General features: G+C 41.1%; 9 non-coding genes and 4 pseudogenes across 9 annotated transcripts; 11 read left to right on the forward strand and 2 right to left on the reverse strand.

Moving 5' to 3' along the window:
• The first annotated feature begins 17512 nt into the window (after positions 1-17512).
• Positions 17513-17676, forward strand: LOC135045510 (U1 spliceosomal RNA). Its single transcript, XR_010237950.1, has one exon. It is a non-coding gene; the product is annotated as a U1 spliceosomal RNA (small nuclear RNA).
• A 59-nt stretch (positions 17677-17735) lies between these two features.
• LOC135045487 (U5 spliceosomal RNA) lies at positions 17736-17852 on the forward strand. Its single transcript, XR_010237928.1, has one exon. It is a non-coding gene; the product is annotated as a U5 spliceosomal RNA (small nuclear RNA).
• A 274-nt stretch (positions 17853-18126) lies between these two features.
• Positions 18127-18242, forward strand: LOC135045483 (U5 spliceosomal RNA). Its single transcript, XR_010237924.1, has one exon. It is a non-coding gene; the product is annotated as a U5 spliceosomal RNA (small nuclear RNA).
• A 275-nt stretch (positions 18243-18517) lies between these two features.
• LOC135045485 (U5 spliceosomal RNA) lies at positions 18518-18633 on the forward strand. The gene has a single exon (XR_010237926.1). It is a non-coding gene; the product is annotated as a U5 spliceosomal RNA (small nuclear RNA).
• A 13649-nt stretch (positions 18634-32282) lies between these two features.
• Positions 32283-32461, forward strand: LOC135045475 (U1 spliceosomal RNA; annotated as a pseudogene).
• Positions 32462-34544: 2083 nt separating this feature from the next.
• LOC135045445 (U1 spliceosomal RNA) lies at positions 34545-34707 on the reverse strand. The gene has a single exon (XR_010237901.1). It is a non-coding gene; the product is annotated as a U1 spliceosomal RNA (small nuclear RNA).
• A 4713-nt stretch (positions 34708-39420) lies between these two features.
• On the reverse strand, positions 39421-39599 carry LOC135045476 (U1 spliceosomal RNA; annotated as a pseudogene).
• A 911-nt stretch (positions 39600-40510) lies between these two features.
• Positions 40511-40674, forward strand: LOC135045519 (U1 spliceosomal RNA). The gene has a single exon (XR_010237958.1). It is a non-coding gene; the product is annotated as a U1 spliceosomal RNA (small nuclear RNA).
• Positions 40675-40826: 152 nt separating this feature from the next.
• On the forward strand, positions 40827-40990 carry LOC135045461 (U1 spliceosomal RNA). The gene has a single exon (XR_010237917.1). It is a non-coding gene; the product is annotated as a U1 spliceosomal RNA (small nuclear RNA).
• A 2424-nt stretch (positions 40991-43414) lies between these two features.
• Positions 43415-43578, forward strand: LOC135045468 (U1 spliceosomal RNA). The gene has a single exon (XR_010237918.1). It is a non-coding gene; the product is annotated as a U1 spliceosomal RNA (small nuclear RNA).
• A 152-nt stretch (positions 43579-43730) lies between these two features.
• Positions 43731-43866, forward strand: LOC135045465 (U1 spliceosomal RNA; annotated as a pseudogene).
• Positions 43867-44564: 698 nt separating this feature from the next.
• Positions 44565-44728, forward strand: LOC135045506 (U1 spliceosomal RNA). Its single transcript, XR_010237946.1, has one exon. It is a non-coding gene; the product is annotated as a U1 spliceosomal RNA (small nuclear RNA).
• A 3396-nt stretch (positions 44729-48124) lies between these two features.
• LOC135045477 (U1 spliceosomal RNA) lies at positions 48125-48303 on the forward strand (annotated as a pseudogene).
• Positions 48304-54974: the final 6671 nt, after the last annotated feature.

The raw sequence follows: 54974 nt of genomic DNA on the forward strand, positions 1-54974 counted from the left end.
ACAGGAGGCTTTAAAATTTTCATTCTAGTGTCCTTCGTTTGGGAGAAAAATGCAAAGGTACAATACAGCTTTTCCTTGCCGATATCTCTCTTTTGCAAAGAGATAGGCATTGGAAAATTCAGGGCTATAACGTGTAGATGAAGCACTAATAGGAGGCTTTAAAATTTTCATTCTAGTGTCCTTCGTTTGGGAGAAACATGCAAAGGTACAATACAGCTTTTCCTTGCCGATATCTCTCTTTTGCAAAGAGATAGGCATTGGAAAATTCAGGGCTATAACGTGTAGATGAAGCACTAACAGGAGGCTTTAAAATTTTCATTCTAGTGTCTTTCGTTTGGGAGAAAAATGCAAAGGTACAATACAGCTTTTCCTTGCCGATATCTCTCTTTTGCAAAGAGCTAGGCATTGGAAAATTCAGGGCTATAACGTGTAGATGAAGCACTAATAGGAGGCTTTAAAATTTTCATTCTAGTGTCTTTCGTTTGGGAGAAAAATGCAAAAGTACAATGCTGCTTTTCCTTGCCGATATCTCTCTTTTGCAAAGAGATAGGCATTGGAAAATTCAGGGCTATAACGTGTAGATGAAGCACTAACAGGAGGCTTTAAAATTTTCATTCTAGTGTCCTTCGTTTGGGAGAAAAATGCAAAGGTACATTACAGCTTTTCCTTGCCAATATCTCTCTTTTGCAAAGAGCTAGGCATTGGAAAATTCAGGGCTATAACGTGTAGATGAAGCACTAACAGGAGGCTTTAAAATTTTCATTCTAGTGTCTTTCGTTTGGGAGAAAAATGCAAAGGTACAATACAGCATTTCCTTGCCGATATCTCTCTTTTGCAAAGAGATAGGCATTGGAAAATTCAGGGCTATTACGTGTAGATGAAGCACTAAAAGGAGGCTTTAAAATTTTCATTCTAGTGTCTTTCGTTTGGGAGAAAAATGTAAAAGTACAATGCCGCTTTTCCTTGCCGATATCTCTCTTTTGCAAAGAGATAGGCATTGGAAAATTCAGGGCTATAACGTGTAGATGAAGCACTAACAGGAGGCTTTAAAATTTTCATTCTAGTGTCTTTCGTTTGGGAGAAAAATGTAAAAGTACAATGCAGCTTTTCCTTGCCGATATCTCTCTTTTGCAAAGAGATAGGCATGAGAAAATTCAGGGCTATAAAGTGTATATGAAGCACTAACAGGAGGCTTTAAAATTTTCATTCTAGTGTCTTTCGTTTGGGAGAAAAATGCAAAGGTACAATACAGCTTTTCCTTGCTGATATCTCTCTTTTGCTAAGAGATAGGCATTGGAAAATTCAGGGCTATAACGTGTAGATGAAGCACTAACAGGAGGATTTAAAATTTTCATTCTAGTGTCCTTCGTTTGGGAGAAAAATGCAAAGGTACAATACAGCTTTTCCTTGCCGATATCTCTCTTTTGCAAAGAGATAGGCATTGGAAAATTCAGGGCTATAACGTGTAGATGAAGCACTAACAGGAGGCTTTAAAATTTTCATTCTAGTGTCTTTCGTTTGGGAGAAAAATGCAAAGGTACAATACAGTTTTTCCTTGCCGATATCTCTCTTTTGCAAAGAGATAGGCATTGGAAAATTCAGGGCTATAACGTGTAGATGAAGCACTAACAGGAGGCTTTAAAATTTTCATTCTAGTGTCTTTCGTTTGGGAGAAAAATGCAAAGGTAAAATAATGCTTTTCCTTGCCGATATCTCTCTTTTGCAAAGAGATAGGCATTTGAAAATTCAGGGCTATAACGTGTAGATGAAGCACTAACAGGAGGCTTTAAAATTTTCATTCTAGTGTCCTTCGTTTGGGAGAAAAATGCAAAGGTACAATACAGCTTTTCCTTGCCGATATCTCTCTTTTGCAAAGAGATAGGCATTGGAAAATTCAGGGCTATAACGTGTAGATGAAGCACTAATAGGAGGCTTTAAAATTTTCATTCTAGTGTCCTTCGTTTGGGAGAAACATGCAAAGGTACAATACAGCTTTTCCTTGCCGATATCTCTCTTTTGCAAAGAGATAGGCATTGGAAAATTCAGGGCTATAACGTGTAGATGAAGCACTAACAGGAGGCTTTAAAATTTTCATTCTAGTGTCTTTCGTTTGGGAGAAAAATGCAAAGGTACAATACAGCTTTTCCTTGCCGATATCTCTCTTTTGCAAAGAGCTAGGCATTGGAAAATTCAGGGCTATAACGTGTAGATGAAGCACTAATAGGAGGCTTTAAAATTTTCATTCTAGTGTCTTTCGTTTGGGAGAAAAATGCAAAAGTACAATGCTGCTTTTCCTTGCCGATATCTCTCTTTTGCAAAGAGATAGGCATTGGAAAATTCAGGGCTATAACGTGTAGATGAAGCACTAACAGGAGGCTTTAAAATTTTCATTCTAGTGTCCTTCGTTTGGGAGAAAAATGCAAAGGTACATTACAGCTTTTCCTTGCCAATATCTCTCTTTTGCAAAGAGCTAGGCATTGGAAAATTCAGGGCTATAACGTGTAGATGAAGCACTAACAGGAGGCTTTAAAATTTTCATTCTAGTGTCTTTCGTTTGGGAGAAAAATGCAAAGGTACAATACAGCATTTCCTTGCCGATATCTCTCTTTTGCAAAGAGATAGGCATTGGAAAATTCAGGGCTATTACGTGTAGATGAAGCACTAAAAGGAGGCTTTAAAATTTTCATTCTAGTGTCTTTCGTTTGGGAGAAAAATGTAAAAGTACAATGCCGCTTTTCCTTGCCGATATCTCTCTTTTGCAAAGAGATAGGCATTGGAAAATTCAGGGCTATAACGTGTAGATGAAGCACTAACAGGAGGCTTTAAAATTTTCATTCTAGTGTCTTTCGTTTGGGAGAAAAATGTAAAAGTACAATGCAGCTTTTCCTTGCCGATATCTCTCTTTTGCAAAGAGATAGGCATGAGAAAATTCAGGGCTATAAAGTGTATATGAAGCACTAACAGGAGGCTTTAAAATTTTCATTCTAGTGTCTTTCGTTTGGGAGAAAAATGCAAAGGTACAATACAGCTTTTCCTTGCTGATATCTCTCTTTTGCTAAGAGATAGGCATTGGAAAATTCAGGGCTATAACGTGTAGATGAAGCACTAACAGGAGGCTTTAAAATTTTCATTCTAGTGTCCTTCGTTTGGGAGAAAAATGCAAAGGTACAATACAGCTTTTCCTTGCCGATATCTCTCTTTTGCAAAGAGATAGGCATTGGAAAATTCAGGGCTATAACGTGTAGATGAAGCACTAACAGGAGGCTTTAAAATTTTCATTCTAGTGTCTTTCGTTTGGGAGAAAAATGCAAAGGTACAATACAGTTTTTCCTTGCCGATATCTCTCTTTTGCAAAGAGATAGGCATTGGAAAATTCAGGGCTATAACGTGTAGATGAAGCACTAACAGGAGGCTTTAAAATTTTCATTCTAGTGTCTTTCGTTTGGGAGAAAAATGCAAAGGTACAATACAGCTTTTCCTTGCCGATATCTCTCTTTTGCAAAGAGATAGGCATTTGAAAATTCAGGGCTATAACGTGTAGATGAAGCACTAACAGGAGGCTTTAAAATTTTCATTCTAGTGTCCTTCGTTTGGGAGAAAAATGCAAAGGTACAATACAGCTTTTCCTTGCCGATATCTCTCTTTTGCAAAGAGATAGGCATTGGAAAATTCAGGGCTATAACGTGTAGATGAAGCACTAATAGGAGGCTTTAAAATTTTCATTCTAGTGTCCTTCGTTTGGGAGAAACATGCAAAGGTACAATACAGCTTTTCCTTGCCGATATCTCTCTTTTGCAAAGAGATAGGCATTGGAAAATTCAGGGCTATAACGTGTAGATGAAGCACTAACAGGAGGCTTTAAAATTTTCATTCTAGTGTCTTTCGTTTGGGAGAAAAATGCAAAGGTACAATACAGCTTTTCCTTGCCGATATCTCTCTTTTGCAAAGAGCTAGGCATTGGAAAATTCAGGGCTATAACGTGTAGATGAAGCACTAATAGGAGGCTTTAAAATTTTCATTCTAGTGTCTTTCGTTTGGGAGAAAAATGCAAAAGTACAATGCTGCTTTTCCTTGCCGATATCTCTCTTTTGCAAAGAGATAGGCATTGGAAAATTCAGGGCTATAACGTGTAGATGAAGCACTAACAGGAGGCTTTAAAATTTTCATTCTAGTGTCCTTCGTTTGGGAGAAAAATGCAAAGGTACATTACAGCTTTTCCTTGCCAATATCTCTCTTTTGCAAAGAGCTAGGCATTGGAAAATTCAGGGCTATAACGTGTAGATGAAGCACTAACAGGAGGCTTTAAAATTTTCATTCTAGTGTCTTTCGTTTGGGAGAAAAATGCAAAGGTACAATACAGCATTTCCTTGCCGATATCTCTCTTTTGCAAAGAGATAGGCATTGGAAAATTCAGGGCTATTACGTGTAGATGAAGCACTAAAAGGAGGCTTTAAAATTTTCATTCTAGTGTCTTTCGTTTGGGAGAAAAATGTAAAAGTACAATGCCGCTTTTCCTTGCCGATATCTCTCTTTTGCAAAGAGATAGGCATTGGAAAATTCAGGGCTATAACGTGTAGATGAAGCACTAACAGGAGGCTTTAAAATTTTCATTCTAGTGTCTTTCGTTTGGGAGAAAAATGTAAAAGTACAATGCAGCTTTTCCTTGCCGATATCTCTCTTTTGCAAAGAGATAGGCATGAGAAAATTCAGGGCTATAAAGTGTATATGAAGCACTAACAGGAGGCTTTAAAATTTTCATTCTAGTGTCTTTCGTTTGGGAGAAAAATGCAAAGGTACAATGCTGCTTTTCCTTGCCGTTATCTCTCTTTTGCAAAGAGATAGGCATTGGAAAATGCAGGGCTATAACGTGTAGATGAAGCACTAACAGGAGGCTTTTAAATTTTCATTCTAGTGTCCTTCGTTTGGGAGAAAAATGCAAAGGTACAATACAGTTTTTCCTTGCCGATATCTCTCTTTTGAAAAGAGATAGGCATTGGAAAATTCAGGGCTATAACGTGTATATGAAGCACTAACAGGAGGCTTTAAAATTTTCATTCTAGTGTCTTTCGTTTGGGAGAAAAATGCAAAGGTACAATACAGCTTTTCCTTACCAATATCTCTCTTTTGCAAAGAGCTAGGCATTGGAAAATTCAGGGCTATAACGTGTAGATGAAGCACTAACAGGAGGCTTTAAAATTTTCATTCTAGTGTCTTTCGTTTGGGAGAAAAATGCAAAAGTACAATGCAGCTTTTCCTTGCCGATATCTCTCTTTTGCAAAGAGATAGGCATTGGAAAATGCAGGGCTATAACGTGTAGATGAAGCACTAACAGTAGGCTTTAAAAATTTCATTCTAGTGTCTTTCGTTTGGGAGAAAAATGCAAAGGTACAATACAGCTTTTCCTTGCCGATATCTCTCTTTTGCAAAGAGATAGGCATTGGAAAATGCAGGGCTATAACGTGTAGATGAAGCACTAACAGTAGGCTTTAAAAATTTCATTCTAGTGTCTTTCGTTTGGGAGAAAAATGCAAAGGTACAATACAGCTTTTCCTTGCCGATATCTCTCCTTTGCAAAGAGATAGGCATTGGAAAATTCAGGGCTATTACGTGTAGATGAAGCACTAAAAGGAGGCTTTAAAATTTTCATTCTAGTGTCTTTCGTTTGGGAGAAAAATGTAAAAGTACAATGCAGCTTTTCCTTGCCGATATCTCTCTTTTGCAAAGAGATAGGCATTGGAAAATTCAGGGCTATAACGTGTAAATGAAGCACTAACAGGAGGCTTTAAAATTTTCATTCTAGTGTCTTTCGTTTGGGAGAAAAATGTAAAAGTACAATGCAGCTTTTCCTTGCCGATATCTCTCTTTTGCAAAGAGATAGGCATTGGAAAATTCAGGGCTATAACGTGTAGATGAAGCACTAACAGGAGGCTTTAAAATTTTCATTCTAGTGTCCTTCGTTTGGGAGAAAAATGCAAAGGTACAATACAGCTTTTCCTTGCCAATATCTCTCTTTTGCAAAGAGCTAGGCATTGGAAAATTCAGGGCTATAACGTGTAGATGAAGCACTAACAGGAGGCTTTAAAATTTTCATTCTAGTGTCTTTCGTTTGGGAGAAAAATGCAAAGGTACAATACAGCTTTTCCTTGCCGATATCTCTCTTTTGCAAAGAGATAGGCATTTGAAAATTCAGGGCTATAACGTGTAGATGAAGCACTAACAGAAGGCTTTAAAATTTTCATTCTAGTGTCCTTCGTTTGGGAGAAAAATGCAAAGGTACAATACAGCTTTTCCTTGCCGATATCTCTCTTTTGCAAAGAGATAGGCATTGGAAAATTCAGGGCTATAACGTGTAGATGAAGCACTAATAGGAGGCTTTAAAATTTTCATTCTAGTGTCCTTCGTTTGGGAGAAACATGCAAAGGTACAATACAGCTTTTCCTTGCCGATATCTCTCTTTTGCAAAGAGATAGGCATTGGAAAATTCAGGGCTATAACGTGTAGATGAAGCACTAACAGGAGGCTTTAAAATTTTCATTCTAGTGTCTTTCGTTTGGGAGAAAAATGCAAAGGTACAATACAGCTTTTCCTTGCCAATATCTCTCTTTTGCAAAGAGCTAGGCATTGGAAAATTCAGGGCTATAACGTGTAGATGAAGCACTAACAGGAGGCTTTAAAATTTTCATTCTAGTGTCTTTCGTTTGGGAGAAAAATGCAAAGGTACAATACAGCATTTCCTTGCCGATATCTCTCTTTTGCAAAGAGATAGGCTTTGGAAAATTCAGGGCTATTACGTGTAGATGAAGCACTAAAAGGAGGCTTTAAAATTTTCATTCTAGTGTCCTTCGTTTGGGAGAAAAATGCAAAGGTACAATACAGCTTTTCCTTGCCGATATCTCTCTTTTGCAAAGAGATAGGCATTGGAAAATTCAGGGCTATAACGTGTAGATGAAGCACTAATAGGAGGCTTTAAAATTTTCATTCTAGTGTCCTTCGTTTGGGAGAAAAATGCAAAGGTACAATACAGCTTTTCCTTGCCGATATCTCTCTTTTGCAAAGAGATAGGCATTGGAAAATTCAGGGCTATAACGTGTAGATGAAGCACTAACAGGAGGCTTTAAAATTTTCATTCTAGTGTCTTTCGTTTGGGAGAAAAATGCAAAGGTACAATACAGCTTTTCCTTGCCGATATCTCTCTTTTGCAAAGAGCTAGGCATTGGAAAATTCAGGGCTATAACGTGTAGATGAAGCACTAACAGTAGACTTTAAAATTTTCATTCTAGTGTCTTTCGTTTGGGAGAAAACTGCAAAGGTACAATACAGCTTTTCCTTGCCAATATCTCTCTTTTGCAAAGAGCTAGGCATTGGAAAATTCAGGGCTATAACGTGTAGATGAAGCACTAACAGGAGGCTTTAAAATTTTCATTCTAGTGTCTTTCGTTTGGGAGAAAAATGCAAAGGTACAATACAGTTTTTCCTTGCCGATATCTCTCTTTTGCAAAGAGATAGGCATTGGAAAATTCAGGGCTATAACGTTTAGATGAAGCACTAACAGGAGGCTTTAAAATTTTCATTCTAGTGTCTTTCGTTTGGGAGAAAAATGCAAAGGTACAATACAGCTTTTCCTTGCCGATATCTCTCTTTTGCAAAGAGATAGGCATTTTAAAATTCAGGGCTATAACGTGTAGATGAAGCACTAACAGGAGGCTTTAAAATTTTCATTCTAGTGTCCTTCGTTTGGGAGAAAAATGCAAAGGTACATTACAGCTTTTCCTTGCCGATATCTCTCTTTTGCAAAGAGATAGGCATTGGAAAATTCAGGGCTATAACGTGTAGATGAAGCACTAACAGGAGGCTTTAAAATTTTCATTCTAGTGTCTTTCGTTTGGGAGAAAAATGCAAAGGTACAATACAGCTTTTCCTTGCCAATATCTCTCTTTTGCAAAGAGCTAGGCATTGGAAAATTCAGGGCTATAACGTGTAGATGAAGCACTAACAGGAGGCTTTAAAATTTTCATTCTAGTGTCTTTCGTTTGGGAGAAAAATGCAAAAGTACAATGCTGCTTTTCCTTGCCGATATCTCTCTTTTGCAAAGAGATAGGCATTGGAAAATTCAGGGCTATAACGTGTAGATGAAGCACTAACAGGAGGCTTTAAAATTTTCATTCTAGTGTCTTTCGTTTGGGAGAAAAATGCAAAAGTACAATGCTGCTTTTCCTTGCCGATATCTCTCTTTTGCAAAGAGATAGGCATTGGAAAATGCAGGGCTATAACATGTAGATGAAGCACTAACAGGAGGCTTTAAAATTTTCATTCTAGTGTCTTTCGTTTGGGAGAAAAATGCAAAAGTACAATGCTGCTTTTCCTTGCCGATATCTCTCTTTTGCAAAGAGATAGGCATTGGAAAATGCAGGGCTATAACGTGCAGATGAAGCACTAACAGGAGGCTTTAAAATTTTCATTCTAGTGTCTTTCGTTTGGGAGAAAAATGCAAAGGTACAATACAGCTTTTCCTTGCCAATATCTCTCTTTTGCAAAGAGCTAGGCATTGGAAAATGCAGGGCTATAACGTGTAGATGAAGCACTAACAGGAGGCTTTACAATTTTCATTCTAGTGTCTTTCGTTTGGGAGAAAAATGCAAAGGTACAATGCTGCTTTTCCTTGCCGTTATCTCTCTTTTGCAAAGAGATAGGCATTGGAAAATGCAGGGCTATAACGTGTAGATGAAGCACTAACAGGAGGCTTTAAAATTTTCATTCTAGTGTCCTTCGTTTGGGAGAAAAATGCAAAGGTACATTACAGCTTTTCCTTGCCGATATCTCTCTTTTGCAAAGAGATAGGCATTGGAAAATTCAGGGCTATAACGTGTAGATGAAGCACTAACAGGAGGCTTTAAAATTTTCATTCTAGTGTCTTTCGTTTGGGAGAAAAATGCAAAGGTACAATACAGCTTTTCCTTGCCAATATCTCTCTTTTGCAAAGAGCTAGGCATTGGAAAATTCAGGGCTATAACGTGTAGATGAAGCACTAACAGGAGGCTTTAAAATTTTCATTCTAGTGTCTTTCGTTTGGGAGAAAAATGCAAAAGTACAATGCTGCTTTTCCTTGCCGATATCTCTCTTTTGCAAAGAGATAGGCATTGGAAAATTCAGGGCTATAACGTGTAGATGAAGCACTAACAGGAGGCTTTAAAATTTTCATTCTAGTGTCTTTCGTTTGGGAGAAAAATGCAAAAGTACAATGCTGCTTTTCCTTGCCGATATCTCTCTTTTGCAAAGAGATAGGCATTGGAAAATGCAGGGCTATAACATGTAGATGAAGCACTAACAGGAGGCTTTAAAATTTTCATTCTAGTGTCTTTCGTTTGGGAGAAAAATGCAAAAGTACAATGCTGCTTTTCCTTGCCGATATCTCTCTTTTGCAAAGAGATAGGCATTGGAAAATGCAGGGCTATAACGTGCAGATGAAGCACTAACAGGAGGCTTTAAAATTTTCATTCTAGTGTCTTTCGTTTGGGAGAAAAATGCAAAGGTACAATACAGCTTTTCCTTGCCAATATCTCTCTTTTGCAAAGAGCTAGGCATTGGAAAATGCAGGGCTATAACGTGTAGATGAAGCACTAACAGGAGGCTTTACAATTTTCATTCTAGTGTCTTTCGTTTGGGAGAAAAATGCAAAGGTACAATGCTGCTTTTCCTTGCCGTTATCTCTCTTTTGCAAAGAGATAGGCATTGGAAAATGCAGGGCTATAACGTGTAGATGAAGCACTAACAGGAGGCTTTTAAATTTTCATTCTAGTGTCCTTCGTTTGGGAGAAAAATGCAAAGGTACAATACAGTTTTTCCTTGCCGATATCTCTCTTTTGAAAAGAGATAGGCATTGGAAAATTCAGGGCTATAACGTGTATATGAAGCACTAACAGGAGGCTTTAAAATTTTCATTCTAGTGTCTTTCGTTTGGGAGAAAAATGCAAAGGTACAATACAGCTTTTCCTTACCAATATCTCTCTTTTGCAAAGAGCTAGGCATTGGAAAATTCAGGGCTATAACGTGTAGATGAAGCACTAACAGGAGGCTTTAAAATTTTCATTCTAGTGTCTTTCGTTTGGGAGAAAAATGCAAAAGTACAATGCAGCTTTTCCTTGCCGATATCTCTCTTTTGCAAAGAGATAGGCATTGGAAAATGCAGGGCTATAACGTGTAGATGAAGCACTAACAGTAGGCTTTAAAAATTTCATTCTAGTGTCTTTCGTTTGGGAGAAAAATGCAAAGGTACAATACAGCTTTTCCTTGCCGATATCTCTCTTTTGCAAAGAGATAGGCATTGGAAAATGCAGGGCTATAACGTGTAGATGAAGCACTAACAGTAGGCTTTAAAAATTTCATTCTAGTGTCTTTCGTTTGGGAGAAAAATGCAAAGGTACAATACAGCTTTTCCTTGCCGATATCTCTCTTTTGCAAAGAGATAGGCATTGGAAAATTCAGGGCTATAACGTGTAGATGAAGCACTAACAGGAGGCTTTAAATTTTTCATTCTAGTGTCTTTCGTTTGGGAGAAAAATGCAAAGGTACAATACAGTTTTTCCTTGCCGATATCTCTCTTTTGCAAAGAGATAGGCATTGGAAAATTCAGGGCTATAACGTGTAGATGAAGCACAAACAGGAGGCTTTAAAATTTTCATTCTAGTGTCTTTCGTTTGGGAGAAAAATGCAAAAGTACAATGCAGCTTTTCCTTGCCGATATCTTTCTTTTGCAAAGAGATAGGCATTGGAAAATTCAGGGCTATAACGTGTATATGAAGCACTAACAGGAGGCTTTAAAATTTTCATTCTAGTGTCTTTCGTTTGGGAGAAAAATGCAAAGGTACAATACAGCTTTTCCTTGCCGATATCTCTCTTTTGCTAAGAGATAGGCATTGGAAAATTCAGGGCTATAACGTGTAGATGAAGCACTAAAAGGAGGCTTTAAAATTTTCATTCTAGTGTCCTTCGTTTGGGAGAAAAATGCAAAGGTACAATACAGCTTTTCCTTGCCGATATCTCTCTTTTGCAAAGAGATAGGCATTGGAAAATTCAGGGCTATAACGTGTAGATGAAGCACTAACAGGAGGCTTTAAAATTTTCATTCTAGTGTCTTTCGTTTGGGAGAAAAATGCAAAGGTACAATACAGCATTTCCTTGCCGATATCTCTCTTTTGCAAAGAGATAGGCATTGGAAAATTCAGGGGTATTACGTGTAGATGAAGCACTAAAAGGAGGCTTTAAAATTTTCATTCTAGTGTCTTTCGTTTGGGAGAAAAATGTAAAAGTACAATGCAGCTTTTCCTTGCCGATATCTCTCTTTTGCAAAGAGATATGCATTGGAAAATTCAGGGCTATAACGTGTAGATGAAGCACTAACAGGAGGCTTTAAAATTTTCATTCTAGTGTCTTTCGTTTGGGAGAAAAATGTAAAAGTACAATGCAGCTTTTCCTTGCCGATATCTCTCTTTTGCAAAGAGATAGGCATTGGAAAATTCAGGGCTATAACGTGTATATGAAGCACTAACAGGAGGCTTTAAAATTTTCATTCTAGTGTCTTTCGTTTGGGAGAAAAATGCAAAGGTACAATACAGCTTTTCCTTGCCGATATCTCTCTTTTGCAAAGAGATAGGCATTGGAAAATTCAGGGCTATAACGTGTAGATGAAGCACTAACAGGAGGCTTTAAAATTTTCATTCTAGTGTCTTTCGTTTGGGAGAAAAATGCAAAGGTACAATACAGCTTTTCCTTGCCGATATCTCTCTTTTGCAAAGAGCTAGGCATTTGAAAATTCAGGGCTATAACGTGTAGATGAAGCACTAACAGTAGACTTTAAAATTTTCATTCTAGTGTCTTTCGTTTGGGAGAAAAATGCAAAGGTACAATACAGCTTTTCCTTGCCGATATCTCTCTTTTGCTAAGAGATAGGCATTGGAAAATTCAGGGCTATAACGTGTAGATGAAGCACTAAAAGGAGGCTTTAAAATTTTCATTCTAGTGTCCTTCGTTTGGGAGAAAAATGCAAAGGTACAATACAGCTTTTCCTTGCCGATATCTCTCTTTTGCAAAGAGATAGGCATTGGAAAATTCAGGGCTATAACGTGTAGATGAAGCACTAACAGGAGGCTTTAAAATTTTCATTCTAGTGTCCTTCGTTTGGGAGAAAAATGCAAAGGTACAATACAGCTTTTCCTTGCCAATATCTCTCTTTTGCAAAGAGCTAGGCATTGGAAAATTCAGGGCTATAACGTGTAGATGAAGCACTAACAGGAGGCTTTAAAATTTTCATTCTAGTGTCTTTCGTTTGGGAGAAAAATGCAAAGGTACAATACAGCATTTCCTTGCCGATATCTCTCTTTTGCAAAGAGATAGGCATTGGAAAATTCAGGGCTATTACGTGTAGATGAAGCACTAAAAGGAGGCTTTAAAATTTTCATTCTAGTGTCTTTCGTTTGGGAGAAAAATGTAAAAGTACAATGCAGCTTTTCCTTGCCGATATCTCTCTTTTGCAAAGAGATAGGCATTGGAAAATTCAGGGCTATAACGTGTAGATGAAGCACTAACAGGAGGCTTTAAAATTTTCATTCTAGTGTCTTTCGTTTGGGAGAAAAATGTAAAAGTACAATGCAGCTTTTCCTTGCCGATATCTCTCTTTTGCAAAGAGATAGGCATTGGAAAATTCAGGGCTATAACGTGTATATGAAGCACTAACAGGAGGCTTTAAAATTTTCATTCTAGTGTCTTTCGTTTGGGAGAAAAATGCAAAGGTACAATACAGCTTTTCCTTGCCGATATCTCTCTTTTGCTAAGAGATAGGCATTGGAAAATTCAGGGCTATAACGTGTAGATGAAGCACTAAAAGGAGGCTTTAAAATTTTCATTCTAGTGTCCTTCGTTTGGGAGAAAAATGCAAAGGTACAATACAGCTTTTCCTTGCCGATATCTCTCTTTTGCAAAGAGATAGGCATTGGAAAATTCAGGGCTATAACGTGTAGATGAAGCACTAATAGGAGGCTTTAAAATTTTCATTCTAGTGTCCTTCGTTTGGGAGAAAAATGCAAAGGTACAATACAGCTTTTCCTTGCCGATATCTCTCTTTTGCAAAGAAATAGGCATTGGAAAATTCAGGGCTATAACGTGTAGATGAAGCACTAACAGGAGGCTTTAAAATTTTCATTCTAGTGTCTTTCGTTTGGGAGAAAAATGCAAAGGTACAATACAGCTTTTCCTTGCCGATATCTCTCTTTTGCAAAGAGCTAGGCATTGGAAAATTCAGGGCTATAACGTGTAGATGAAGCACTAACAGTAGACTTTAAAATTTTCATTCTAGTGTCTTTCGTTTGGGAGAAAAATGCAAAGGTACAATACAGCTTTTCCTTGCCAATATCTCTCTTTTGCAAAGAGCTAGGCATTGGAAAATTCAGGGCTATAACGTGTAGATAAAGCACTAACAGGAGGCTTTAAAATTTTCATTCTAGTGTCTTTCGTTTGGGAGAAAAATGCAAAAGTACAATGCTGCTTTTCCTTGCCGATATCTCTCTTTTGCAAAGAGATAGGCATTGGAAAATTCAGGGCTATAACGTGTAGATGAAGCACTAACAGGAGGCTTTAAAATTTTCATTCTAGTGTCCTTCGTTTGGGAGAAAAATGCAAAGGTACAATACAGCTTTTCCTTGCCAATATCTCTCTTTTGCAAAGAGCTAGGCATTGGAAAATTCAGGGCTATAACGTGTAGATGAAGCACTAACAGGAGGCTTTAAAATTTTCATTCTAGTGTCTTTCGTTTGGGAGAAAAATGCAAAGGTACAATACAGCATTTCCTTGCCGATATCTCTCTTTTGCAAAGAGATAGGCATTGGAAAATTCAGGGCTATTACGTGTAGATGAAGCACTAAAAGGAGGCTTTAAAATTTTCATTCTAGTGTCTTTCGTTTGGGAGAAAAATGTAAAAGTACAATGCAGCTTTTCCTTGCCGATATCTCTCTTTTGCAAAGAGATAGGCATTGGAAAATTCAGGGCTATAACGTGTAGATGAAGCACTAACAGGAGGCTTTAAAATTTTCATTCTAGTGTCTTTCGTTTGGGAGAAAAATGTAAAAGTACAATGCAGCTTTTCCTTGCCGATATCTCTCTTTTGCAAAGAGATAGGCATTGGAAAATTCAGGGCTATAACGTGTATATGAAGCACTAACAGGAGGCTTTAAATTTTTCATTCTAGTGTCTTTCGTTTGGGAGAAAAATGCAAAAGTACAATGCTGCTTTTCCTTGCCGATATCTCTCTTTTGCAAAGAGATAGGCATTGGAAAATGCAGGGCTATAACATGTAGATGAAGCACTAACAGGAGGCTTTAAAATTTTCATTCTAGTGTCTTTCGTTTGGGAGAAAAATGCAAAGGTACAATACAGCTTTTCCTTGCCGATATCTCTCTTTTGCAAAGAGATAGGCATTGGAAAATTCAGGGCTATAACGTGTAGATGAAGCACTAACAGGAGGCTTTAAAATTTTCATTCTAGTGTCCTTCGTTTGGGAGAAAAATGCAAAGGTACAATACAGCTTTTCCTTGCCGATATCTCTCTTTTGCAAAGAGATAGGCATTGGACAAATTCAGGGCTATAACGTGTAGATGAAGCACTAACAGGAGGCTTTAAAATTTTCATTCTAGTGTCTTTCGTTTGGGAGAAAAATGCAAAGGTACAATACAGCTTTTCCTTGCCGATATCTCTCTTTTGCAAAGAGCTAGGCATTGGAAAATTCAGGGCTATAACGTGTAGATGAAGCACTAACAGGAGGCTTTAAAATTTTCATTCTAGTGTCTTTCGTTTGGGAGAAAAATGCAAAGGTACAATACAGCTTTTCCTTGCCAATATCTCTCTTTTGCAAAGAGCTAGGCATTGGAAAATTCAGGGCTATAACGTGTAGATGAAGCACTAACAGGAGGCTTTAAAATTTTCATTCTAGTGTCTTTCGTTTGGGAGAAAAATGCAAAGGTACAATACAGTTTTTCCTTGCCGATATCTCTCTTTTGCAAAGAGATAGGCATTGGAAAATTCAGGGCTATAACGTGTAGATGAAGCACTAACAGGAGGCTTTAAAATTTTCATTCTAGTGTCCTTCGTTTGGGAGAAAAATGCAAAGGTACAATACAGCTTTTCCTTGCCAATATCTCTCTTTTGCAAAGAGCTAGGCATTGGAAAATTCAGGGCTATACCGTGTAGATGAAGCACTAACAGGAGGCTTTTACATTTTCATTCTAGTGTCCTTCGTTTGGGAGAAAAATGCAAAGGTACAATACAGCTTTTCCTTGCCGATATCTCTCTTTTGCAAAGAGCTAGGCATTGGAAAATTCAGGGCTATAACGTGTAGATGAAGCACTAACAGGAGGCTTTAAAATTTTCATTCTAGTGTCTTTCGTTTGGGAGAAAAATGCAAAGGTACAATACAGTTTTTCCTTGCCGATATCTCTCTTTTGCAAAGAGATAGGCATTGGAATATTCAGGGCTATAACGTGTAGATGAAGCACTAACAGGAGGCTTTAAAATTTTCATTCTAGTGTCCTTCGTTTGGGAGAAAAATGCAAAGGTACAATACAGCTTTTCCTTGCCAATATCTCTCTTTTGCAAAGAGCTAGGCATTGGAAAATTCAGGGCTATACCGTGTAGATGAAGCACTAACAGGAGGCTTTTACATTTTCATTCTAGTGTCCTTCGTTTGGGAGAAAAATGCAAAGGTACAATACAGCTTTTCCTTGCCGATATCTCTCTTTTGCAAAGAGATAGGCATTGGAAAATTCAGGGCTATAACGTGTAGATGAAGCACTAACAGGAGGCTTTAAAATTTTCATTCTAGTGTCTTTCGTTTGGGAGAAAAATGCAAAGGTACAATACAGCTTTTCCTTGCCGATATCTCTCTTTTGCAAAGAGATAGGCATTTGAAAATTCAGGGCTATAACGTATAGATGAAGCACTAACAGGAGGCTTTAAAATTTTCATTCTAGTGTCCTTCGTTTGGGAGAAAAATGCAAAGGTACAATACAGCTTTTCCTTGCCGATATCTCTCTTTTGCAAAGAGATAGGCATTGGAAAATTCAGGGCTATAACGTGTAGATGAAGCACTAATAGGAGGCTTTAAAATTTTCATTCTAGTGTCCTTCGTTTGGGAGAAAAATGCAAAGGTACAATACAGCTTTTCCTTGCCGATATCTCTCTTTTGCAAAGAGATAGGCATTGGAAAATTCAGGGCTATAACGTGTAGATGAAGCACTAACAGGAGGCTTTAAAATTTTCATTCTAGTGTCTTTCGTTTGGGAGAAAAATGCAAAGGTACAATACAGCTTTTCCTTGCCGATATCTCTCTTTTGCAAAGAGCTAGGCATTGGAAAATTCAGGGCTATAACGTGTAGATGAAGCACTAATAGGAGGCTTTAAAATTTTCATTCTAATGTCCTTCGTTTGGGAGAAAAATGCAAAGGTACAATACAGCTTTTCCTTGTCGATATCTCTCTTTTGCAAAGAGATAGGCATTGGAAAATTCAGGGCTATAACGTGTATATGAAGCACTAACAGGAGGCTTTAAAATTTTCATTCTAGTGTCTTTCGTTTGGGAGAAAAATGCAAAGGTACAATACAGCTTTTCCTTGCCGATATCTCTCTTTTGCAAAGAGCTAGGCATTGGAAAATTCAGGGCTATAACGTGTAGATGAAGCTCTAACAGTAGACTTTAAAATTTTCATTCTAGTGTCTTTCGTTTGGGAGAAAAATGCAAAGGTACAATACAGCTTTTCCTTGCCAATATCTCTCTTTTGCAAAGAGCTAGGCATTGGAAAATTCAGGGCTATAACGTGTAGATGAAGCACTAACAGGAGGCTTTAAAATTTTCATTCTAGTGTCTTTCGTTTGGGAGAAAAATGCAAAGGTACAATACAGCTTTTCCTTGCCGATATCTCTCTTTTGCAAAGAGATAGGCATTGGAAAATTCAGGGCTATAACGTGTAGATGAAGCACTAACAGGAGGCTTTAAAATTTTCATTCTAGTGTCTTTCGTTTGGGAGAAAAATCAGCTTGAATGCTTCAGGGGCTGGGGCATAGCCAACATGAGCCCCACACCGAAGGAGGGTGGAGGTGTTTAATGCAAACTAGGGGTCAGACAAGCGCCGCAAAAGGCCACCATGCCCTGCACGCCCCTTTTCTGTTTTCATATGCAGACGAGGGTTGAAGCCAACTTTGACCCACTGCTTGGATGACATCACCATATGCAAATCCATCTGCGGCAGGCCTTCCCCCAGGAATGCTTGCACTAGTTGTTGCATTTGGTTTGTTGTTTGGGGGTGCTTCAGTATTAGGCAGCCTTCTGCCCTCCCATGTTCATCTGAAAATATGTGTTCTCCCTGCAGTTGTTGTCCCCAGATGAGAGTTCCCTTGTGCTGCCTCAGTTGAATCTCCTTAACTTGACAGAGATGTGCCTGAGCAGCGGCCCTCCCCAGCTCTATCCCAAATCATACTTATTTTGCATAGGAGATACCATGGTCATGAAGATTATTCTCCCAGGGTGAGGTTCATTCATTGCATTCTGGGTATGCTGACCCCTGTGATTTCCCCAAATGTGGGAAACTCGACTGCTTTATTTGTGGTAGTGGGGGACTGTGTTTGTGTTTTCCTCTGGTCAGCTCTGGTAAAAGTCAGATTTCTTTGTTTCAGAGCCTTGTTCTTCTTTTGAGAGTTCCCTTGTGCTAGTTCTTCAGAACGAACAAATCTTTTGCCTTTTACTAAAGATTTCCGTGGAGAGGAGCAAAACTGAGTTTTATCTCAATTTTTGCATGCCCCGTCTTATTGGGGTTTCTTTTATCAGTTTAAAGATAGAACGAGTGTGCTTTAATGTAAGCTCATTTGCGTAGAAATGACAGTAAATGTTTGTTTCTTTTCAAACAGAACTTTCTTGACTATACTAATTGCTTGAAAGATCTGGGAGCACATGGAAAAGAGTACAAACCATGTTTATAGCAAGGGGAAGCCTGGTGAGAAATCTGCTTTCTTTCTTTCAAATTGGGTGCTCACTTTGAGCTGAATGAGGACTGCTGGCATGGCACTCAGGCGACAGGTAGAATCTTGGTCATGCTGTGGTTTCTCTTCAGAACGAACAAATCTTTCGCCTTTTACTAAAGATTTCCGTGGAGAGGAGCAAAACTGAGTTTTATCTCAATTTTTGCATGCCCCATCTTATTGGGGTTTTATTTTATTGGTTTAAAGATAGAACGAGTGTGCTTTAATGTAAGCTCATTTGCATAGAAATGACAGTAAATGTTTGTTTCTTTTCAAACAGAACTTTCTTGACCACACTAATTGTTTGAAAGATCTGGGAGCACATGGAAAAGAGTACAAACCATGTTTATAGCAAGGGGAAGCCTGGTGAGAAATCTGCTTTCTTTCATTCAAATTGGGTGCTCACTTTGAGCTGAATGAGAACTGCTGGCATGGCACTCAGGCGACAGGTGGAATCTTGGTCATGCTCTGGTTTCTCTTCAGAACTAACAAATATTTCGCCTTTTATTAAAGATTTCCGTGGAGAGGAGCAAAACTGAGTTTTATCTCAATTTTTGCATGCCCCATATTATTGGGGTTTCTTTTATCAGTTTAAAGACAGAACGAGTGTGCTTTCTTGTTAGCTTTAATGTAAGTTTATTTGCATAACAATGACAGTAAATGTTTGTTTCTTTTCAAACAGAACTTTCTTGACCATGCTACTTGCTTGAAAGATCTGGGAGCACATGGAAAACAGTACAAACCATGCAGTATCACAAGAGCCTTTATTTGATCTTTCATGAAGATAGAGCAGAATTGAGGACACGTCAACAATTTCTGCCGAAGGTGGTTCATCTTTCCACATGGTGCCTTTGGCCACTGACACCTTCGTTGAGTCAAAGTCTCTGGCTGTGGTCAGAACTTTGAAAATTTATGTCACCAGAACGGTTCAGATTAGGAAAACAGAGGCTCTGTTTGTCCTGTATGCTCCCAACATGATTGGGTGTCCTGCTTCCATGCAGACCATTATGCGCTGGATCTGTGGTAAAATTCAGCATGCTCATTCCACGGCAGGATTGCCGTTACTGAATTAGGTGAAGACCCATTCTACTAGAAAGGTGGGTTCATCCTGGGCAGCTGGTCGGGGAGTCTCGGCATTGCAACTTTGCCGAGCAACTATTTAGTAAACACTTTTGCTAAGTTTTACAAGTTTGATACCTTGGCTGATGATAACCTCAAGTTGGGTCATTCGGTGCTGCAGAGTCGTACGCACTCTCCCACCCGTTCAAGAGCTTTGGTATAACCCCATGGTTCTTAATGTGACCCCAGCATCCTCTAGGTCGTATGAGAAAATAGGATTTTAATACCTACCGGTAAATCCTTTTCTCTTAGTACGTAGAGGATGCTGGGCACCCGTCCCAGTCCATACTGTGTCTGCAGTTATTACTTGTGGTTATACACATGTTGTGTTACGGTTCTGGTCAGCTTTTTGCTGCAATTGTTCATGCCGTTGGCTTGTGTTCTGTTGAATGCCACGTTCTGCGGCATGCTTAAGGTGTGAGCTGGTAAGATGCTCACCTTAGTTTAACAATAAATCCTTTCCTCGAAATGTCCGTCTCCCTGGGCACAGTTCCTATAACTGGAGTCTGGAGGAGGGGCATAGAGGGAGGAGCCAGTTCACACCCTTTGAAAGTCTTAAAGTGCCCATGTCTCTTGCGGATCCCGTCTATACCCCATGGTTCTTAATGTGACCCCAGCATCCTCTACGGACTAAGAGAAAAGGATGCCCTTGTGTACTATCCTGACTTCTCCTCCCGTCTGCTTACTTTGTGCCTTCCAACGCACAATGCGAACTACAGGTGGTGCTGCAGGGCCCACACCCTTTTACTTGCCTTACAGAGCAGCTCTGGAGCTGTTACAGTGCCCAGCTGCTGCAAGAAATCAGCATGAATGCTTCAGGGGATGGGGCATGGCCAACATGAGCCCCACACCAAAGGAGGGTGGGGGTGTTTAATGCGAACTAGGGGTCATCCAAGCACTGCAAAAGGCCGCCATGCCCTGCATGCCCCTTTTCTCTTTTTATATGCAGATGAGGGTTCCAGCCAACTTTGGCCCACTGCTTGGATGACATCACCGTATGCAAATCCGTCTGCTGCAGACCTTCCCCCAGGAATGCTGTTACTAGTTGTTGGATATGGTTTGATATTTGATGGTGCTTCAGTATTAGGCAGCCTTCCGCCATCCCATGTTCATCTGAAAAGATGTGGTCTCCCTGCAGTTGTTGTCCCCAGACGAGAGTTCCCTTGTGCTTCCTCAGTTGAATCTCCTTAACTTGACGGGGGAGGGGCTGCCCGAGCTGCCACCCTCCCCAGCCCTATCCCAACTCATACTTATTTTACATATTAGATCTCTTGATCATGAAGATTGTTCTCACAGGGTGAGGTTCATCCATTATATTTTAAAATAGGAAGGTACAAATTACATATTTGAATTGCATCTATGTGCTGGATTCAAATGTCCCCCCCCCTTCCTTTCTCAATTGTGCCCGTCAGCAGCTATTCTAAGGTTGCTGCCAATGGGTGTGACACATTAATTTCTTCTGTGGGGTACACTGGACTCCACAAGGATTCACATTGGGGTGTAGAGTAGGATCTTGATCTGAGGCACCAACCGGCTCAAAGCTTTTGACTGTTCCCAAGAAGCTCAGTGCATTCTCCTCTATAACCCCGCTTCCATGAACAGGGAGCTCAGTTTGTAGTTGGTGCCTTCAGTAGCAGGCCAATTAACAGGGGCCTGCCTCAGGCAGCCTATTCTTAGCTATTAATTTTGACAAGAAAAGAAGAACTTGTTTTATGAGAATCTACAAGGGCTGCAGCAGGCTAGGTCTAATAGACATCTTTACTGCAGCTTCATCACTCCCAGCGGCGCTATATACTCCCGTGCCCTGGTTGCTGGGTCACTGCAGCGGAGGCTCCGGTTTCATCCTAAGGTCAGTCACACACACACCACCCTTCCGGATCACGAGGCCGCTGATGAAGGGGAGCGAGGCCGTAGGGGGTGGGCCGTGTGCGCACTGCGGTGGACACTGATTACTGGGCAGCCGCTCCACTAGCCACCAGGTACAGTTAAGGAGCACAGGTCTGGGGGTTTTTCTCCTATATTAACCCAATTTTGTACTGCCCGCAGCGCATTGTGATAGGTAATAGGGCCTGATTCAGGTTGGATTGCAATCACAATAAGCGATCCAACTGCAAAAATTGCTAAGAGCATACGCATGTGCCTGCATTTTCTGCGGCACCCCGCAGAGAATGTGATCGCCTCTGCCTGTCAATCGGGGTGGGGAAGGGGGGGAGAGGTGGGTCAGCAACACTCCATTTCCAAGTCAGGGATGGAGCGGTGCGGGGGCAAGGCTTCAAAATGGGGTCTGCAACGGAGGAGACACAGGGGGCGTGGTCACAGCGGCTGTATGACATCACATTCAGCCGCTGTGATCACAAAAATGGTGGCGGCTTCCTGCGCGCACATACAGTCTGCACCAGCAGGAGCCTACACCATTTTTTATGATCACGCTGAACTGCAGTGCGACTGCAATTACAGCATGGTCAAGAAGGGAGGCGTCATGCTGGGTGGCCATGCCCTGTCACTGTGCAGGAGCCAGCACCGCTCACACACTAGTCCCCGGGTGCAGCCCCCAACCCCCGGGACACCCGGAGCAACAAAATGTAGATTCAGGCCACCAGGCCACGCCCCTACCTATGAAACCATGCCTCCTTTTTACCATTGCGCTGCTTATCTGCGCGCACTGCATTACAATCTCCCTCGCCACCTCTCTGTGTGTCACCAGTGATAGTGACACCTCTGCCATGCTTGTAGCAGCTGGTCCTAAGATCTACGCCTCAAACCCTGAGTGTTTGCCCTTGTGACTTGTTGATCATCATAGCGAAGCAGATGCTTACAGAAAACTGCAGGGGCTTAGATTGAAAATAAAAAAATTGATGGGTATAAGGTAGAGAGGAGCGGGTTCGGTTCTCCGAGAACCGAATTCCCCACGAACTCCACGTGGTTTACACTGGTCCGAGGCAGGCTCGGTTGTTCCCGCCTGACTCGGAAAACCTGAACAAGGGAAAATGTCATCATCCCGCTGTCGGATTCTCGCGAGATTCGGATTCCATATAAAGAGCTGCGCGTTGCTGCCATTTTTACTCGTGCATTGAAGAGAGAGCGGAGAGGACGTGGCTATGTTCTCTCAGTGGAAATCTCAATATCAGTGCTCAGTATCAGTGGTTACTTATTGCTGCTCAGTAATACTAGTAGTGTGTCTCTCCTGCTCAGTGTCAGTTCTCAGTAGTATCCTCATCAGTGCTCAGTATCACTGCTCATTGTCTTGTGCTGCATTGTGGTGCTCAGCATACTACAGTACATTACTAATAGTCCAGTGCTGCATCTTGCTGCTCAGTGTCAGTTCTAGTATCCTCATCAGTGCTCACTATCACTGCTCATTGCATTGTGGTGTTCTGTATACTACAATAACATAGTAATATAGTAACATAGTTTTTGAGGTTGAATAGAGGCAAATTGCCCATCGTGTTCAACCTGTTTTAAGTTGTGATGATTCTACATACTTGCTGAATAATGTTTTATGACTAGTTAGCTACTATAACTCATGTTACCCCCGGATTAACCATGTTGATATTTTAAGTATTATAACCTTGGATAGCTTTTTCATTCAGAAATGTATCCATTCCTTTTTTAAATCCAATTACAGAGTCCGCCATTACCACCTTCCCTGGCAGGGAATTCCACATCCTGATTGCCCTAACAGTGAAGAAACCTTTCCTCCATTGCGTTCTGAACTTTCCTCCAGTCGCAGCGAGTGACCACGTGTTCTTTTAATAAATAATTCCTCTGATAACTCTTTGTTATGTATCTTTACATATTTGAAGATATTAATAATATCTCCTCTTAGGCACCTCTTTTCTAGTGTATAAATATTCAGCCTAGTAAGTCTTTCCTTATAGTCCAGTACTTTTAGGCCTTTAATCAATTTAGTCTTCAGGATCTCTTACACTTCCATGAGCAGCAGAGTAGTGCAATGGAAGCATGCTGGGCCCATAACCCAGAGGTCGATTGATCGAAACTATCCTCTGCTATGTGCATTTTTTTTTTTATAATTAAAGTAATCAAAAACTGGGATTGATATTTTGGCTCTTTTATTTTTACTTAAAGTACAATAACTTTTATCATTTTAATTTGTTTTAATAGTATATTGACAGCATTGTTTTCTTTAAAAAATCCACTTAATTTTCTTTACCCTATTACTGAAATGGTAATTGACAAAAACAAACTACATTGTCACCAGAAGAGCAATGCAAAATGTACAAGTGATATATGAAAATCATCTTCCATCTTGAATTTCAATGATGCATTGGGACAACAATTTGTGAGAAACATCTTCACCCACAAAGAAAGATTTTCTTAATTCCTTACCTGTGTGCTGATTAGATATCACCTTGTTTTCACATTAAACAGACTTCCCCGTGAGGAAGCAGCAAGGATGCAGTGACGTTTCCTGGTGTCAACCTGTATTATTTCAGTAGACATTGAAATGAGGATGCATCTTTGATGCCTTTCCAATGAAGCAAGTTTATTTCAGTAATAGGTGAAAAACCATTCCTACAAAGGTGTTAATCAGAGACTTGGCTTTGTGGACACTTTTCAGAGAGCAAATTTGTTAGCATAAACATAAAATCAGAAAATGAAGAGCTGTTTAATCACTCAATTGGACTTTTCTGCCAGCATATTTTTTTTCTCTGCAACCCACTGCTAAATTGTGCTTCCTAGCTGTTTTTTTATAAAATCACTTAATCAAATCTAACTCTGATTACATCAGAGAAGGCCAGGTACCCTACACCATAAGGGGGGTTTTTGAAATTTTGACTTGTCTACTTAAAGATCACCAAAATCTGATTACAAGGTCAATTACATCCCTGGGTGGGATTGAACCACCAACCTTTTGGTTAATAGCCAAACATGCTAACCGATTGCGCCACAGAGACACCTTGCAAAAGTCAATACTGACAAAGGCTAATAATCATTCATCTAGAACGTTTCCTAGAAAAACTTTAAAAAGTCAATAATCTGGAGAATTTTTGTAAGAAACACATTGGTACTTTCCCATGATGAGTGAGTGCTTCAGGATTTCTTGCACTTACATGGGCTATTAACCAAAAGGTTGGTGGTTCAATCCCACCCAGGGATGTAATTGACCTTGTCATCAGATTTTGGTGATCTTTAAGTAGACAAGTCAAAATTTCAAACCCCCTCTTATGGTGTAGGGTACCTGGCCTTCTCTGACGTAATCAGAGTTAGATTTAATTAAGTGATTTTATAAAAAACAGCTAGGAAGCACAATTTAGCAGTGGGTTGCAGAGAAAAAAATAACATTTTAAACCTACCGGTAATTTTTTTTTCTCGTAGTCCGTAGAGGATGATGGGGACTCCGTAAGGACCATGGGGGATAGACGGGCTCCGCAGCAGACATGGGCACTTTAAGAAAGACTTTAGATCTGGGTGTGCACTGGCTCCTCCCTCTATGCCCCTCCTCCATACCTCAGTTAGAGAAACTGTGCCCAGAGGAGACAGACAGTTCGAGGAAAGGATTTTTGTTAATCCAAGGTCAAGATTCATACCAGCCACACCAATCACACCGTATAACTTGTGATATACTACCCAGTTAACAGTATGAATCAAATCTAACTCTGATTACATCAGAGAAGGCCAGGTACCCTACACCATAACAGGGGTTTTCGAAATTTTGACTTGTCTACTTAAAGATCAACAAAATCTGATTACAAGTTCAATTACGTCCCTGGGTGGGATTGAACCACCAACCTTTTGGTTAATAGCCGTATACACTAACTGATTGCGCCACAGCGAAACTTTGCAAAAGTACATACTGACAAAGGCTAATAAGCATTCATCTAGAACGATTCCTAGAAAAACTTTAAAAAGTCAATAATCTGGAGAGTTTTTGTAAGATGTTTCTTCCAGCAACCAATGAAGAAACACATTGGTACTTTCGCATGATGAGTGAGTGCTTCAGGATCTCTTGCACTTACATGTGCAGCAGAGTACTGTAATGGAAGCATGCTGGGTCCATAACCCAGAGGTAGGCAGATTGAAACTATCCTCTGCTATATGACTTGTCTACTTAAATATTACCAAAATTTGATGACAAGGTCAATTACGTCCCTGGATGGGATTGAACCACCAACCTTTTGATTAATAGCTGAACACACTAACCGATTGCGCCACAGAGACACTTTGCAAAAAGTACATACTGACAAAGACTAATAAGCATTCATCTAGAACGTTTCCTAGAAAAACTTTAAAAAGTCAATAATCTGGAGAGTTTTTGTAAGATGTTTCTTCCAGCAACCAATGAAGAAACACATTGGTACTTTCCCATGATGAGTGAGTGCTTCAGGATCTCTTGCACTTACATGTGCAGCAGAGTACTGCAATGGAAGCATGCTGGGCCCATAACCCAGAGGTAGGCAGATTGAAACTATCCTTTGCTATATGCATTTTTTTTTTGTTCATTAAAGTAATCCAAAACTGGGATTGATATTTTAGCTTTTATTTTTACTTAAAGTACAATAACTTTTACCATTTTAATTTGTTTTAATAGTATATTGACAGTGTTGTTTTCTTTCAAAAATCCAATTAATTTTCTTTACCCGATTATTAAAATGGTAATTGACAAAAACAAACTACATTGTCACCAGAAGAGCAATACAAAATGTACAAGTGATATATTAAAATCATCTTTCCAGCTTGAATTTCAATGATGCATTGGGGCAACGATTTTGTGAGAAACATCTTCACCCTTAAATAAAGATTTTCTTTATTCCTTACCTGTGTGCTAATTAGATATCACCTTGTTTTCACATTAAACAGACTTCCACATGAGAAAGCAGCAAGGATGCAGTGGCGTTAATGTTTCCTGGTGTCAACCTGTATTATTTCAGTAGATATTGAAATGAGGATGCATCTTGCTGCCTTTCCAATGAAGCAAGTTTAATTTAGTAATAGGTGAAAAACCATCCCTACAAATATGTTAATCAGATACTTGGCTTTGTGGACACTTTTCAGAGAACAAATTAGTTAGCATAAAAATAAAGCCAGAAAATGAAGAGCTGTTTAATCACTCAATTGGATTTTTCTGCCAGCATATTTCTTTTTCTCTGCAACCCACTGCTAAATTGTGCTTCCTAGCTGTTTTTTTATAAAATCACTGATTCAAATCTAACTCTGATTACATCAGAGTAGGCCAGGTACCCTACACCATAAGAAGGGGGTTTGAAATTTTGACTTGTCTACTTAAAGATCACCAAAATCTGATAACAAGGTCAATTACATCGTTGGGTGGGATTGAACCACCAACCCTTTGATTAATAACCAAACACACTAACCGATTGCGCCACAGAGACACTTTACAAACATACATACTGACAAAGGCTAATAAGCATTCATCTAGAACGTTTCCTAGAAAAACTTTAAAAAGTCAATAATCTGGAGAGTTTTTGTAAGATGTTTCTTCCATCAACCAACGAAGAAACACATTGGTACTTTCCCATGATGAGTGAGTGCTTCAGGATCTCTTGCACTTACATGTGCAGCAGAGTACTGCAATGGAAACATGCTGGGCCCATAACCCAGAGGTAGGCAGATTGAAACTATCCTCTGCTATATGCATTTTTTTTTGTTAATTAAAGTAATCCAAAACTGGGATTGATATCTTTGCTCTTTTATTTTTACTTAAAGTACAATAACTTTTACCATTTTAATTTGTTTTAATAGTATATTGACAGTATTGTTTTCTTTCAAAAATCCACTTAATTTTCTTTACCCTATTATTAAAATGGTAATTGACAAAAACAAACTACATTGTCACCAGAAGAGCAATACAAAATGTACAAGTGATATATTAAAATCATCTTTCCAGCTTGAATTTCAATGATGCATTGGGGCAACGATTTTGTGAGAAACACCTTCACCCTTAAATAAAGATTTTCTTAATTCCTTACCTGTGTGCTAATTAGATATCACCTTGTTTTCACATTAAACAGACTTCCACATGCGAAAGCAGCAAGGATGCAGTGGCGTTTATGTTTCCTGGTGTCAACCTGTATTATTTCAGTAGACATTGAAATGAGGATGCATCTTGCTGCCTTTCCAATGAAGCAAGTTTAATTCAGTAATAGGTGAAAAACCATTCCTACAAAGGTGTTAATCAGAGACTTGGCTTTGTGGACACTTTTCAGAGAGCAAATTTGTTAGCATAAACATAAAATCAGAAAATGAAGAGCTGTTTAAACAGCTACTGCCTGAGGGTCTCTTGACCTGGTGCAATACCTCTGTAGCTTTTTGTTGAGGCGGGACGCCATCATGTCTATCTGGAACAGTCCCCACCGACTTGCAATCTGTGTGAAGACTTCCTGATGGAGTCCCCACTCTCCTGGATGTAGGTCGTGTCTGCTGAGGAAGTCTGCTTCCCAGTTGTCCACTCCCGGAATGAACACTGCTGACAGTGCGCTTACATGATTCTCCGCCCAGCGAAGAATTCTGGTGGCTTCCGCCATCGCCACTCTGCTCCTTGTGCCGCCTTGGCGGTTTACATGAACTACTGCGGTGACGTTGTCTGACTGGATCAGAACTGGTTGGTCCCGAAGTAAGGTCTCCGCTTGACATAGGGCGTTGTATATGGCCCTTAGCTCCAGGATGTTGATGTGAAGACAAGTCTCCTGACTTGACCAAAGACCTTGGAAATTTCTTCCCTGTGTGGCTGCTCCCCAACCTCGGAGGCTCGCGTTCGTGGTCACCAGGATCCAGTCCTGAATGCCGAACCTGCGGCCCTCTAGAAGGTGAGCACTCTGCAGCCACCACAGGAGAGATACCCTGGCCCTGGGGGACAGGGTGATCAACTGATGAATCTGTAGATGTGACCCGGACCACTTGTCCAGTAGGTCCCATTGCAAGATCCTCGCATGGAACCTGCCGAAGGGAATGGCCTCGTATGATGCCACCATCATTCCCAGGACTCGAGTGCAGTGATGCACTGACACCTGTTTTGGTTTCAATAGGTTCCTGACCAGAGTCATGAGTTCCTGGGCCTTTTCTATCGGAAGATAAACCCTTTTCTGGTCCGTATCCAGAATAATGCCCAAGCAAAGTCAGACGAGTCGTAGGAACCAACTGCGACTTCGGGATATTGAGAATCCAGCCGTTTTGCTGTAACACCTTCAATGAAAGTTATACGCTGTTCAGCAACTGCTCTCTTGATCTCGCTTTTATGAGGAGATCGTTCAAGTACGGGATAATTGTGACACCTTGCTTTCGCAGGAGCACCATAATTTCCGTCATTACCTTGGTGAAAATTCTCGGAGAAAATTCTGGAGAGACCAAACGGCAACGTCTGAAATTGGTAATGACAATACTGTACCGCAAATCTTAGGTACGCCTGATGAGGTGGATAAATGAGTACATGAAGGTATGCATCCTTTATGTCCAGAGATATCATAAAATCCCCCCCTTCTAGGCTGGCGATGACCGCTCTTAGCGATTCCATCTTGAACTTGAACCTTTTCAAGTATAGGTTCAGGGATTTTAAATTTAATATGGGTCTGACCAAACCGTCCGGTTTTGGGACTACAAACAGGGTCGAATAATTTCCCTTTCCTTGTTGAAGCAGGGGAACCTTGACCACCACCTGTTGAAGATACAATTTGTGAATTGCATTTAACACTATCTCCCTTTCCTGGGGAGAAGATGGTAGGGCCGATTTGAAAAACCGGCGAGGAGGCACCTCTTCGAATTTCAGCTTGTAACCCTGAGAAACAATTTCTATTGCCTAGGGATCCACCTGCGAATGAACCCAGATGTGGCTGAAAACACGAAGACGTGCCCCCAACTGGGCGGACTCCTTTAGCGGAGCCCCAGCGTCATGCGGTGGATTTTGTAGAGGCCGGGGAGGACTTCTGTTCCTGGGAACTAGCTGTGTTGTGCAGTTTCTTCCCTCTGCCCTTACCTCTGGCAAGAAAGGACGCACCTCGTACTTTCTTGTTTCTCTGTGATCGAAAGGACTGCATTTGATAATGTGGTGCTTTCTTAGGCTGTGAGGGAATATAAGGCAAAAAATTTGATTTACCAGCTGTAGCTGTGGAGACAAGGTCCGAGAGACCTTCCCCAAACAATTCCTCACACCTGTAAGGTAAAACCTCCATATGCCTTTTTGAGTCGGCATCACCTGTCCATTGCCGGGTCCATAGGACTCGTCTAGCAGAAATCGACATAGCGTTTATTCTAGAACCCAGTAGACTAATGTCACTTTGAGCATCTCTCATATATAGGACAGCATCTTTTATATGCCCTATGGTCAATAACATAGCATCCTTATCTAGGGTCTCAATCTCTGCTGATAAGGTATCTGTCCATGCTGCCACCGCGCTACAACCTCGGCCGACGCAATTGCCGGTCTGAGTAAGGTACCAGAATGTGTGTAAATGGACTTTAGGGTAACCTCCTGCTTGCGGTCAGCAGGGTCCCTGATGGTAGCCGTATCCTGGGATGGCAGCGCTACCTTTTTGGATAAGCGTGTCAATGCTTTATCCACCCTAGGGGAGGATTCCCACCGTATCCTGTCCATTGGCGGGAAAGGATACGCCATAAGAATCCTTTTGGGAATCTGCAGCTTTTTGTCTGGAGATTCCCAAGCTTTTTCACATAATTCGTTCAACTCATGTGAGGGGGGAAAGGTTATCTCAGGTTTCTTTCCCTTATACATGTGTACCCTCGTGTCAGGGACAGGGGACTCTGTGATGTGCAAAACATCTTTTATTGCAATAATCATATATCGAATACATTTAGCCAATTTTGGTTGTAACTTTGCATCATCGTAGTCGACACTGGAGTCAGAATCTGTGTCGGTATCTGTGTCAACTATTTGGGATAGTGGGCGCTTTTGAAACCCCGAAGGTCCCTGCGACATAGGGACAGGCATGGGTTGACTCCCTGACTGTTCCCTAGCTTCAGCTTTGTCTAATCTCTTGTGTAATAAGTTTACATTAGCACTTAAAACATTCCACATATCCATCCAGTCAGGTGTCGGCGTTGTCGATGGAGACACCACATTAATTTGCTCCTGCTCCTCTCTAGGAGAGCCTTCTACCTCAGACATGTCGACACACGTGTACCGACACACCATACACTCAGGGAATCCTCTTATCTGAGGACAGTTCCCCAACAAGGCCCTTTGGAGAGACAGAGAGAGAAAGTATGCCAGCACACACCCCAGCGCTATATGACCCAGGAAAAAAACACAATCATTTTATGTTTACCCAGTAGCGCTGTATTTCCATATATATATGTGCCTAATTATGTGCCCCCTCTTCTTTAAGACCCTCTTTCTACCGTGGTATAAGCAGGGGAGAGTCCATGGAGCTTCCCCTCAGCGGTGCTGTGGAGAAAATGGCGCTGGGGAGTGCTGAGGGAGAAGCCCCACCCCCTCAGCGACGGGCTTCTGTCCCGCTCAAATAGCCCCCCCCATAAAAAAATGGCGGGGGCTCTTATATATATATACAGTGCCTAGCTGCATATATATTTATTTTGCCAAAGAGAGGTCTATATTGCTGCCCAGGGCGTCCCCCCTGCGCCCTTCACCCTTACACTGACTGCCGTGTGTGAGGTGTATGGGAGCAATGGAGCACAGCTTTACTGCTGTGCGTTACCTCAGTGAAGATCATGAAGTCTTCCGCCGCCTCTGAAGTCTTCTTTTCTTCTCATACTCACCCGGCTTCTATCTTCCGGCTCTGCGAGGGGGACGGCGGCGCGGCTCTGGGACGGACGGCGAGGGTGAGACCTGCGTACCGATCCCTCTGGAGCTAATGCTGTACAGTAGCCTAAGAAGCAGAGCCTATCAACTCACAGAAGTAGGTGTGCATCTCTCCCCTCCGCCCCTCGATGCAGGGAGTCTGTTGCCAGCAGGCTCCCTGAAAATAAAAAAATCTAACAAATATACTTTCTGTCAGGAAACTCAGGAGAGCTCCCTGAAAAGCACCCAGTCTCCTCTGGGCACAGTAGTAAACTGAGGTCTGGAGGAGGGGCATAGAGGGAGGAGCCAGTGCACACCCAGATCTAAAGTCTTTCTTAAAGTGCCCATGTCTCCTGCGGAGCCCGTCTATCCCCCATGGTCCTTACGGAGTCCCCAGCATCCTCTAGGACGTAAGAGAAAAATTATGCTGGCAGAAAAATCCAATTGAGTGATTAAACAGCTCCAGAGCTGCTCTGTAAGGCAAGTAAAAGGGTGTGGGCCCTGCAGCACTACCTGTAGTTTGCATTGTGCATTGGAAGCCTAGTTTGCTGTCTGTTTCCACTTCTTTTTTCTTGATCCCCTCCCGTCTATACCCTTGTGCACTATCCTGACTTCTCCTCCCGTCTGCTTACTTTGTGCCTTCCAATGCACAATGCAAACTACAGGTAGTGCTGCAGGGCCCACACCCTTTTACTTGCCTTACAGAGCAGCTCTTGAGCTGTTACAGTGCCCAGCTGCTGCAAGAAATCAGCGTGAATGCTTCAGGGGCTGGGGCATGGCCAACATGAGCCCCACACCGAAGGAGGGTGGGGGTGTTTAATGCGAACTAGGGGTCTTGCACAATGCGAACTACAGGTAGTGCTGCAGGGCCCACACCCTTTTACTTGCCTTACAGAGCAGCTCTGGAGCTGTTACAGTGCCCAGCTGCTGCAAGAAATCAGCTTGAATCCTTCAGGGGCTGGGGCATAGCCAACATGAGCCCCACACCGACAGAGGGTGGAGGTGTTTAATGCGAACTAGGGGTCATCCAAGTGCCGCAAAAGGCCGCCATGCCCTGCACGCCCCTTTTCTCTTTTCATATGCAGACGAGGGTTGAAGCCAACTTTGACCCACTGCTTGGATGACATCGCCATATGCAAATCCATCTGCTGCAGGCCTTCCTCCAGGAATGCTTGCACTAGTTGTTGCATTTGGTTTGTTGTTTGGGGGTGCTTCAGTATTAGGCAGCCTTCTGCCCTCCCATGTTCATCTGAAAATATGTGTTCTCCCTGCAGTTGTTGTCCCCAGATGAGAGTTCCCTTGTGCTGCCTCAGTTGAATCTCCTTTACTTGACAGAGATGTGCCTGAGCAGCGGCCCTCCCCAGCCCTATCCCAAATCATACTTATTTTGCATAGGAGATACCATGGTCATGAAGACTGTTCTCCCAGGGTGCGGTTCATTCATTGCATTCTGGGTATGCTGACCCCTGTGATTTCCCCAAATGTGGGAAACTCGACTGCATTATTTAATGCGAACTAGGGGTCATCCAAGCACCGCAAAAGGCCGCCATGCCCTGCATACCCCTTTTCTCTTTTCATAAGCAGACGAGGTTTGAAGCCAACCTTGACCCACTGCTTGGATGACATCACTTGCTGCCTTTCCAATGAAGCAAGTTTAATTTAATAATAGGTGAAAAACCATCCCTACAAAGGTGTTAATAAGATACTTGGCTTTGTGGACACTTTTCAGAGCACAAATTTGTTAGCATAAAAATAAAGCCAGAAAATGAAGAGCTGTTTAATCACTCAATTGGATTTTTCTGCCAGCATATTTCTTTTTCTCTGCAACCCACTGCTAAATTGTGCTTCGTGGCTGTTTTTTTTATAAAATCACTTAATCAAATCTAACTCTGATTACATCAGAGAAGGCCAGGTACCCTACACCATAACAGGGGTTTTCGAAATTTTGACTTGTCTACTTAAAGATCACCAAAATCTGATAACAAGGTCAATTACGTCCCTAGGTGGGATTGAACCACCAACCTTTTGGTTAACAACTGAACACGCTAACTGTTTGTGCCTCAGAGACACTTTGCGAAAGTACATACTGACAAAGGCTAATAAGCATTCATCTAGAACGTTTCCTAGAAAAACTTTAAAAAGTCAATAATCTGGAGAGTTTTTGTAAGATGTTTCTTCCATCAACCAATGAAGAAACACATTGGTACTTTCCCATGATGAGTGAGTGCTTCAGGATCTCTTGCACTTACATGTGCAGCAGAGTACTGTAATGGAAGCATGCTGGGTCCATAACCCAGAGGTAGGCAGATTGAAACTATCCTCTGCTATATGCATTGTTTTTTGTTAATTAAAGTAATCCAAAACTGGGATTGATATTTTTGCTCTTTTATTTTTACTTAAAGTACAATAACTTTTACCATTTTAATTTGTTTTAATAGTATATTGACAGTATTGTTTTCTTTCAAAAATCCACTTAATTTTCTTTACCCTATTATTAAAATGGTAATTGACAAAAACAAACTACATTGTCACCAGAAGAGCAGTACAAAATATACAAGTGATATATTAAAATCATCTTTCCAGCTTTAATTTCAATGATGCCTTGGTGCAACAATTTTGTGAGAAACATCTTCACCCATAAAGAAAGATTTTCTTAATTCCTTACCTGTGTGCTGATTAGATATCACCTTGTTTTCACATTAAACAGACTTCCCCATGAGGAAGCAGCAAGGATGCAGTGACGTTTATGTTTCCTGGTGTCAACCTGTATTATTTCAGTAGACATTGAAATGAGGATGCATCTTGCTTCCTTTCCAATGAAGCAAGTTTAATTCAGTAATAGGTGGATAATCATTCCTACAAAGGTGTTAATCAGAGACTTGGCTTTGTGGACACTTTTCAGAGAGCAAATTTGTTAGCATAAACATAAAATCAGAAAATGAAGAGCTGTTTAATCACTCAATTGGACTTTTCTGCCAGCATAATTTTTTTTCTCTGCAACCCACTGCTAAATTGTGCTTCCTAGCTGTTTTTTATAAAATCACTTAATCAAATCTAACTCTGATTACATCAGAGAAGGCCGGGTACCCTACACCATAAGAGGGGGTTTGAAATTTTGACTTGTCTACTTAAAGATCACCAAAATCTGATAACAAGGTCAATTACGTCCCTGGGTGGGATTGAATCACCAACCTTTAGGTTAATAGCCATACACACTGACTGATTGCGCCACAGCGACACTTTGCAAAAGTACATACTGACAAAGGCTAATAAGCATTCATCTAGAACGTTTCCTAGAAAAACTTTAAAAAGTCAATAATCTGGAGAATTTTTGTAAGAAACACATTGGTACTTTCCCATGATGAGTGAGTGCTTCAGGATCTCTTGCACTTACATGGGCTATTAACCAAAAGGTTCCCACCCAGTGATGTAATTGACCTTGTGATCAGATTTTGGTGATCTTTAAGTAGACAAGTCAAAATTTCAAACCCCCTCTTATGGTGTAGGGTACCTGGCCTTCTCTGACGTAATCAGAGTTAGATTTAATTAAGGTGCGCAAGGACATAGAAGGGAGCGGTTTAAGAAAAGAGAAGTGGAAACAGACAGCAAACTAGGCTGGAGAGAGACCTGAGACAAAGAGATCTGAATTATACGAGAGCCGACCAGGGGAAACACAAATTATGCAGTCAAGTTTCCCACATTTGGGGAAATCGCAGGAGCAGCACACCCAGAGTGCAATGGGTGAGCCTTGCCCTGGGAGAAGCACCTTCATGATCATAGTATCTCACCTGGCAGGTAAGTAGGAGTTGGGCTAGTGCTGGGGAGGGTCGCTGCTCGGGTACGCCCCTGTCAAGTGAAGGAGATCCAACTGAGGCAGCACAAGGGAACTCTCGAAAGAAGAACAAGGCTAGAAGAAGATCTGAGACAAAGAAATCTGACTTTTACCAGAGCTGACCAGAGGAAAGCACAAACACAGTCCCCCACTACCACCAGGAAACATTAACGCCACTGCATCCTTGCTGCTTTCTCATGTGGAAGTCTATTTAATGTGAAAACAAGGTGCTATCTAATTAGCACACAGAAAAGAAAATTAAGTGAATTTTTGAAAGAAAACAATACTGTCAATATACTATTAAAACAAATTAAAATGGTAAAAGTTATTGTACTTTAAGTAAAAATAAAAGAGCAAAAATGTCAATCCCAGTTTTGGATTACTTTAATTAACAAAAAAAATGCATATAGCAGAGGATAGTTTCAATCTGCCTACCTCTGGGTTATGGACCCAGCATGCTTCCATTACAGTACTCTGCTGCACATGTAAGTGCAAGAGATCCTGAAGCACTCACTCATCATGGGAAAGTACCAATGTGTTTCTTCATTGGTTGATGGAAGAAACATCTTACAAAAACTCTCCACATTATTGACTTTTTAAAATGTTTCTAGGAAACGTTCTAGATGAATGCTTATTAGCCTTTTTCAGTATATGCTTTTGCAAAGTGTCGCTGTGGCGCAATCAGTTAGTGTGTAAGGCTATTAACCAAAAAGTTGGTGGTTCAATCCCACCCAGGGACGTAATTGACCTTGTTATCAGATTTTGGTGATCTTTATGTAGACAAGTAAAAATTTCAAACCCCCTCTTATGGTGTAGGGTACCTGGCCTTCTCTGATGTAATCAGAGTTAGATTTGATTCAGTGATTTTATAAAAAACAGCTAGGAAGCACAATTTAGCAGTGGGTTGCAGAGAAAAAGAAATATGCTGGCAAAAAAATCCAATTGAGTGATTAAACAGCTCTTCATTTTCTGGCTTTATTTTTATGCTAACAAATTTGTTCTGTGAAAAGTGTCCACAAAGCCAAGTCTCTGATTAACACCTTTGTAGGGATGGTTTTTCACCTATTACTAAATTAAACTTGCTTCATTGGAAAGGCAGCAAGATGCATCCTCATTTCAATATCTACAGAAATAATACAGGTTGACACCAGGAAACATTAACGCCACTGCAAACTTGCTGCTTTCTCATGTGGAAGTCTGTTTAATGTGAAAACAAGGTGATATCTAATTAGCACACAGGTAAGGAATTAAGAAAATCTTTATTTAAGGGTGAAGATGTTTCTCACAAAATCGTTGCCCCAATGCATCATTGAAATTCAAGCTGGAAAGATGATTTTAATATATCACTTGTACATTTTGTATTGCTCTTCTGGTGACAATGTAGTTTGTTTTTGTCAATTACCATTTTAATAATCGGGTAAAGAAAATTAATTGGATTTTTGAAAGAAAACAATACTGTCAATATACTATTAAAACAAATTAAAATGGTAAAAGTTATTGTACTTTAAGTAAAAATAAAAGAGCAAAAATATCAATCCCAGTTTTGGATTACTTTAATTAACAAAAAAAAATGCATATAGCAGAGGATAGTTTCAATCTGCCTACCTCTGGGTTATGGACCCAGCATGCTTCCATTACAGTACTCTGCTGCACATGTAAGTGCAAGAGGTCCTGAAGCACTCACTTATCATGGGAAAGTACCAATGTGTTTCTTCATTGGTTGATGGAAGAAACATCTTACAAAAACTCTCCACATTATTGACTTTTTAAAATGTTTCTAGGAAGCGTTCTAGATGAATGCTTATTAGCCTTTGTCAGTATGTACTTTTGCAAAGTGTCGCTGTGGCGCAATCAGTTAGTGTGTATGGTTATTCACCAAAAGGTTGGTGGTTCAATCCCACCCAGGGACGTAATTGACCTTGTTATCAGATTTTGGTGATCTTTAAGTAGACAAGTCAAAATTTCAAACCCCCTGTTATGGTGTAGGGTACCTGGCCTTCTCTGATGTAATCAGAGTTAGATTTGATTCAGTGATTTTATAAAAACAGCTAGGAAGCACAATTTAGCAGTGGGTTGCAGAGAAAAAGAAATATGCTGGCAAAAAAATCCAATTGAGTGATTAAACAGCTCTTCATTTTCTGGCTTTATTTTTATGCTAACAAATTTGTTCTCTGAAAAGTGTCCACAAAGCCAAGTCTCTGATTAACACCTTTGTAGGGATGGTTTTTCACCTATTACTAAATTAAACTTGCTTCATTGGAAAGGCAGCAAGATGCATCCTCATTTCAATGTCTACTGAAATAATACAGGTTGACACCAGGAAACATTAACGCCACTGCATCCTTGCTGCTTTCGCATGTTGAAGTCTGTTTAATGTGAAAACAAGGTGATATCTAATTAGCACACAGGTAAGGAATTAAGAAAATCTTTATTCAAGGGTGAAGGTGTTTCTCACAAAATCGTTACCCCAATGCATCATTGAAATTCAAGCTGGAAAGATGATTTTAATATATCACTTGTACATTTTGTATTGCTCTTCTGGTGACAATGTAGTTTGTTTTTGTCAATTACCATTTTAATAATAGGGTAAAGAAAATTAAGTGGATTTTTGAAAGAAAACAATACTGTCAATATACTATTAAAACAAATTAAAAAGGTAAAAGTTATTGCACTTTAAGTAAAAATAAAAGAGCAAAAATATCAATCCCAGTTTTGGATTACTTTAATTAACAAAAAAAAATGCATATAGCAGAGGATAGTTTCAATCTGCCTACCTCTGGGTTATGGGCCCAGCATTTTTCCATTGCAGTACTCTGCAGCACATGTAAGTGCAAGAGATCCTGAAGCACTCACTCATCATGGGAAAGTACCAATGTGTTTCTTCGTTGGTTGATGGAAGAAACATCTTACAAAAACTCTCCAGATTATTGACTTTTTAAAGTTTTTCTAGGAAACGTTCTAGATGAATGCTTATTAGCCTTTGTCAGTATGTACGTTTGTAAAGTGTCTCTGTGGCGCAATCTGTTGGTGTGTTTGGTTATTAATCACAGGGTTGGTGGTTCAATCCCACGCAGGGATGTAATTGACCTTGTTATCAGATTTTGGTGATCTTTAAGTAGACAAGTCAAAATTTCAAACCCCCTTCTTATGGTGTAGGGTACCTGGCCTACTCTGATGTAATCAGAGTTAGATTTGAATCAGTGATTTTATAAAAAAAACAGCTAGGAAGCACAATTTAGCAGTGGGTTGCAGAGAAAAAGAAATATGCTGGCAGAAAAATCCAATTGAGTGATTAAACAGCTCTTCATTTTCTGGCTTTATTTTTATGCTAACGAATTTGTTCTCTGAAAAGTGTCCACAAAGCCAAGTATCTGATTAACATATTTGTAGGGATGGTTTTTCACCTATTACTAAATTAAACTTGCTTCATTGGAAAGGCAGCAAGATGCATCCTCATTTCAATATCTACTGAAATAATACAGGTTGACACCAGGAAACATTAACGCCACTGCATCCTTGCTGCTTTCTCATGTGGAAGTCTGTTTAATGTGAAAACAAGGTGATATCTAATTAGCACACAGGTAAGGAATTAAGAAAATCTTTATTTAAGGGTGAAGATGTTTCTCACAAAATCGTTGCCCCAATGCATCATTGAAATTCAAGCTGGAAAGATGATTTTAATATATCACTTGTACATTTTGTATTGCTCTTCTGGTGACAATGTAGTTTGTTTTTGTCAATTACCATTTTAATAATCGGGTAAAGAAAATTAATAGGATTTTTGAAAGAAAACAATACTGTCAATATACTATTAAAACAAATTAAAATGGTAAAAGTTATTGTACTTTAAGTAAAAATAAAAGCTAAAATATCAATCCCAGTTTTGGATTACTTTAATGAACAAAAAAAAAATGCATATAGCAAAGGATAGTTTCAATCTGCCTACCTCTGGGTTATGGGCCCAGCATGCTTCCATTGCAGTACTCTGCTGCACATGTAAGTGCAAGAGATCCTGAAGCACTCACTCATCATGCGAAAGTACCAATGTGTTTCTTCATTGGTTGATGGAAGAAACATCTTACAAAAACTCTCCACATTATTGACTTTTTAAAATGTTTCTAGGAATCGTTCTAGATGAATGCTTATTAGCCTTTGTCAGTATGTACTTCTGCAAAGTGTCGCTGTGGCGCAATCAGTTAGTGTGTAAGGCTGTTAACCAAAAGGTTGGTGGTTCAATCCCACCCAGGGACTTAATTGACCTTGTTATCAGATTTTGGTGATCTTTAAGTAGACAAGTCAAAATTTCAAACCCCCTGTTATGGTGTAGGGTACCTGGCCTTCTCTGATGTAATCAGAGTTAGATTTGATTCAGTGATTTTATAAAAACAGCTAGGAAGCACAATTTAGCAGTGGGTTGCAGAGAAAAAGAAATATGCTGGCAGAAAAATCCAATTGAGTGATTAAACAGCTCTTCATTTTCTGGCTTTATTTTTATGCTAACAAATTTGTGCTCTGAAAAGTGTCCACAAAGCCAAGTATCTGATTAACACCTTTGTAGGGATGGTTTTTCACCTATTATTAAATTAAACTTGCTTCATTGGAAAGGCAGCAAGTGATGTCATCCAAGCAGTGGGTCAAAGTTGGCTTCAAACCTCGTCTGCTTATGAAAAGAGAAAAGGGGTATGCAGGGCATGGCGGCCTTTTGCGGTGCTTGGATGACCCCTAGTTCGCATTAAATAATGCAGTCGAGTTTCCCACATTTGGGGAAATCACAGGGGTCAGCATACCCAGAATGCAATGAATGAACCGCACCCTGGGAGAACAGTCTTCATGACCATGGTATCTCCTATGCAAAATAAGTATGATTTGGGATAGGGCTGGGGAGGGCCGCTGCTCAGGCACATCTCTGTCAAGTAAAGGAGATTCAACTGAGGCAGCACAAGGGAACTCTCATCTGGGGACAACAACTGCAGGGAGAACACATATTTTCAGATGAACATGGGAGGGCAGAAGGCTGCCTAATACTGAAGCACCCTCAAACAACAAACCAAATGCAACAACTAGTGCAAGTATTCCTGGGGGAAGGCCTGCAGCAGATGGATTTGCATATGGCGATGTCATCCAAGCAGTGGGTCAAAGTTGGCTTCAACCCTCGTCTGCATATGAAAAGAGAAAAGGGGCGTGCAGGGCATGGCGGCCTTTTGCGGCACTTGGATGACCCCTAGTTCGCATTAAACACCTCCACCCTCCGTCGGTGTGGGGCTCATGTTGGCTATGCCCCAGCCCCTGAAGGATTCAAGCTGATTTCTTGCAGCAGCTGGGCACTGTAACAGCTCCAGAGCTGCTCTGTAAGGCAAGTAAAAGGGTGTGGGCCCTGCAGCACTACCTGGAGGGGGGAGGTGTTTAATGCGAACTAGGGGTCATCCAAGCACTGCAAAAGGCCGCCATGCCCTGCATGCCCCTTTTCTCTTTTCATATGCAGATGAGGGTTCCAGTCAACTTTGGCCCACTGCTTGGATAACATCACCGTATGCAAATCCGTCTTCTGCAGACCTTCCCCCAGGAATGCTTGTACTAGTTGTTGCATTTGGTTTGTTGTTTGGGGTGCTTCAGTATTAGGCAGCCTTCTGCTCTCCCATGTTCATCTGAAAATATGTGTTCTCCCTGCAGTTGTTGTCCCCAGATGAGAGTTCCCTTGTGCTGCCTCAGTTGAATCTCCTTAACTTGACAGAGATGTGCCTGAGCAGCGGCCCTCCCCAGCCCTATCCCAAATCATACTTATTTTGCATAGGAGATACCATGGTCATGAAGATTGTTCTCCCAGGGTGAGGTTCATTCATTGCATTCTGGGTATGCTGACCCCTGTGATTTCCCCAAATGTGGGAAACTCGACTGCATTATTTGTGGTAGTGGGGGACTGTGTTTGTGCTTTCCTCTGGTCAGCTCTGGTAAAAGTCAGATTTCTTTGTCTCAGATCTTCCTCTAGCCTTGTTCTTTTTTCGAGAGTTTCCTTGTGCTGCCTCAGTTGGATCTCCTTCACTTGACAGGGGGGTGCCCGAGCAGCGACCCTCCCCAGCTCAAGCCCAACTCCTACTTACCTGCCAAGTGAGATACTATGATCAGGAAGGTGCTTCTCCCAGGGCAAGGCTCACCCATTGCACTCTGGGTGTGCTGCTCCTACGATTTCCCCAAATGTGGGACACTTGACTGCATAATTTGTGTTTCCTCTGGTCGGCTACTCGTATAATTCAGATCTCTTTGTCTCAGGTCTCTCTCCAGCCTAGTTTGCTGTCTGTTTCCACTTCTCTTTTCTTGAGACCCTGCCTTCTATGCCCTTGTGCACTCTCCTGACTTCTCCTGTCTGCTTACTTTGTGCCTTCCAACGCACAATGCAAACTACAGGTAGTGCTGCAGGGCCAACACCCTTTTACTTGCCTTACAGAGCAGCTCTGGAGCTGTTACAGTGCCCAGCTGCTGCAAGAAATCAGCTTGAATGCTTCAGGGGCTGGGGCATAGCCAACATGAGCAGCAAGATGCAGCACTGGACTATTAGTAATGTACTGTTGTATGCTGAGCACCACAATGCAGCACAAGACAATGAGCAGTGATACTGAGCACTGATGAGGATACTACTGAGAACTGACACTGAGCAGGAGAGACACACTACTAGTATTACTGAGCAGCAATAAGTAACCACTGATACTGGGCACTGATATTGAGATTTCCACTGAGAGAACATAGCCACGTCCTCTCCGCTCTCTCTTCAATGCACGAGTAAAAATGGCGGCAACGCGCAGCTCTTTATATGGAATCCGAATCTCGCGAGAATCCGACAGCGGGATGATGACATTTTCCCTTGTTCAGGTTTTCCGAGTCAGGCGGGAACAACCGAGCCTGCCTCGGACCAGTGTAAACCACGTGGAGTTCGTAGGGAATTCGGTTCTCGGAGAACCGAACCCGCTCCTCTATATATACTATATTACTATGTTACTGTAGTATACAGAACACCACAATGCAATGAGCAGTGATAGTGAGCACTGATGAGGATACTAGAACTGACACTGAGCAGCAAGATGCAGCACTGGACTATTAGTAATGTACTGTAGTATGCTGAGCACCACAATGCAGCACAAGACAATGAGCAGTGATACTGAGCACTGATGAGGATACTACTGAGAACTGACACTGAGCAGGAGAGACACACTACTAGTATTACTGAGCAGCAATAAGTAACCACTGATACTGAGCACTGATATTGAGATTTCCACTGAGAGAACATAGCCACGTCCTCTCCGCTCTCTCTTCAATGCACGAGTAAAAATGGCAGCAACGCGCAGCTCTTTATATGGAATCCGAATCTCGCAAGAATCCGACAGCGGGATGATGACATTTTCCCTTGTTCAGGTTTTCCGAGTCAGGCGGGAACAACCGAGCCTGCCTCGGACCAGTGTAAACCACGTGGAGTTCGTGGGGAATTCGGTTCTCGGAGAACCGAACCCGCTCCTCTCTACCTTATACCCATCAATTTTTTTATTTTCAATCTAAGCCCCTGCAGTTTTCTGTAAGCATCTGCTTCGCTATGATGATCAACAAGTCACAAGGGCAAACACTCAGGGCTTGAGGCGTAGATCTTAGGACCAGCTGCTACAAGCATGGCAGAGGTGTCACTATCACTGGTGACACCCAGAGAGGTGGCGAGGGAGATTGTAATGCAGTGCGCGCAGATAAACAGCGCAATGGTAAAAAGGAGGCATGGTTTCATAGGTAGGGGCGTGGCCTGGTGGCCTGAATCTACATTTTGTTGCTCCGGGTGTCCCGGGGGTTGGGGGCTGCACCCGGGGACTAGTGTGTGAGCTGTGCTGGCTCCTGCACAGTGACAGGGCATGGCCACCCAGCATGACGCCTCCCTTCTTGACCATGCTGTAATTGCAGTCGCACTGCAGTTCAGCGTGATCATAAAAAATGGTGTAGGCTCCTGCTGGTGCAGGCTGTAGAGAAAAGCTGCTGTGACCACGCCCCCTGTGTCTCCTCCGTTGCAGACCCCATTTTGAAGCCTTGCCCCCGGACTAAGAGAAAAGTATGCCCTTACGCACTATCCTGACTTCTCCTCCCGTCTGCTTAATTTGTGCCTTCCAACGCACAATGCGAACAACAGGTGGTGCTGCAGGGCCCACACCCTTTTTCTTGCCTTACAGAACAGCTCTGGAGCTGTTACAGTGCCCAGCTGCTGCAAGAAATCAGCTTGAATGCTTCAGGGGATGGGGCATGGCCAACATGAGCCCCACACCAAAGGAGGGTGGGGGTGTTTAATGCGAACTAGGGGTCATCCAAGCACTGCAAAAGGCCGCCATGCCCTGCATGCCCCTTTTCTCTTTTCATATGCAGATGAGGGTTCCAGTCAACTTTGGCCCACTGCTTGGATAACATCACCGTATGCAAATCCGTCTGCTGCAGACCTTCCCCCAGGAGTGCTTGTACTAGTTGTTGCATATGGTTTGATATTTGATGGTGCTTCAGTATTAGGCAGCCTTCCGCCCTCCCATGTTCATCTGAAAAGATGTGGTCTCCCTGCAGTTGTTGTCCCCAGATGAGAGTTCCCTTGTGCTGCCTCAGTTGAATCTCCTTTACTTGACAGAGATGTGCCTGAGCAGCGGCCCTCACCAGCCCTATCCCAAATCATACTTATTTTGCATAGGAGATACCATGGTCATGAAGATTGTTCTCCCAGGGTGAGGTTCATTCATTGCATTCTGGGTATGCTGACCCCTGTGATTTTCCCAAATGTGGGAAACTCGACTGCATTATTTGTGGTAGTGGGGGACTGTGTTTGTGCTTTCCTCTGGTCAGCTCTGGTAAAAGTCAGATTTCTTTGTCTCAGATCTTCCTCTAGCCTTGTTCTTCTTTCGAGAGTTCCCTGGTGCTGCCTCAGTTGGATCTCCTTCACTTCACAGGGGGGAACCCGAGCAGCGACCCTCCCCAGCTCTAGCCCAACTCCTACTTACCTGCCAGGTGAGATACTATGATCATGAAGGTGCTTCTCCCAGGGCAAGGCTCAACCATTGCACTCTGGGTGTGCTGCTCCTGCGATTTCCCCAAATGTGGGAAACTTGACTGCATAATTTGTGTTTCCCCTCGTCGGCTCTCGTATAATTCAGATCTCTTTGTCTCAGGTCTCTCTACAGCCTAGTTTGCTGTCTGTTTCCACTTCTCTTTTCTTGAGCCGCTCCCTTCTATGCCCTTGCGCACTATCCTGACTTCTCCCGTCTGCTTACTTCGTGCCTTCCAACGCACAATGCGAACTACAGGTAGTGCTGCAGGGCCCACACCCTTTTACTTGCCTTACAGAGTAGCTCTGGAGCAGTTACAGTGCCCAGCTGCTGCAAGAAATCAGCTTGAATGCTTCAGGGGCTGGGGCATAGCCAACATGAGCCCCACACCGAAGGAGGGTGGAGGTGTGTAATGCGAACTAGGGGTCATCCAAGCGCTGCAAAAGGCCGCCATGCCCTGCACGCCCCTTTTCTCTTTTCATATGCAGACGAGGGTTGAAGCCAACTTTGACCCACTGCTTGGATGACATCACCATATGCAAATCCATCTGCTGCAGGCCTTCCCCCAGGAATGCTTGCACTAGTTGTTGCATTTGGTTTGTTGTTTGGGGGTGCTTCAGCATTAGGCAGCCTTCTGCCCTCACATGTTCATCTGAAAATATGTGTTCTCCCTGCAGTTGTTGTCCCCAGATGAGAGTTCCCTTGTGCTGCCTCAGTTGAATCTCCTTTACTTGACAGAGATGTGCCTGAGCAGCGGCCCTCCCCAGCCCTATCCCAAATCATACTTATTTTGCATAGGCGATACCATGGTCATGAAGATTTTTCTCCCAGGGTGAGGTTCATTCATTGCATTCTGGGTATGCTGACCCCTGTGATTTCCCCAAATGTGGGAAACTCGACTGCATTATTTGTGGTAGTGGGGGACTGTGTTTGTGCTTTCCTCTGGTCAGCTCTGGAAAAAGTCTGATTTCTTTGTCTCAGATCTTCCTCTAGCCTTGTTCTTCTTTCGAGAGTTCCCTTGTGCTGCCTCAGTTGGATCTCTTTCACTTGACAGGGGGGTGCCCGAACAGCGGCATATGTTGAAGATACAATTTGTGAATTGCATTTAACACTATCTCCCTTTCCTGGGGAGAAGATGGTAGGGCCGATTTGAAAAACTGGCGAGGAGGCACCTCTTCGAATTTCAGCTTGTAACCCTGAGAAACAATTTCTATTGCCTAGGGATCCACCTGCGAATGAACCCAGATGTGGCTGAAAACTCGAAGACGTGCCCCCAACTGGGCGGACTCCTTTAGCGGAGCCCCAGCGTCATGCGGTGGATTTTGTAGAGGCCGGGGAGGACTTCTGTTCCTGGGAACTAGCTGTGTTGTGCAGCTTCTTCCCTCTGCCCTTACCTCTGGCAAGAAAGGACGCACCTCGTACTTTCTTGTTTCTCTGTGATCGAAAGGACTGCATTTGATAATGTGGTGCTTTCTTAGGCTGTGAGGGAATATAAGACAAAAAATTTGATTTACCAGCTGTAGCTGTGGAGACTAGGTCCGAGAGACCTTCCCCAAACAATTCCTCACCCCTGTAAGGTAAAACCTCCATATGCCTTTTTGAGTCGGCATCACCTGTCCATTGCCGGGTCCATAGGACTCGTCTAGCAGAAATCGACATAGCGTTTATTCTAGAACCCAGTAGACTAATGTCACTTTGAGCATCTCTCATATATAGGACAGCATCTTTTATATGCCCTATGGTCAATAACATAGCATCCTTATCTAGGGTCTCAATCTCTGCTGATAAGGTATCTGTCCATGCTGCCACTGCGCTACAACCCCGGCCGACGCAATTACCGGTCTGAGTAAGGTACCAGAATGTGTGTAAATGGACTTTAGGGTAACCTCCTGCTTGCGGTCAGCAGGGTCCCTGATGGTAGCCGTATCCTGGGATGGCAGCGCTACCTTTTTGGATAAGCGTGTCAATGCTTTATCCACCCTAGGGGAGGATTCCCACCGTATCCTGTCCATTGGCGGGAAAGGATACGCCATAAGAATCCTTTTGGGAATCTGCAGCTTTTTGTCTGGAGATTCCCAAGCTTTTTCACATAATTCGTTCAACTCATGTGAGGGGGGAAAGGTTATCTCAGGTTTCTTTCCCTTATACATGTGTACCCTCGTGTCAGGGACAGGGGACTCTGTGATGTGCAAAACATCTTTTATTGCAATAATCATATATCGAATACATTTAGCCAATTTTGGCTGTAACTTTGCATCATCGTAGTCGACACTATGTCGGTATCTGTGTCAACTATTTGGGATAGTGGGCGCTTTTGAGACCCCGAAGGTCCCTGCGACATAGGGACAGGCATGGGTTGACTCCCTGACTGTTCCCTAGCTTCAGCTTTGTCTAATCTCTTGTGTAATAAGTTTACATTAGCACTTAAAACATTCCACATATCCATCCAGTCAGGTGTCGGCGTTGTCGATGGAGACACCACATTAATTTGCTCCTCTCTAGGAGAGCCTTCTACCTCAGACATGTCGACACACGTGTACCGACACACCATACACTCAGGGAATCCTCTTATCTGAGGACAGTTCCCCAACAAGGCCCTTTGGAGAGACAGAGAGAGAGAGTATGCCAGCACACACCCCAGCGCTATATGACCCAGGAAAAAAACACAATAATTTTATGTTTACCCAGTAGCGCTGTATTTCCATATATATATGCGCCTAATTATGTGCCCCCCTCTTCTTTAAGACCCTCTTTCTACCGTGGTATAAGCAGGGGAGAGTCCGTGGAGCTTCCCCTCAGCGGTGCTGTGGAGAAAATGGCGCTGGTGAGTGCTGAGGGAGAAGCCCCACCCCCTCAGCGATGGGCTTCTGTCCCGCTCAAATATAGTAAAAAAATGGCGGGGGCTCTTATATATATATATACAGTGCCTAGCTGCATATATATTTATTTTGCCAAAGAGTGGTCTATATTGCTGCCCAGGGCGTCCCCCCTGCGCCCTTCACCCTTACACTGACTGCCGTGTGTGAGGTGTATTGGAGCAATGGAGCACAGCTTTACTGCTGTGCGTTACCTCAGTGAAGATCATGAAGTCTTCCGCCGCCTCTGAAGTCTTCTTTTCTTCTCATACTCACCCGGCTTCTATCTTCCGGCTCTGCGAGGGGGACGGCGGCGCGGCTCTGGGACGGACGGCGAGGGTGAGACCTGCGTACCGATCCCTCTGGAGCTAATGCTGTACAGTAGCCTAAGAAGCAGAGCCTATCAACTCACAGAAGTAGGTGTGCATCTCTCCCCTCCGCCCCTCGATGCAGGGAGTCTGTTGCCAGCAGGCTCCCTGAAAATAAAAAAATCTAACAAATATACTTTCTGTCAGGAAACTCAGGAGAGCTCCCTGAAAAGCACCCAGTCTCCTCTGGGCACAGTAGTAAACTGAGGTCTGGAGGAGGGGCATAAAGGGAGGAGCCAGTGCACACCCAGATCTAAAGTCTTTCTTAAAGTGCCCATGTCTCCTGCGGAGCCCGTCTATCCCCCATGGTCCTTACGGAGTCCCCAGCATCCTCTAGGACGTAAGAGAAAAATTATGCTGGCAGAAAAATCCAATTGAGTGAGTAAACAGCTCCAGAGCTGCTCTGTAAGGCAAGTAAAAGGGTGTGGGCCCTGCAGCACTACCTGTAGTTTGCATTGTGCATTGGAAGCCTAGTTTGCTGTCTGTTTCCACTTCTTTTTTCTTGAGCCCCTCCCGTCTATACCCTTGTGCACTATCCTGACTTCTCCTCCCGTCTGCTGACTTTGTGCCTTCCAATGCACAATGCAAACTACAGGTAGTGCTGCAGGGCCCACACCCTTTTACTTGCCTTACAGAGCAGCTCTGGAGCTGTTACAGTGCCCAGCTGCTGCAAGAAATCAGCTTGAATCCTTCAGGGGCTGGGGCATAGCCAACATGAGCCCCACACCGACGGAGGGTGGAGGTGTTTAATGCGAACTAGGGGTCATCCAAGTGCCGCAAAAGGCCGCCATGCCCTGCACGCCCCTTTTCTCTTTTCATATGCAGACGAGGGTTGAAGCCAACTTTGACCCACTGCTTGGATGACATCGCCATATGCAAATCCATCTGCTGCAGGCCTTCCCCCAGGAATACTTGCACTAGTTGTTGCATTTGGTTTGTTGTTTGAGGGAGCTTCAGTATTAGGCAGCCTTCTGCCCTCCCATGTTCATCTGAAAATATGTGTTCTCCCTGCAGTTGTTGTCCCCAGATGAGAGTTCCCTTGTGCTGCCTCAGTTGAATCTCCTTTACTTGACAGAGATGTGCCTGAGCAGCGGCCCTCCCCAGCCCTATCCCAAATCATACTTATTTTGCATAGGAGATACCATGGTCATGAAGACTGTTCTCCCAGGGTGCGGTTCATTCATTGCATTCTGGGTATGCTGACCCCTGTGATTTCCCCAAATGTGGGAAACTCGACTGCATTATTTAATGCGAACTAGGGGTCATCCAAGCACCGCAAAAGGCCGCCATGCCCTGCATACCCCTTTTCTCTTTTCATAAGCAGACGAGGTTTGAAGCCAACTTTGACCCACTGCTTGGATGACATCACTTGCTGCCTTTCCAATGAAGCAAGTTTAATTTAATAATAGGTGAAAAACCATCCCTACAAAGGTGTTAATCAGATACTTGGCTTTGTGGACACTTTTCAGAGCACAAATTTGTTAGCATAAAAATAAAGCCAGAAAATGAAGAGCTGTTTAATCACTCAATTGGATTTTTCTGCCAGCATATTTCTTTTTCTCTGCAACCCACTGCTAAATTGTGCTTCCTAGCTGTTTTTATAAAATCACTGAATCAAATATAACTCTGATTACATCAGAGAAGGCCAGGTACCCTACACCATAACAGGGGGTTTGAAATTTTGACTTGTCTACTTAAAGATCACCAAAATCTGATAACAAGGTCAATTAAGTCCCTGGGTGGGATTGAACCACCAACCTTTTGGTTAACAGCCTTACACACTAACTGATTGCGCCACAGCGACACTTTGCAGAAGTACATACTGACAAAGGCTAATAAGCATTCATCTAGAACGATTCCTAGAAACATTTTAAAAAGTCAATAATGTGGAGAGTTTTTGTAAGATGTTTCTTCCATCAACCAATGAAGAAACACATTGGTACTTTCCCATGATGAGTGAGTGCTTCAGGATCTTTTGCACTTACATGTGCAGCAGAGTACTGTAATGGAAGCATGCTGGGTCCATAACCCAGAGGTAGGCAGATTGAAACTATCCTCTGCTATATGCATTTTTTTTTGTTAATTAAAGTAATCCAAAACTGGGATTGATATTTTTGCTCTTTTATTTTTACTTAAAGTACAATAACTTTTACCATTTTAATTTGTTTTAATAGTATATTGACAGTATTGTTTTCTTTCAAAAATCCAATTAATTTTCTTTACCCGATTATTAAAATGGTAATTGACAAAAACAAACTACATTGTCACCAGAAGAGCAATACAAAATGTACAAGTGATATATTAAAATCATCTTTCCAGCTTGAATTTCAATGATGCATTGGGGCAACGATTTTGTGAGAAACATCTTCACCCTTAAATAAAGATTTTCTTAATTCCTTACCTGTGTGCTAATTAGATATCACCTTGTTTTCACATTAAACAGACTTCCACATGAGAAAACAGCAAAGATGCAGTGGCGTTAATGTTTCCTGGTGTCAACCTGTATTATTTCCGTAGATATTGAAATGAGGATGCATCTTGCTGCCTTTCCAATGAAGCAAGTTTAATTTAGTAATAGGTGAAAAACCATCCCTACAAAGATGTTAATCAGATACTTGGCTTTGTGGACACTTTTCAGAGAACAAATTTGTAATCATAAAAATAAAGCCAGAAAATGAAGAGCTGTTTAATCACTCAATTGGATTTTTCTGCCAGCATTTTTCTTTTTCTCTGCAACCCACTGCTAAATTGTGCTTCCTAGCTGTTTTTTTATAAAATCACTTAATCAAATCTAACTCTGATTACATCAGAGAAGGCCAGGTACCCTATACCATAAGAGGGGGTTTGCAATTTTGACTTGTCTACTTAAATATCACCAAAATCTGATAACAAGGTCAATTAAGTCCCTGGGTGGGATTGAACCACCAACCTTTTGGTTAACAGCCTTACACACTAACTGATTGCGCCACAGCGACACTTTGCAAAAAGCACATACTGACAAAGACTAATAAGCATTCATCTAGAACGTTTCCTAGAAAAACTTTAAAAAGTCAATAATCTGGAGAGTTTTTGTAAGATGTTTCTTCCAGCAACCAATGAAGAAACACATTGGTACTTTCGCATGATGAGTGAGTGCTTCAGGATCTCTTGCACTTACATGTGCAGCAGAGTACTGCAATGGAAGCATGCTGGGCCCATAACCCAGAGGTAGGCAGATTGAAACTATCCTTTGCTATATGCATTTTTTTTTTGTTCATTAAAGTAATCCAAAACTGGGATTGATATTTTAGCTTTTATTTTTACTTAAAGTACAATAACTTTTACCATTTTAATTTGTTTTAATAGTATATTGACAGCATTGTTTTCTTTCAAAAATCCACTTAATTTTCTTTACCCTATTATTAAAATGGTAATTGACAAAAACAAACTACATTGTCACCATAAGAGCAATACAAAATGTACAAGTGATATATTAAAATCATCTTTCCAGCTTGAATTTCAATGATGCATTGGGGCAACGATTTTGTGAGAAACATCTTCACCCTTAAATAAAGATTTTCTTAATTCCTTACCTGTGTGCTAATTAGATATCACCTTGTTTTCACATTAAACAGACTTCCACATGAGAAAGCAGCAAGGATGCAGTGGCGTTAATGTTTCCTGGTATCAACCTGTATTATTTCAGTAGATATTGAAATGAGGATGCATCTTGCTGCCTTTCCAATGAAGCAAGTTTAATTTAGTAATAGGTGAAAAACCATCCCTACAAATATGTTAATCAGATACTTGGCTTTGTGGACACTTTTCAGAGAACAAATTAGTTAGTATAAAAATAAAGCCAGAAAATGAAGAGCTGTTTAATCACTCAATTGGATTTTTCTGCCAGCATATTTCTTTTTCTCTGCAACCCACTGCCAAATTGTGCTTCCTAGCTGTTTTTATAAAATCACTGAATCAAATCTAACTCTGATTACATCAGAGAAGGCCAGGTACCCTACACCATAACAGGGGGTTTGACATTTTGACTTGTCTACTTAAAGATCACCAAAATCTGATAACAAGGTCAATTAAGTCCCTGGGTGGGATTGAACAACCAACCTTTTGGTTAATAGCCTTACACACTAACTGATTGCGCCACAGCTACACTTTGTAAAAGTACATACTGACAAAGGCTAATAAGCATTCATCTAGAACGATTCCTAGAAACATTTTAAAAAGTCAATAATGTGGAGAGTTTTTGTAAGATGTTTCTTCCATCAACCAATGAAGAAACACATTGGTACTTTCCCATGATAAGTGAGTGCTTCAGGACCTCTTGCACTTACATGTGCAGCAGAGTACTGTAATGGAAGCATGCTGGGTCCATAACCCAGAGGTAGGCAGATTGAAACTATCCTCTGCTATATGCATTTTTTTTTGTTAATTAAAGTAATCCAAAACTGGGATTGATATTTTTGCTCTTTTATTTTTACTTAAAGTACAATAACTTTTACCATTTTAATTTGTTTTAAGAGTATATTGACAGTATTGTTTTCTTTCAAAAATCCACTTAATTTTCTTTACCCGATTATTAAAATGGTAATTGACAAAAACAAACTACATTGTCACCAGAAGAGCAATACAAAATGTACAAGTGATATATTAAAATCATCTTTCCAGCTTGAATTTCAATGATGCATTGGGGCAACGATTTTGTGAGAAACATCTTCACCCTTAAATAAAGATTTTCTTAATTCCTTACCTGTGTGCTAATTAGATATCACCTTGTTTTCACATTAAACAGACTTCCACATGAGAAAACAGCAAAGATGCAGTGGCGTTAATGTTTCCTGGTGTCAACCTGTATTATTTCCGTAGATATTGAAATGAGGATGCATCTTGCTGCCTTTCCAATGAAGCAAGTTTAATTTAGTAATAGGTGAAAAACCATCCCTACAAAGATGTTAATCAGATACTTGGCTTTGTGGACACTTTTCAGAGAACAAATTTGTAATCATAAAAATAAAGCCAGAAAATGAAGAGCTGTTTAATCACTTAATTGGATTTTTCTGCCAGCATTTTTCTTTTTCTCTGCAACCCACTGCTAAATTGTGCTTCCTAGCTGTTTTTTTATAAAATCACTTAATCAAATCTAACTCTGATTACATCAGAGAAGGCCAGGTACCCTACACCATAAGAGGGGGTTTGCAATTTTGACTTGTCTACTTAAATATTACCAAAATCTGATCACAAGGTCAATTACGTCCCTGGATGGGATTGAACCACCAACCTTTTGATTAATAGCTGAACACACTAACCGATTGCGCCACAGAGACACTTTGCGAAAAGTACATACTGACAAAGACTAATAAGCATTCATCTAGAACGTTTCCTAGAAAAACTTTAAAAAGTCAATAATCTGGAGAGTTTTTGTAAGATGTTTCTTCCAGCAACCAATGAAGAAACACATTGGTACTTTCGCATGATGAGTGAGTGCTTCAGGATCTCTTGCACTTACATGTGCAGCAGAGTACTGCAATGGAAGCATGCTGGGCCCATAACCCAGAGGTAGGCAGATTGAAACTATCCTTTGCTATATGCATTTTTTTTTTGTTCATTAAAGTAATCCAAAACTGGGATTGATATTTTAGCTTTTATTTTTACTTAAAGTACAATAACTTTTACCATTTTAATTTGTTTTAATAGTATATTGACAGTATTGTTTTCTTTCAAAAATCCTATTAATTTTCTTTACCCGATTATTAAAATGGTAATTGACAAAAACAAACTACATTGTCACCAGAAGAGCAATACAAAATGTACAAGTGATATATTAAAATCATCTTTCCAGCTTGAATTTCAATGATGCATTGGGGCAACGATTTTGTGAGAAACATCTTCACCCTTAAATAAAGATTTTCTTAATTCCTTACCTGTGTGCTAATTAGATATCACCTTGTTTTCACATTAAACAGACTTCCACATGAGAAAGCAGCAAGGATGCAGTGGCGTTAATGTTTCCTGGTGTCAACCTGTATTATTTCAGTAGATATTGAAATGAGGATGCATCTTGCTGCCTTTCCAATGAAGCAAGTTTAATTTAGTAATAGGTGAAAAACCATCCCTACAAATATGTTAATCAGATACTTGGCTTTGTGGACACTTTTCAGAGAACAAATTCGTTAGCATAAAAATAAAGCCAGAAAATGAAGAGCTGTTTAATCACTCAATTGGATTTTTCTGCCAGCATATTTCTTTTTCTCTGCAACCCACTGCTAAATTGTGCTTCCTAGCTGTTTTTTTTTATAAAATCACTGATTCAAATCTAACTCTGATTACATCAGAGTAGGCCAGGTACCCTACACCATAAGAAGGGGGTTTGAAATTTTGACTTGTCTACTTAAAGATCACCAAAATCTGATAACAAGGTCAATTACATCCCTGCGTGGGATTGAACCACCAACCCTGTGATTAATAACCAAACACACCAACAGATTGCGCCACAGAGACACTTTACAAACGTACATACTGACAAAGGCTAATAAGCATTCATCTAGAACGTTTCCTAGAAAAACTTTAAAAAGTCAATAATCTGGAGAGTTTTTGTAAGATGTTTCTTCCATCAACCAACGAAGAAACACATTGGTACTTTCCCATGATGAGTGAGTGCTTCAGGATCTCTTGCACTTACATGTGCAGCAGAGTACTGCAATGGAAAAATGCTGGGCCCATAACCCAGAGGTAGGCAGATTGAAACTATCCTCTGCTATATGCATTTTTTTTTGTTAATTAAAGTAATCCAAAACTGGGATTGATATTTTTGCTCTTTTATTTTTACTTAAAGTGCAATAACTTTTACCTTTTTAATTTGTTTTAATAGTATATTGACAGTATTGTTTTCTTTCAAAAATCCACTTAATTTTCTTTACCCTATTATTAAAATGGTAATTGACAAAAACAAACTACATTGTCACCAGAAGAGCAATACAAAATGTACAAGTGATATATTAAAATCATCTTTCCAGCTTGAATTTCAATGATGCATTGGGGTAACGATTTTGTGAGAAACACCTTCACCCTTGAATAAAGATTTTCTTAATTCCTTACCTGTGTGCTAATTAGATATCACCTTGTTTTCACATTAAACAGACTTCAACATGCGAAAGCAGCAAGGATGCAGTGGCGTTAATGTTTCCTGGTGTCAACCTGTATTATTTCAGTAGACATTGAAATGAGGATGCATCTTGCTGCCTTTCCAATGAAGCAAGTTTAATTTAGTAATAGGTGAAAAACCATCCCTACAAAGGTGTTAATCAGAGACTTGGCTTTGTGGACACTTTTCAGAGAACAAATTTGTTAGCATAAAAATAAAGCCAGAAAATGAAGAGCTGTTTAATCACTCAATTGGATTTTTTTGCCAGCATATTTCTTTTTCTCTGCAACCCACTGCTAAATTGTGCTTCCTAGCTGTTTTTATAAAATCACTGAATCAAATCTAACTCTGATTACATCAGAGAAGGCCAGGTACCCTACACCATAACAGGGGGTTTGAAATTTTGACTTGTCTACTTAAAGATCACCAAAATCTGATAACAAAGTCAATTACGTCCCTGGGTGGGATTGAACCACCAACCTTTTGGTTAATAACCATACACACTAACTGATTGCGCCACAGCGACACTTTGCAAAAGTACATACTGACAAAGGCTAATAAGCATTCATCTAGAACGCTTCCTAGAAACATTTTAAAAAGTCAATAATGTGGAGAGTTTTTGTAAGATGTTTCTTCCATCAACCAATGAAGAAACACATTGGTACTTTCCCATGATAAGTGAGTGCTTCAGGACCTCTTGCACTTACATGTGCAGCAGAGTACTGTAATGGAAGCATGCTGGGTCCATAACCCAGAGGTAGGCAGATTGAAACTATCCTCTGCTATATGCATTTTTTTTTGTTAATTAAAGTAATCCAAAACTGGGATTGATATTT

Source organism: Pseudophryne corroboree, unplaced genomic scaffold (assembly GCF_028390025.1).
Source record: "Pseudophryne corroboree isolate aPseCor3 unplaced genomic scaffold, aPseCor3.hap2 scaffold_909, whole genome shotgun sequence".
Classification (NCBI taxonomy): Eukaryota; Metazoa; Chordata; class Amphibia; order Anura; family Myobatrachidae; genus Pseudophryne; species Pseudophryne corroboree.